Source organism: Xiphias gladius, chromosome 15 (assembly GCF_016859285.1).
Source record: "Xiphias gladius isolate SHS-SW01 ecotype Sanya breed wild chromosome 15, ASM1685928v1, whole genome shotgun sequence".
In the NCBI taxonomy this organism is placed as follows: Eukaryota; Metazoa; Chordata; class Actinopteri; order Istiophoriformes; family Xiphiidae; genus Xiphias; species Xiphias gladius.
Window position 1 is genome coordinate 19,689,135 of NC_053414.1, and position 72,089 is coordinate 19,761,223.

Genomic DNA, 72,089 nt, shown 5'->3' on the forward strand with positions numbered 1-72,089 from the left:
CAATCAAAAAAAGAAAAAGAAAAAGAAAAAAAAAAAAAAAACACAAAAAGAAAAACCAGCTCCGGTGGACATGGAGTATGGACGGAAGAAAAGTGTATGGTGTATATTGCACAATGAACTGTCACATGAAAGTGAAATTGTGTTCTCCCCCCCACCCCCGAAAACTGGCTGACCATACAGACCACTGGGCTTCATAACAAATCGGACAATGGAAAATTCAACAAAACACCAGTGAGTGACTGGGTTCCAAGTTGAAAGTGACCAGAAGGATCTGGGCTTGCCGACGTCAATGATTAGGTGCCACCGGACATACATAGTCATGTATGGAAACAGAGACATGCTACGAGGTTGTCAAATAATCTTCTCTCAGCTTATATGTTGTGATAGATATCAAAAATGCGCTTAGATCTAAACCTACAAAAAAAAGAACATTTAATAGCTGAGTCAATCCCTTTGAGAAGACAAATTAAAATAATTAAGCTGATGATTGGTAGGGCCAGTCACATGGCCAGGCCTTCTTACTGCCCAGTGACAGAGTTGGTCACCAGTTGTGTCCTGTACCACTTGCTGGCTCAGAGGTGAAACTGTGCAAGATTTCAGCTATTTCTTCAGTTACAAAACAAACTAAAAAAGGCGGCTTGGGAAGGACCTGGGCCAGAGAGCACTTAAGGCTAATATTAGTGCTGAGAAACAAATGTTAACATAACTAGTAAAAGTCTTTGAACCACATCATTGGCCATGGACATGCTGGGAATGGTTGTTTTAAGTCTTATTTTGGGATGATTTTTTTTTCTTTGTTGTTTTCAAAGTTTTTGCTGCTCCTTTTTTGATTTATTGGATTGCAGTTGAAGCGATTTGCTCTTCATAAGTGCTATGATAAAACCCTTTGAATTTATAAAAGTCTTAGTCTCTTCTGTTTGTACAGTACCAAACGCAAGGAACACTCGTAGGTCTACTGCATTAGGAGAAACCCCTCTTATTTGGTATTGTGCCAGATACCCAGAACCATCCAATCCCACTGTAGATTCAGTCTCTGTTGGGTGTGGCTGTGGCACGCAGAGAGGAAGTGTGCATTGTAGTGTACCCAGTTTCACTCTTTAGTACAGTTTGCTGCCTGCACAGCTCAACAGCTGTTTCTTCCCCTTTGCCGAATTGTCCCAACAGCTTCAGGGGGATTGGCGGCCTGGAGGGAATCCAAGTTTTGAAAAGGGTAAGGTTTTGAAGTTCCAAAGTCTTATGCTGCAATCAGCAACAAACAAAAAAACAAAAACAAAAAAAAAAAAAAAAAAACACAAAAAGAAAAACCAGCTCCGGTGGACATGGAGTATGGACGGAAGAAAAGTGTATGGTGTATATTGCACAATGAACTGTCACATGAAAGTGAAATTGTGTTCTCCCCCCCACCCCCGAAAACTGGCTGACCATACAGACCACTGGGCTTCATAACAAATCGGACAATGGAAAATTCAACAAAACACCAGTGAGTGACTGGGTTCCAAGTTGAAAGTGACCAGAAGGATCTGGGCTTGCCGACGTCAATGATTAGGTGCCACCGGACATACATAGTCATGTATGGAAACAGAGACATGCTACGAGGTTGTCAAATAATCTTCTCTCAGCTTATATGTTGTGATAGATATCAAAAATGCGCTTAGATCTAAACCTACAAAAAAAGAACATTTAATAGCTGAGTCAATCCCTTTGAGAAGACAAATTAAAATAATTAAGCTGATGATTGGTAGGGCCAGTCACATGGCCAGGCCTTCTTACTGCCCAGTGACAGAGTTGGTCACCAGTTGTGTCCTGTACCACTTGCTGGCTCAGAGGTGAAACTGTGCAAGATTTCAGCTATTTCTTCAGTTACAAAACAAACTAAAAAAGGCGGCTTGGGAAGGACCTGGGCCAGAGAGCACTTAAGGCTAATATTAGTGCTGAGAAACAAATGTTAACATAACTAGTAAAAGTCTTTGAACCACATCATTGGCCATGGACATGCTGGGAATGGTTGTTTTAAGTCTTATTTTGGGATGATTTTTTTTTTCTTTTTTTTTGGAGGGAAAAGGAAAGTCTCAGATGGCAGCTTTGATTGCTTCTCCTAAAAACACTTCACACAGAATGTCATGTATACTTATGCAAAAAACTAAAAACACTTAAAAGGTTTCTTTGTGTTGTGTCTCACTTCAGTTTGTTTTATATGATGCATTTCAAAAATATCAAAAGGAAAAAAAAAATTGCTTTTTTTTCCCCACAAACGGTAAACCAAACAAAAAAAAAGGACAAAAGTAAAACAGAAGGACTGGAGTCTGCAGTCTATGTGGTAGGGACCCCCTCCTTCTGAATCACAATTCACAGTTCACAACAGTTCAAATTGATACTGATTATCGCCACATGATTTGCTTGGGTTTTGCTCCTGTTCATACTGAATATTTTTTTTTTTTTTTTTTTTTCCCCCACCCCACCCTCCACCGATGGCTTACATGACATGGTGGTAGGCGGGTTGGTTGGTTGGTTAGTGTATCGTGGTATCTTCCTACATGGACTCCCCACTCAGCAGATCTCCAGGCAGTAGGGTGTTTATGGGGGTGGGGCTCCCAATCACGCGGGCATCCTCTCCGCTCGGTGGTCCCCACAGGCTGGAGTACTGGGGCACCCCGCCCCACAGCAGGTCGCTTCCACTGGCCTTTCCTCCACCGCCGCTGCTGCTCCACTGGCCAATTGAGTGGGACTGCGATGCCCCACCCATCCGATTTTGATTGGTTCCCGGGTTGGCCTGCCAGCTAGTGGTGTTTGCCCCTAGAGACTGACCTTGTGCAAAGAAGCGGTTCACCTCCTCCTCGCCGGCAAACTCCGCCAGGATGGTGGTGTTTCCAAGCACACACCTTAAGGAGGACAAAAGAGGAAATCACTGGTCTTACAGTGAAAATCCTGCCACAAATAAGGAGCTAATTGTTTAAATTTTTTGAAAATGTGCTTTGTGTGAAAATGGGCCGGCATACACCTCAGATACTTTTTAAGCAAATGGTACTGTTTATTCAGGGCTTGATCATGCCATTATACTTTGTCATCGACCGCCTTAACCACATTTCTTGCAGCTGGTAATGAAAAGTAGGTCACACGTTCTTGTGCTTTGTTTCCATGACAACCATTTGCCACCATTAGCAAAACAAAATTAGGTACAAATCTTAGGCACTTACAGATGAAGGACAGACAACGTGTCCCCAGACTGGCTCTACACTGGTATTTTCTCCCAGTCCACTTTCATGATTACAATAATCACTGTACTATTACAACACAGCTGACTACACAGCATGACCCCCCCCCACCTACTCTTCCGTGTGACTACCCAGACACAAAAATAACACTGTCTGCACACATCCAAAAAGCTGAATTGTTCTCAGCATGGGAAAACACCAAAAAGAAACCCGGAGTTTTGGATTCACCCCATTTCTTTCTCTATTAAAGCTCTTTCCCTTTAATATAAAAAAGGCTGCAGAGGTTAAAAGAAAAAAAGTGCAAAAATTAATTTAACTTCAGCTTCCTGAGCCCATTTTGGCTGATGAAAGAGACTTTGCTGAGGCTTACATGTGCAGAGACTTCTGGGCCTTGGCAGCCTCGTCCTTGGAGCTGTAGCGCACCACGGCGTTCCCCTGGGTCAGGTTGAGGTGGAATGTGATCAGGGGGCCGTGCTGCATGCACAGGGTCCGCAGAGTTGAACCATCAATCTGGACATAGAAGAAGACCAAAGTGCAAAAAGTCTCAGTTAGAACTAATATCTGACTTTATTCATCTATTTTACACACTGTATTTTTAGTGGCAATTTATTTCTCTTACTCACTGTCCATCCTCTTTCTGTTGACCTAATTTGTTTTCTTTCTTTGTTGTTGTTGTTGTTTGAGTACTGTTGCACTGATACTTCATTTACCTTTGTTTTTGTTTGTTTTTTTAACCTCACTTTAGTTATTTTACTTGAATTTTCTCAACTCTGCAAATAAATACATGACACGCAAGCATTTATATCACACTTACTCAAGAGGGAAAGTGAAAGCACAAAATCCTGTTTGTTCCACTCTGACTATCCTACCCTAAAGCCGTCAAATGACTCATTGATGATTGTCTTTTCCTTTTTTTGGAGAGATGACACCGATTCATGAGCTGATCTATCTTTGAATTCCTCATGTTTACATGCTTGCTGTACTCATAATACAGCGTGGCTTCAATCCAGCAAGAATTAGCATCAAAGCGTACGTACTTGTGGGGTGAGATTCCTCAGCACCAGCCAGCTGCTGGTCCTGGTGGAGCTGTCGGTACTCCAGGTGGTTCCCTCTGTAAGAGATATGAAGACACAGTCAAATATAGTGTAAAGTATAAAGAGTTTTATTTGAAGAAAAGTAAGATTTTCTGTGACTTTGTCACTACAAGCTATTGCCTTTGCATTACAGTCATCTGGTTCAATGTTAAACAATAAAAACAAGTTAGTCCAACAAGCAATTGGATAATAAAAAGCCTGGATGCCTCGTCTTTTCAAAAGCACTAAGACAGTAAAAAGTGAGTTTGTGACAGATTTCAAGTGACAGTGCCCTTATAATGTGATTGTATAAGGGAAACTGTATTGCAGAGTTTAACAGAAAAAACCAGGCCACCTTCCACCGACTGCTATCTACTTCCACACACAATTCTTTTCCGTGCAACTAAAAAGTACTCTTTCCTCCTTCAAATGCATGAATGTAGATGTGCCATGTCAAAACAGGGTCACATACATGATGTTTCAGCGTGGCTTTTTGCGGAGACGGTAAACCTCAAAATGTCAGTTTAGCAGGGTGTATTCTGCCAGCACTTGTAGAGCCATTGCTGCAAGCGCTCAGTCACAGCTGTAAACCGCACCACACCTATGCATCTACAGTCACGTCTGTGTTTGCTGGGTGTGAAATAATTGATACAGACGGATATCTGTTCTTTTACTTTGGTCAAAGTTGCCTTTGATTCAAGACTTCGCTGAAATGTCTTAATTTACTACAGATGATGTAAGTAGATTCAATTCAGCAATTTGAGAAAAATTCCAGCTGCAACATGATATTTGTTTCTTCTTAAGTTAATAGACTATATTGTTACTGTTATAAGATATTTTAAGGATATCTTGTCCATATAGGGAGAAACACCTCAAAATGAAACCTTAGTCTCAAAATTGTTGATATACCTTTGTAAGTTGCAAATGTATAGAATTCATTTGGACAACATTCATTCAATATTATGCTTTGAATTGCAGTTGAAAACTCTGAAGGAATGGTGCGTGAGTTTGTCAGCTAGAGAGACAGTGATAGTGTCCAGTCAGTTCCTTTAGGTGTTTCTCATAAAAACGAGTGCTTACCAGAGGAGTATGAGCCGCTCCAGCCTTGGGCGAGGCCCAGTGAATTGCCACCCCAGGTGGAGGAGGGCTTGGTGTTGGTGAGGCCTGGCGGTGGTCGAGAAGGAGCCGTGGTGCTGCGGGGCCCCTGGGGGACTTTCCACAACTCATGGGACAGAGAGGCTTGGCTCTGGGAGATGGGCCCTGGGGACCAGGTGGACTTCATGTCAGATAGTTTACCTTTACACAGGGAGATGAGGGGGAGATAGAGGACAGTTGAGAGAATAAAGTTAGGGACAAAGATGTAGAGATAGAACCAAGCTCCCTTAGGGAGAGCGTCTAAAAAAACACTGATGCAAACAGCAATACAAGCCACTAATTCCTATTTTCTATTGTGTACTTAAAGTACCCGAGAACTGTAACTAATCAAAATTTTAATCTTCTTAATCTTGAAAATGTTGATGATTTATTTGAACTAAATCAGATAAAACTCAGTGCACCCACCCGAGATCTTTATGTTTCAGTAGTGAACTCAATCATTACACAAAAATGATCAATTACTCACATGGAGTACGAGAGGAAACTAGGTCTACTGTCCAATTAGGAAAGACTGAAAGTCATATCATTATCTTTCTCTCAGAGAACTCTTAAGACGCTGTGTTAACCAAGCTGATCTGGAGTTATGTGCAATCTCTGTCTTCCCTTGAAAAGTTTAGCAAAAGCAAAAAAGATGCTAGTGTCTAAATATAGTCCATTGTACAAGTCACATCTCAAATGACATCTCTCAAAGGAGAGAACTCAATTCTTCATGAATTCCTTTCCTTTTTCTTTAAAGCACGCGCACACAAACACACGCACACACGCGGACACACACGCACACACACAAAACACACAGTGTGTACGGATGTCATGACCAGCTGGGGTGAGGCTTGTTTTTGCCGGTTGGATCAAAGAGGCACAGATGGTTGAAGGTCACATTTAGGGAAGGGTGCTGTCTTAGTATTGGTAAAGGTGTTGACTAAAAGGTACAGAGGGAGCAAGGTCAGGGTTTGGGTAAGTTTTAGGATAAGTAAGGAGCCTAACACAGTGTTGTATGACTGTGTTATGACTATTAGGGCTTCTTTTTGGGTGAGGAGGGGTTTAGCAGGTCCACACATGGAGGGAGGATACTCGGAATGTGTACCTGAGCTGTCTCCATCAGAGGACGACAGACTGAAAGAGCTAGAGAAGCCACTGATTGGCCAGTCACTGCTGGTTGGAGGCAGAGAGCCATTCTGAAGTGGAGGAGCTGGGGAAGTGGCTATACGGTCATAGAGTAACAGTTTTGTGGGCAGAGACAGAGAGGCAAAAAAAAAAAAACAAACAAACAAAAAAAACAAAAACAAGTAACTTCATGTCAACATCAGTAAAAGAACATGATACCGAAGCCAGTGGTGGAGTATAGATAGTAACATGGGTCAGCTTGTCTAAGTGAATATTAATTTACACTTTACACAGCATGTTTTAAGTTAGGGTTACCGGTTTTCTTAAATTGATACTTAACGCCTTGCTTCTGTTCATACCTCCATTCCTGTCGCGCAGCAGGTATCGGTTGACATCGTGGATGTTGGTGTTGATGGTGGGCCCGCTGGGGACGCTGCCAGGGGTCATGTTAGGGTCATTCTCTGGATCGATGTTCTGAAGGCCCTTCCATGGTACACCTGGGCAGAACTCTAAGGGTGAAAAATAAAGTGCTGAATAAAGGCTTTATTTTTAAAACAGCAAGATCAAATCATGCATAAACTTACAGATGACCATTACATTTCATGACTTCCTTACAGTTTAAACAATTCACAACAAGCCTCTAAGCGACTGCTTTCTTCATAATTATTTGTAAACTTTTTTTTGTAGTTGATTGTAAACTCAATGCTCTTTCGCAGTCAACTTTTACTGTTCAATGCTGATTGTAACTTCCCAACCCCCAGCCCTCTCAGGTTTGACCCTCACATAAGTAATTCTCCAACTGTGGGAAGAACTGCTAAAACCAACCCCAAAAACAGGAACAGAATGAAGGCTGAGAAGAAAGTATCACCAACTATAGACCAGTATGAAAACTTAAAAAGGTACAACGTTTTTTTTTTTTTATCTTCTCCTCACCTGGGGGCCAGTTAATGTTGGTCCCATTGGAGATCTTTTCATTGGGGCTCTTGCCCTGGCCCCAGCTGTCCGGAGGCACCAGGGGGCTGGTAGGGGACTCAGAGCTGGACATAAGATTGTAAGGGCTGTATGAGTCCTCCAGCTGGGGGGGCTTCCCAGGGGGGCCCAGGGTAGAGGCAGCAGATATGGCACCTAGCATATACAAAAACCAAAAAAAAAAAAGAAAAAAAAGAAATGAAATGCAGTTTGACTAAATACAATGGTAATACTGTAAAGTGAAAAAACAATATACAGTTTAACTTATTTGCACAGATTATAGGAATTATGTTGTATGTAAGAGTCTTTAACTCTCTTTTTTTCATAACATCAGCTTTAAGAAGTTCTTATGTAGGCAAAACATTAACACTATAAATACAGATTTAGGCCTTTTTCAGACTTAAATGTCACCGGTGCGATGTCTCAAGTAAGATTACTGATGGCCTGAGTGCCTTCCAAAGCTATCAATACCTATTTCCAACGCACATGGACAGGAAAATGGATGACACTTAAGAGTAATGTTTTTTGCTGATAGATTCTTATGAAAGTGAATGTTTGCTGCAAGAATGTGAGTAGAAAAAATAGGTGCAAATCCAAATGTTAAAATCCTTAAATGTTAAAATTGAAAGTGTAGAAGTCAACAAGTTAGTGTCAGTGAGCATTTTACACATCAAGACAATATACAGTCCAATTGTGTTTTGGCAGAGAAGTCCGCATTGGCCCAAATATAAAAATGCCTTTTTTTCTGGAAATTACATTTGAAAATTGTATGAGTCATATATTCATTCCACTAAATGCAATAGTTGCATGAGTGTTTGTTTGCTTGTCTGCAACATACCATGCTTATTGAGGTTGTTCTCCATGTTTGAGGAGTTGCCAGAGTCCATGGAGTTGGGGTGTGTCCACTGGGACAGGCGGGATTGGGGCTGAGGGGGCTCCTTCAGGGACAGACCCCCAACCTCCATGCAGTTTACATTCATGTTTGGATTCAGTCCAGCTGCACATACAAAAAAAAATTCTTTTTATTTTATTCATAATATGTATGTTGGCAGTGGATGATTTTTATATTTGTATCTGTTAACAAAAATCTAGCAGATGAAAACTGTTACTCTCAACAAGCAAGCTACATTTAGTCGAATTCACAATGTTTGAGCAAAAGTGACCACCAAAATACTCTTTTCAACATGGTGCTGTCCCTATCTTAGACTCACAGAGAGGGTAGGGGCTGTAGGTGTTGGGCGAAGATGGCGGCTCTTTGGTGTGCAGTGTGTCGGCGAGGCCCGGAGCCTGGTGTGGGCCTGTGAAGGGGTCCAGGGTTGATTTGCCGGAGCCAGGACCTCCGGCGGGGCCACCAGAGGGATGCAGACCAGTGGAGGAGGAAGTGGAGGAGGAATGAGAGGGAAGTTGCTGCTGCTTCATCAGCAGCGCCTGGTACAGCTGACGCTGGTGCTGCTGGATCTGCTGCTGCATGTTGGTGATTGTACGTGCAACCTGGGAGAAAAGAGAGGGGTTGTCACAAAGATGTATCATAAAAAGAAGTGTTGGGCAATGAGGGGATGAAAGCAGAAATCAAACTTTGATGGCAAAAGCCAGCTGGAAGAAAAAATAACAATAATTTAAAAAAAAACCAAAAAAAAACAAACCAAGAAATCGAGAAAGAAAAAGTGAGGAGGTGGAAAAATGCACAGAAAAGAAGGTGAAAAAACAGAAAACCAAGGTGGAAGCAGACATGATATGGAAGAGGTAGAGAAAAATGGTGGGAGAAGCAAGAACTTGTTCAAAATAGCATCCCCAGGCCTTGTCTTAAAGGCAGGCCACTGATATCTAACAAAAAGAACCAAAATTTCAAAAAGGAGAACAAACTCCTTCTCATTTTCATAAAAGGAGAACAGCTTGTTGGCTAATATTGAATGAGAAGTTCCCATGCAATAATCTTGACGTTTGAGCAACTCTTGTTTAACGATGCACGTTTTTTTCCCCTCTGTTATTGTTATGGTATCATGTGAAATCTTTGTTAGGAAAAAATAAGTTGTATCACAGTGTTTTGAGTCAGTGCACACACGTGGTCCTACGTATAAAATTAACAAATATGATCATAATTTTCATGACTTTAATGATACATTTGTTGACCCACTTGCTGCTCTTGTTGTCTAATGGGACCGGAAACGTTGCGCTGCGCCTGCATCATCTGCTGCTGGATTTGTAAACGCTGGTACGCCTAAATGAAGGGAACCCAAAGTACAATTCATTAATAAAAAACACATGAATGGAGGGAAAAATTAAAACAGACTAAGAGAGATTTGTCAACTGCTTCCATCTGATAAAAATACTTTCTCATGTGTTTTCACATGGACACATTCTTAATTCTTCATTGGATTTTTGTCAGTCATTGCAAAAATGACAAAAAGCCAGACATGTTTTGTTATTGTGTGCTTGGTTTCATTTCCTTACCATTCAGGATAGAGCCTGGACCTCTTTAAGAAGTACACAACACACACTCTCTGCCAAAAGTCTACAAGATGGGCTACAAAAACTTAGGGGGAAAGAGGGCTGTTGACTCACCATTTGGAGTTGCTGAAGTTGGTACAACAGGGTCATTTGTTGAGGGTTTATTGGTGAGGTTAAAAGTGCAGGGTTCAGACCTATGTTTTTTGCTGCAAACTGCAAGAGCTGTGCTTGGACCTGGAGGGAAGGGAAGAATGGGGAGGCAGAAACGGGAGAATACAAGTTAGTCATTACAAATCCCAACAACAGCACAAGAGCAGCTTCTAGCAAGGTAAAACTCGTCAATACTATGTACTACTTCACCACTACTATGTGTGCAAAGAGGAAAAGAGAAGAGAAAAGGTCTGGCTGAGGAGTTTTGTACAGCCAAGAGGTTTAAACAGTCACAGTATTGTTCCCAAACAATAACTTGTGATGTTTTTATCTTCACGATATATTTCTGCTGATTTACTTATAAAATTTTAAATTTTCAAAGAGTATGATAGACTGAAATTATATTACCAATTTTGGCTTCTTCATATTGCTCAGATTATGCATTAAGTGTTAAGTGTTAAACTAAAAAGTTGATAATATCTATTATAAACAATCATTGTCTATGTCACTGGTCATAGTCATTAAATTTGTTAAAGAATTTTCCCTGAGAAAGACTGGTGACCTGTCCAGGGTGTACCCCAGCTCTCACCCAATGTCAGCTGGGATTTGCTCCAGCCCCCCAGCAACCCTCAAAGGATAAAGGGTATAGCTAATGGATGGATGGATTGATGGATGGTTATTTCAGCATCACTGTGATGCAGCTCAAATTACAGCCGCATTCCCAAAGTCAGGGCACAGTTTTAATAGTGTAAGACGTGGAATTAGGAAAAAATGCAGAAGAAAGATGTACTAGTGGAGAAATCAATATTTACAATTTTGAGTGTCAAATTTTGTGCCCTGGTCATAGGGCAACCAGTACAATCTGTCAGCAAACTTTTACCTGGTCCTGTGTATTATGAACTGACATAGCTCCACGTTACACATCCAATATATCCATTATTAGGTGCGTGTAGCTACCTGAGGGGAGAGAAACTGAGGCACTTGAGCACGTAGACTAGGCTGGGAGGAGCTGAGAGGTGGCACAGGTGGCTGAGGAGGCTGCTGCATGGCCCGGGTTTGTGCTGCTCCACTACTGCCAAACATTCCACTGGGTATCTGTAGGTAGGAGTCATAAAAGCACAATTAAATTATTCAAAAGCTCCATGTTTATTCAAATTACTGAGGCCATTTTACGCCAATTCATAACTGAGGAGTTGAGCTACCGAACTGGGAGGAAATGTGTGTATTTTTGGTCCATCCAGCAAACAGATACACAATACTTCAAGAGTAAGGTCAAGAGTTGATTCTCCAATTGTCAAGTCTTTATGAATTTGATGGGTTCATTCAATACACAAATGAATGCACTTGATTTGGATGAAAAAGAAAACTTAAAGTGCACTCAAAAACCAATTGTCTATGTCTAAAAACACTTTTCAAGGCATTTACCCTCAAGGTCTAGCTTCACACTACACCTTGCACACCAAAGCATACAGCATATTGAACACCAAGTGAGAGATGCCAGTTGTGTCAATCATGAAACTGTGACTGTTTTGATTTTTCAAATGGCCCAAAAACGATTAGCCTGTAAAAGGTAGCTTCATCCACAATTTGGATTCCATGATGCTGGGAGAGGTCTTTCAATTCAGTGCAAACAAAACAAAAGAGCCCGCATACAGTGTCTTTGTTTTGGCTTTGAGGACATACTGTACTTTTTCTGGGCCATGGCTGCCTCTGGGGGTGATATTTGATAGGGGATAACTATCTGATTTTAATGGGCACTTCAGGCAAGGTCATACACATAAGTGAGCAATAGAAAACTAGATATTTGGGAACGCATGCGAGTAGAGAGGTGGGGGTGTATAACAAATTCAATCTATATGTTATCGCTGTAACGGCATGATATACATATTAAATTAAATGAATAAATTCTGCACGTCCTGCACAATGCCATTAAATTTTGACTGTTAATAAAATTATGTATTGCACAGAATAAGGTTTTTCTGTCAGTCTATTCCCTTGTTAATAAAGCAGCTGTGAAGTACTCTGTTTTTCACTGTACATTCAAATGTATAGTGTATAGTCTAATGTATAGGAAAAATTACAGCTGCACAAATTATTGCTGTTCTGTATATTATCAGAAAACTCCCACTGTCTGAACAATGTTAAATCAACATTAACAGAACATTATAAGCTTCAAAAAGGCATTTTTAACTGCAGATTTACCTGCCATTTATTAAACACTGTCAAGTGCTTCTGTTATATTTTTCAACTCCAGTTAATTTCTGTCGCCTTGTGTAGTACAAGTGCGCTGTGTTACCTGTCTGTTGTTCAAGTTTTGCATGGCCAGCCCCGGGTTGCCCTGTCCCAGACCCTGCCCAGGAAGGCTACTGTTGGCCAGGGGGAGCTTCAGGCTGGGGGAAGGCAGAAACGGTGATGGGGGGGCGTCATCTGACAGAACACCATCCTGGGCCAGAGCAAAATAAATGGTTAATGGGAGAATAAAGAGATAGGGGAAAAAAAAGCATTAATCATTACACATTGCAAACTCTTCTTAACCTTTCTTTGGAACACAAGACAAAATAGTTATAATGTAAAAATATAAAAAACAAAATGACAATAAATTGATCAGTTGCTTTTTTTTTTTTAACCTTGTCAAGAAAGGTGGTGCGATCAGAGGGGTCTTTGGAGAGTGCAGAGGGCCGACACACCATGGGCTTGTTCATGCCGTTGCTGTAATCAGACATGCCCATGCCCCGCTTGTCCAGATCTGTCTTCTTCTCCAACAGAGCGCCTGGAAGCCGAAACGAGGATAGCAAGGATTATTATGAAATCTAAACATGGAAATATATTGAATGACAAAACCAAATGAGAAATGTATGGCTTGGTATCATTCCCAGCTGAATCAAAGCAGAGATGAAGCAACAGTGTTGAATCATGAATTCAATCATTTGAAATAATGAAAAAACGGCCTATTTGTGCTGTTACACTGATTAAAACCATTTCATATTAGCGTTTTGCAATATGAAAGGACGAACACTCTACACAAATGTGTTGGTGAACTTACTCATGGCCTGGTCAAGGTTCATGTTGTTGCTCTTCAAAGCCTCCTCAGCAGGGTCTCTCTGTAAGACATGGATAACACAAGCTTGTCAGTGATCTTGATTTAATTGTAGGAAGGTTTAGAGTTAATCTTTTTTCCACAACTGAACTGTTTTCTCAAGTTGAGATGGCTACATTTATTATTTGATGGTTTATTTCCCCCCTAACTGATTGTGTATATCGTCATATGTTTCTACCCTGTACAGAAGAGGATTCTGTATTCAATTAGAAGTTTAAAAGTTGCATATATGAGTAAAAACGAGAAAGAAAGATCTTTCTAAAAGAAAGCTTGTCAGTTCGTTGTGTCAATGTCAGAACTATACCGGAAAGCCCATGTCAGTGAGCTGTTTGATGAGACGGTTCATGATCCAGGCCTCATCTGGCTTGTTGCCCATCTTCCCCTGACAACACACAAGCAAAATATTTTTAATTCATTTTACTAACAATATAATTCCTTCAAATGACAATAATTCCCAACATTAACATCTGCCATTATATTTACGACTGAAGTGAAGTGTGTTCTCTGACCTTGCTTGGGCCTTTCCTCGGCCCATTTCCCCAAGAGTTGCATGAGGAGCTGCTTTCCTGGGAGGTGGGGCTGTTCCACATGTCCCCATCTTCGGTGTCCCATTGGCCGGTAGACATGCCCATCTCCTCTACTCCACCTCCCCAGCCATCTTGCATAGGTTTGGGGCCTACAAAAGAGACATCAAACACAGAATGAAAATTGAGAAAACAAGAACAATACATTTAGTTGACTATCTGTTAGTTTTTTAGAATGTTTGTTGATGTGAAATGCACACTGAGAATACAAAAGCCATTTCAGAGGATGAGCAGCAGGTAATTTTCAACCTGACCACTTGGTGCCACTGTTGCTATTTGACACAGCATTTTTCCCCAACACCTCGCTCTATAATTTCCAACATTTCAAACCAACAGCACAAATAACCAAGACCTACTGAGGCGTGGAATTGCTTTAATCCTAGCAACACACTAGCACTATCAAAGGCATTCAGAATTGGCACAAATGGTACAGGTCTGAAGGAACTTCCTGTTTTTGTTCCCTTAACTGAAGTGCATTAGTGTGGACATACCGGGAGTTATCAACAATTAGTCTTTCACAGAAGGTGTGGTATAACTGGACAATCTAAAATACAGATGCCTGCAGTAACGATCATGCTGAAAGGTTGAAGCAGAAAAGCCTCTTTACATTGTACTTATTTTCCAAATGCCAATCTATACCATAAAGAGACTATTATGAGAAAGGAGTGCAGCTTACAATGTCTGGTATTGTATAGATTCTGAGGAATTGTCTTGTAAACCTGCACATATAACAGCATAATGATTGGTTCTTTATGACTATGCTGTGGTAGAATAGAAGCAAGAAGGGGGTGTGGGCCCAGGAGTGTGCTCAGAAACTAATGGCACTGAACATATTCCTACATCTTGCTATAATTTGGCGATGCTAGGCCATTACTGTTTTCCTTTGGTTGACAATGTGCATCACTGTGTCAGCAAACATTATTCATCTGTGAGTGTTACCTGGCTTGCAGGGTGCAGAACCTGGGGGTCCGGTGGCCCTGCCAAAGGGTCCAGAGGGCTCGTGGCTGCCATCTCCCCACCCTCCTACTCCCCCCGGGGGCTTGCCCCAGGCAGAGGTGCCATTGTCCACAGTTGATGTTGGAGCTGCTGGCTCTCCCCAAGCAGGCTCTGACTTGGGCTGAACACTGGGAAGTTCTCCCCAACCTGGAAGAAAGAGGGTGAATTAGAAAAAAAAAAATGACAAAATGACTCTCACGGCAGTAAAATCTGCATCCACTTGCAAGTTTTATCTTGCAGTTACAAATCATTCCCCTTAAGTCCTTCCTTGAATACTAAACAATGGAAGGATGCTCCCAAGTAGTGAATTTATTGACATATCTGAAAGCTCCTTGGCTTCTGTAAGGCCCTGAAATCTGCATTATATCCATGTACAAGTGAGATCTGTAACTGTCTTTTACCATAAGTTTTAGTATGATAAGCGAACCAACTAAAAACCACTGCAGTCCTGGAAACTATTGAAATTTCATATCTCTTTTTTTCTTACACTGTCTTTTCAGGCCATCACGATGAGCTGTAGTGACATTATAATACGCAAGACTAACAGTAAGCTTGTCAGTTGAGACAGTGCCAAGATGTCTATACATAGAGGCCCTTCATACCAGCCTTCTCATGAAAGCAGCAGGTCCTTGACCAGCTCATGTGGCTCATCAAGTGGTGTGTGTGTGTGTGTGTACAAATGTGTAGGACACGGATGAAAGCAACAGCTCAGGCCAGCCAGTGCAAACTCTTCCACTCCATCTCTTCTCTCTTTAGCTATACTGGCTTCAATAACTCTGCCCAGCACAAGTGTGTCTTATGGTAGTCATGATGCTCTTTGGCAGGTGTACTGCAAATGGCAAACAGCAGAGGGCATTGGTCTCATTCACCATCAAAAGGAGAGAGTTTGGGTATTATGCATGGCTTTTGTCTTCAAAAAGACTTATTTGACCTGGCTGCAGTGCTAATTTAAGCTCGCTGTACAAAGTCTTAATTATGCATGCATGACTTTTAGGAGGCCCTCAATACCTCTAAGACTATCTGCTTAATAATCACTGTGAGAGAATTCTTTTAATGAATAATCTTTGAAAGGAATAACCATCGTTGCCAACAATACTGTTTATTAGTAATTTAGTCACTTTATGTGCCAGTGAGTTACAACAACTTTCTGTTTAAGCTTTGTCTATCTACATATTTAATTCAGTTCATTTTTAAGATTGTCTCTAAACCAATTAAAGCCATTAAATTAAACATGGTCTCAGGTAAAATTTTGGATCTCAAAAAGTTTTTTTTTTTTTAAGAATATCTGCTTGATACACACTAGATTTCTAAATATTCCATTGTTTCTTTTCATTTTGAGAGTATCATAATACTATTTCAATAGTTTAGGAATTTGAGGTTTTTAACACAATAGCGCAGCCATAGTATGTTACCTGGGTTGGAGAGGGGGGGTCTACCCTGGGGGCCAGCACCTGGATGTGAGGCAGCATTGTTGGGCGACCCATTGTTGTTTCCATGGTGTTGCAGGTGAGAGGGGGGCTGGCCATGATGGGGATGGTGGTGCATGTGGTGAGCATGATGGTGATTGGTGTTCCCTGGGCCGACAGAGTGATTGTTGTTGTTATTGTTGGGCATAATCATTCCACCATTCTTACTGGGAGGTGGGCCACTGTTGCCTTGGTTACTACTGGGATTGTTGCGATCCCACATGTTGACAGTCTTGTTGTAGGTGCTGGGATCGCCCCAGGTGGATGTTCCATCGTCAATCTCCATCTTTCTGCGGATGGAGGGAGGGGAGGGCTCTTCCCAGCCAGTGGGCTCCATGCCCTGGTCCTGTTTGCTAACATTGCCCCAGCTAGAGGTGTTCTGTTTTACAGAACCAGGACCACCCCAAGAACAAATGCTGCCTCCTCCTCCACTGCCAGTGCTGCTGCTGCTGCTTTCCTGGGGCTTGGAAGAGCCCCAGCCTCCCTGCACTGGGCCATTGGCACGTGAGGTCTCCCCCCAGCTGCTATTACTCACAGCAGAGGCAGGCTTAGCCCAGCTACCCCCTCTATTTCCTCCTCTGGGGCTTTCCTTCCATCCACCAGTTCCTGCATTCCCTCCTTCTCCTTCCCACATACTGCTGGAGGACCCATTGTTCTTGACCTCTGCTTCTCCCCAGTCCCCTGTGCTGGTGCTGTTGGAGCCCCCATTACTGTTGCCCCAACCATGGGAGCTTTTGGGGCCCTCTCCCCAGCTAGTAGTCTGGCTTTTCGTAATACCATCATCCCAGCTGGGTGACTTGTCCTCACAACCCCAGGATGATTTGCCCCCACTTTTAGGACCACTGATAGGCAAGGGGTCTCCCCAGCCACTGGTGGTGCCATTCGGGGCTTTGCTGAGTGACTGCTGGGGTTCTCCCCATCCTGAGCCAGTCTGGAGTGGCTGAGGTGGAGGGACTCCCCAACCTGAAGGTGATGATCCTTCACTTTCACTTTTTCCTCCAGACCCAGGCCTCTGATTGGAGCCAATGTTAGGGTTGATGGTACCTCCATTGGTGGATGAGGGTCCAACATTAGAGCTGGAGCCTCCTATGGTGTCTGAGCTGCTGTTTCTCTTCCCATCCTCAGAGTTGGCTTCTTCCATCTCCCATACAGTGTGCTGTCGGATGGGGGTCTGTCCCCAACCCGAGTTGCTCAGCACCCTAGGGTCCAGGTCCTGCCGGGGTAGCAGAGGGGCAAAATCCATGCTGGAGGACCTGTCTCTGCGGTGAGATCGACCTTCGCTGCTGTCCCCACTACCCTCACTTGCTGGGGCTGTTCCAGGCTGCTGGCCCCACGAGCTAAGTTGTTGTTCTTGGCCTGAACCCGAACTACCAGCATCCACTGAGTCCCAGCCTTTAGATCCCTCTCCACCCCCAGATGATTTTCCCCAGTCACCCCAGCCACCACTTCCACTACTCCCTCCGCCGCTGCCTTGGCGGCCCCAGGCAGAAAGGCCTCCAGAAGGAGCTGAGTCCCAGCCTGAGTCCTTGGGGGATTCAGCTGCCTTTGTTTCTCCACTACCCCATACAGAGCTGCCTGTTGTGTCCCCATTTAGCTTGGATGATTCGGTGGGTGATTGGCCTCCCCAACCAGTTAACCCATGGATAGGGCTCATAGGCTCCTGAGCTTGCTGCTGTTGCTTAGTGTGGTTTGGTCCATCAGTGTTAAGGTTAGCAGGTTCCATATTGAAGGACAAGCTTGTGTTGGTTGAAGGATGTTGTTGATCATTTTCGCTAGCACTTATCATGCCAACCCAACCTCCGCCACCAATATCCGCACCTCCTAGGCTCCCATTTCCCATGTTGCCATTGCTATTAATACCTGGTGGGAGAGATGAAGAGTTGGACACCCCATTGGGGCCAATACCACCACCTCCACCACCCTCATGGCCAAGAACAGGCCAGGCTGATGGGTTGGCATTGGGATTGAGGTTCAAGTTAAAATTGGGAGAGCCCCAGTTATTGGGTGCACCTACTCGACCACCATTAATACCATCTGGTTTCCCATCTGAGCCCCAGCCTCTATTACCAGCTAGTGTGTGGGCTGACCCAGGTCCTGTCATCATGTTATTGTTGGCCTTGAGAGAGGGGTAGTGGGCCTGCTGGCCTGCGGCACCTGTGGCCATACTCAGAAAACTACTACTCTTGGTGGAAGTGACAGCACTGGTGTTTGGGTTAGAGCTAGCTGAGCCCAAGGGGCATTCTGGTGCTGCAGGGTGGCTGGGATCACTACTGCGGCTGATGGAGGGCCAAGCTTCTATGTCACTTCCGTCAATTATCACTTTGTCCCAGCTGTTGGCACTGGAGGGGCTTTCAACTGGCAAAGAGGCTCCCCAATGAGAGGTCTCATACTGGGCACCAGGGCCACTCTGGAGGGATATGTCTAAAGAGAAAAGGGGAGGGAGAGAGGGAAGACAAGTTGAAACAAAGGGGAACAGAAGAATACAACACAGAAGGTAGTGGAGGTGATAAGTGAGTCAGAAAGAAACAAGGATTTGAGTTACAGAAAATGCAGAAATGCAAGAAATAAAGAAAAACATTAATAGTAGTAGAGACAAGGGTAAAAAAGAGAAAACAAAACAGAGTGGAAAAAGGGGGGATGGGGAGGGGAAAAAATACTTTAGGTTAGACACATCATGTAATACAGCCCTGTTAGGCCTGGCGACCAATTTTATCTTCTTGGTTGGTTAATGCTAGCTATCAGACTGGCAGGATGAGATGGTCCCACTTGCACGTTCCACAATTCAACACATCATCAGAATGCACAGCCAAGCGTGCTGCATGTCATGTCAGCTATGGCATATCCATATATCCTTGCCCTGGTGCAGTCAGCCAAACAGAAACAGTGAGATACATTACCCATCCATCTTTCCTCCTCTCTTTCGCCTTTACTTTTCACCTAACTTCCTTTTCCACTTCTTTCCAACTCATTTCCTCTTGCTGTTTTGTTTTGCCCCTTACTTCCTTGTCACTCTCTAGCGGCCCTTATCTATTATTATTATAACTACCTCTCGCCTCCTTGTCCATCTCTCTCTCCGTCCATGTCAGCTCTTTCACTTCCAGACCCCACCTCTTTCCTCACCCTTTAATTTCTCCCTCTCTCCCCTCTGCTCTCCTCTAACACCCAGCAGTGAGAGGCCCATCCGTCTCCATCGTGGCTTTGCTGGCTGGGGCTGTGAAGGTAAGCCCAAGTGGAACGCCGCTCATTTATTGGAATGAAACCAAGACGGCTTCTCATCCATCACTCCCTACGCTCTGCCGGGCCTACTCCTCCTTCAACTGCACTGCACTACAAAACTACAAAACATTTCCTCCAAGCTTGTGTGAATATGTGTTTGTCTACTGGCTTCTCTCTACATGCATATACATAATACTGTATGTGTATGCGTGTGTGCATTTGATTGTGTATACTTCTAGATCAGCTTTTATCACAATCTGGGTACTAAGGACTGCATGTAAATCTTGTTCTACTACTTACAGACTTTAAATATGATCTACAAATTTAGTACCAGACTGCTAAAAACAGGGCTTTTCCATATTATCAACAGTGTACAGCACACAAGCAATTTCATTAGGCACAAAAGCATCCCATCAGAGGAGGAACTAATAATAGACTGAGTCAATGCTGTAAAGGGGTAATCAATCAGTGAGTGGCAGCTAATCAATGATCTTATTAATGCTAGTGGGTGAGAGCAGGGAGACTATCGATCCAGCATGCAAACATCCTGGCCACTAGGCCAGCCTCCTGTAATGGGCTAGAATACCTATGAGAACCACTGCTGCGAATAGTAGGAATGTCTTCCATTTGAAGGAAGACAGAGTTTGGTTGTTTTCCAACATTCAGCAAAAGTGGAAGTTTAAGTTTTAAAACATTAGATATGTTACTGCATGAACAGTAATATGTATTCTAATGCAGAGAAGCTGAATAGACAATAACACATTTCTGCCCACCAAAATTTCTGGCTATCCTCCTGAGCAGCTGCAGTAAGCGTGCCTCACTAACCTTTAATTACAAAGACCCAGGCTGAGTTCATAAATTATTTGCCTTGTTTGGTAATTAAGCTGCCTTACCTTCTATTACTCTGCCATTAGCTTCCATTAGATTGTTTCATTGATTTCAATAATAGCTAGAAGTTATCCATTATAAGATAAAGACCCAGTGGTCAAAACAATCCAGTAAGATGAGGGAAAAGTCCATTTTTTTGAGGTGTGTAGACACATACACAAATACTGGCAGATATGTGGCTTTAAGATACTGCGCAACACGCCACAGAAAGACTTTGAATGTAATTTTTGCCTAAACATACTTATCTCCACTCCCCAGGCAGCCTTATCGCAGGGGGTTGTCAGACTGATGGCACACACACAAACCCCAACATTAGCCTGCAGTTAGTTTGCAATCAGTTGCACATATTAAAAAAAACTACTGAAACATCACAGCAAAAATGATCACTCACAAATGCTTTACCAGTGTCAGTTCTTTTTGACAAAAGTTAGAAGCTGTTCAAACTTAAAAACAAGCCAGATGTGAGACTTGAATTTAAAAGCCTTTAACGGGACATTGGGCAATACTTTTGGAAGACATTCAAGGGACATGGAAATAAACTTTAGTATGTATCTGTGTCATAACATACTGAAGGGAGAGATACATTGATTTAATCTTTGATACAGGAAAGCAGTGAATGGTAGAGATGTCACAATAACCACTTAACTGTATTCCCTGAACAGATGGGTCAAAGAGGTTCCAGTTTGATTACTTCCTCTTTTCTGTTTTGACATGGGGAATAGTGTTGCTGTGAAAGGAGAATGTCTGGTCTCTACATTGATCTTAGTTATAAAAATGTTTTAAATCCCTCTAAAATCGATGTGTTTAGGTATCAAATACCCCTGCTTGCAACACCGAAGGAGGTTTGTATTCCACCACAGTAGAATGGGTAAAGTGTCTGTGTTTCATGAAAGGCTGATTTGGCACCTATTCAGATCTACTGATTTGGCATATGCCTGCTTGCCACCCAGTCCAATTGTAAACAAAGGAATGAAACAAAACCCAAACAGCTTATCTTTTTTGTTACAAGTGCAAGCTCTCAGTGGCTTTTAGGTGTTTTGCTGCTTCTTAAACGCAGAGAGAAAAACATGACAGCATCATTAAAAGCCACTGAAGTTATTCCTTTTCTGCCTTGTTCCAGCTCTGTCAACACTAGCTTTCTGAGCAAAGAGGAGCACCATTGTATCAGACCTGAAACACAGCCAAGAAGCTCAGAGGCTGCAGCCCCAGGAAAATTTTGTTTGGTCAATCCCTCGCCCACCCGGTGTATCTTCCTCTCTCTCTCTTTGTCTCAGTCTCATTTGCACATTTTTATTCTTAAAAAGCTTAAAAATGGGTAACATGATAAGTTAATCAAAGACTGGAGAGCAGCCATCTTTTTTATCACTCCTATTACAGACACTATGTATAAACCAAATTTCAAACTAAAAAACCCACATAAAACAAAAGGGGAAAGAAAACGGAGTATGTGTTGCCTGCAGTAGAAGAAAGGGGTCAGTCAGAGAGAGAGAGGGAGAGAGAGTGAGTGGAAAAATACCTGAAGAGAGGTGCACCAGTTCCAGTCTCATAGTGCTTACACAGTCCTATGCAAGGATGGGAAACAGCACACATCCTCTTAGTATGTATGTGGCAAGCTACCCAGTCAAACCACAAAATCTTCATGCCAATACACTGCTTCCACTGGGTAACTGAGCTGTACCTCGGACCTACACTATGTTCTGTATGTGCAGGCATTTGTGTAACTGTGTGCAATGAAAACAGCAAATGTAGGTATCTACCTCAACAAAAATTAAACTTTATAAAGCCCCACAGCAGGAGCCTTTATCGCAGGACTATGGTATTGGATTACATTTTACTGTATAGGTAATAAATCCTATTGTGTCTATCCCTTTAAATATGTACATGTGTGCAAGTGTGGACTAATGCAGAGCAGACTCTTTTCCTTTCACCTCAACATGCCTTGATTGTCCCCCTTTCAACTCCTTCTACAGACATTCCAACAGAAAGGTCTTGCTGATTCTTGGCAAAGCAGTGATTTGGCAGGGGGGGGGGCGAAAGCAGGCTGAACATGAAAAACAAAGACAAGCGAACAATTATTTCCATCCACCGTTTGCAGTCATGTGTTAATAATGCGTTGCTGCTTTCATTCTGGTCGCAATTAGGAGGGCAGCCTCTGATTATGCTTTGTGAATAAAAAGGGTCAAAAATAAAAACAAAGGGGCCCTCCCTGGCTCCTCATGCTTCCAACAGGGAGCAGGGCAGCCTTTTTGTGTGCATGTACATGTATGTCCAAGCCAATGCGAGGAGATCCAGGCCTGTTTTCTGCATAGAACCTGGAGTACAACTAAATAATACCAAAAACGATGAGTATAATAGCAGTGCTTGTGCTGAAAAAGTTAAATTAAACAACAGCAACAACACAGTGAAGCTGTGTGAAGCCAGCTTGCCATGGTTGAAGCAGAAACAAGCAAGAGATGAGCTGATAATGAGAGAAGCTGCCATCATAGAAATGGGCAGGTAGCCAAGAATTAAATACCTCCCCTTGAATGAAATGCAAGGCCGGGTGACAGAAAAAGAGAAGGAGAGGGTGGTAGGGAGAGACGGAGGAAAGTCTGGGGGAGGGGCTGGCACTTGCAGTGACAAGGGAAAAGAAAGGGAGACAGTGAGAAAGAAACATGAACAGATTAAGAGAGATGGTGTGGCAATAAATGAATTCTTTAGTTTGACTCTGAGCCACAAACTAATCTTGGTTTTCTCAGAGCAAACTGTGGGGTGACATAATACCAGAACCAGAGCAGGAGGCGACGTTTAGTAGTCTTTTGTCCCCAAATAGACTCTCTTCATTTCTCTTTGAGGGGAGCTTTACGCCCACTTACATCAAAGACGACATGTACTTGTTTTTCCCAGAAGCAAGGAGAAAAAGAAAGACTGAGGGAATGGTCACAGGAGGGTTTACAAAGCTCATCACTCATGTATGTTTACCTCTGCTGAGGGGAGAGAGAAAAAAGGAGAGAGAGACCATGGTGACTTCTCTGGTTTCCCTGGCAGAGCCTGAATTAATGAAGCCACTAGGGGGTTCTCTCACTTGTGTGCATATATTTGTGTGTGTGTGTCACAGCCTGAGCACATGGGGCAATCTATACCAACCTGGCTTCATTACATACAAGTAGTCTTGTGATTATTTGATAATTTTAAAACATACAAATAACCAAGATCTAAGTGGAAGTTATTTTTACATCTCAATGATACTGTTTTTGAAGATGTAGACCTGCATTTTCATGAAATGTTACTTTAAGAAGGTAAGGCTTTTAAAAAAACAACCGTATATTTTAAAAAAAATATGCTCAAAAACCCAACCACTTTACCTGCACATCAAAAGGGCTCAAATGAAAAGGCCAAATGTTTTAACAGTGCCCAGCAGAGTGCCTTCTGGCTACATGCTCTGTCTGGGTGACCAGCAAACAGCTGTTAGGCTGCAGTTCCCACAGTCTTAAGAGACCCCCATTCCAGCACCTGCTACTGGGGAGCCTGTCTGGACGGCTGCTGGCTGCTCTGGACTACTTAATGGTCCCCAGTCAGCTGGAGAGACGGGGATGGTGGGTGCAAGAGAGGGAGGGAGTGGAGACAGGGGGTCTCTGTCTGGTGTTTGGGACAATTAAATGGGGTTGGTAGAGCGGAGGTTACGTGGGAGTGGTGAATGCCCTTGAATCTAGAGGGGCTTGCCTTTCAGACTTTGGGGATGGGGTGGTGTGTGTGCATAGCATGTTGGAATGTTATACATCAAATACATAAGAAATGCATTTAACCACCTTAGGATTTCTATCCGATTATACTGCAGTACTGCTGGCTTGTAAACTAACATGTATGTGGTTTTTTTTTGTGTGTATGTGTTTGTGTGCGTGCATACATTTCCCTTCAAACTATGAGCCAGCTGGCCTACTAGGCGGACACAGATCTGAGAGGACACAACTAGGTCAGTGTTCTTACTGCTGTATAGTCACTACATCTATGTACATGTGTTTGTGTTTGCATGTGTTTGAGTATCTGAGTAAAGGAATGATCACATTATCACATCCCTTTGGGCCATAGTAACCTCACCAGAGAGGACAGAAATGTGTCCTCAAAACAGAGTCCATCCCTTACTTACAGTTAAACTGAGAAAGAAACTGTCTCTGTACTTGCAGGCAGTGAGCAGAACATGATATATAAACATAACATTTTACTGTGATTTTTATAGAAATTTAGATTTAGAAAAAGCCTTAATTATTCTCTTACCTATGATAGTGAGGTATATAGTTCTTGACTTGATGATTAACTTAATTCCATATACTTTGTGTACATGGGTGAGTAAGCTCAAAACAGGGTTTTAAATCTGTAGTCTGGCAAAAATAGAAGTCATGCAAAAACTAAATTTGTTCTGTTACTACTTCATTTCCATTTTAGATCCTTGGTGTTGCTACAAACACAACTACTGCTGCTGGAACGAGTAACTACAAGTTACAACTAACTTAATTTAAAAATAAATTATTTCTCAAGGACTTTCACTACAAAAGTTATAATATTAAGAATAAATAAAGCAGGAGGGCTTAGGCTTAAATCTTCAATTGCAGAGTAGTGAGTTTTGCAATGTCCACTCTCTAAAATTATGTATGCCAGAATCACTGCAACAACAGGGCCACTTGCTTGAGGCTTTTAGCTGAGCAGACAGAAAAGAACAGGCTGTAGATGGGAGGCCCTCAGGACAAAACAAGGGGGAAAAGAAGTGGAAACCCAGCCAATGGCCACTCTGCCAGAGGCTGTGCTGTACTGAGAGGCCCCTGGGGAAACCAGGACAAGGTAAAGGGCAAAACAGGACAACAACTGCTGGACTAGGACAATAATAAAGAAATTATAGGTTAATACACTCAACCTAGTGATTCTTAACTTGTCTGGAGACTAAAGGAGAATGTATTCCTTTAAATCTAAAGGCTCAAATATATTTCTTTTCTTGAGTCAGTTAAGCCTAGAGCCAAATTTAGATCATGGCCCACAGATGAGGAAACCCTGCACTGCACAGCTGAGCATAGAGGGGAGATATTATAATAGAAATTGGAGGTTTCAGTTTCTGAGCTAGTAATGAAAAAAGAAAGCAGGATAAAAGAAATGGCCTCAGTTATTATGTTTAAATACAGTTTGTGAAATGCTGAAAGAAAAGACAAATTCACAAAATTTTTCATTGAGTAATTAACTGCACAGAAACACATTTTAAAAAGCCCCAAAATACTGTGTATGGACTAGTAAATGAGACACAACTTGCAAAAAACAGGCATTCACTGACTGGCTACACAGGATTTAAGCTTGATACTGTCATTGGCAGCACAGACCCGAGTACAGGAGCAAAAGTGACTGGAGAAAGCATGCAAGGACCAGTTGCCTCTGTGATGCAGAGGGCTGTATTTTGCTGACTACCTAGCCATTCACTACAGCTGCTGCAGATTTGTCTACTGAGTGCCCGGTGTTCTCCCAGCAAATGTCGATGTCAGTAATGAAAGGCAGCACAGAGGCGCAATGGAGCATTAATGGAAAGAAAGAAAGAGGAAAAAGATACGGAGAGACGAGACAAAGATGCGAGCAGATTCTCATACTAGCTCCTGCTCAAAGCCCTAACCATGAAAACATTGTGTGGTGTGCTACATAGATACCCTCGAGTCTATCTTCAAAGTTACAGCGTGTCATGTTGGAGGATGTGAGCTGCCACCATCTTTGTGTTTGTGTACATCATTAAGCAGATGGTAATGACTGCTTTACAGATAGGAGAAAAAAAAAAAAAACATAAAAGCCCTTAAGAAGAATGCAAGGATTTGTTTAAGAAATAATGATGAAAATCAGAAAATCTTGACTGTAAATGCGAAAAGAAAAAATGTAAGAAAACTGAGACAAAAATAGCTGTAGTAATGATATGAATTACTAATGGGCATCATTTATCAACAAAATTACTTGAATACAAATACATACAAAAGCCAACGCACAATGACCACCTTTGGGCAGGTTCAGTATTAGTGATCTTAGGGAAAACTGGTGAGTTCATTAAAATGCTAAGTCTAGCCACGGAGGTCTGAGTGAGTGCGAGTGCGAGTGCGAGTGCGAGTGTGTGTGTGTGTGTGTGTGTGTGTGTGTGTGTGTGTGTGTGTGTGTGTGTGTGTGTGTGTGTCTGTGTGGCCTGTGAGTCAAGAAAAAGAGCATGAAGAGGCCGTAACAACTGAGCCATGTTTTTCTCACTCAGATTAGAAACAAACAAAGGCTTTCCTAGGCTTTGTAGGAATTTGGCATTATTATTGCTAGTGTTACAAGCACCAGCATCCAAACTTGCACAATAATAACATCAACAGCACAGACCTACTTTGGAAAGAAGCATACATCTATCAGAATCCTTTCAGAACACCTAAGAAGGGAAAAAGGGAAAAGCAGGGGAAGCAGCCAAACAGCTGAGAATTAATTAGGTTTTAATTTGGTAAGCCTATCCAGAGAATTTAGAAGCTGTATCTTGTCACTGTTTTATACTAAGAAGTGAAGTTCTGTCTATCTATCCATCCTACATGTTACATTTGTCTCACAAAATTCTGTAAAATCAAGGGTGAGAAGAACAGCTAATGTTGAAGCAGAATGTTAGATTTAAAGGATGATTCACTAAGCTCATCAAGTGAAATTTCACTAAGAAATGCATCCAAAATACAAACAGCAAGCACTAAAGTGAAAAGGAAAACCAAACTGAATGAAGATTTAAGATGAAGTAATTTGCACACAGCCACCACCCAAAAGGTCTAATGTCAAAAGAAAAGATCAGAAATCTATTTCAGGGTAATTTTTCTTACTATACTGACACAAACCTGGGTGGCGTTTGCTCGCAGTGGACGTGGCAGAGTTTGGGGTAGTGCTGCTGGTACTTGTAGAAGAAGAAGAGTAAGATGTGGAGGAGGAAGAGGAGGAGGACAGGGTGAGAGCGCTGAGGGCTCCTGCAGGCAGTGGCTGGCCTCTCTTCAGTAGCTGCTTGTGCTCCTGCTGGCGGAAGCGCGGGGGCACCTCTCTGGGCGGGTAGCGAGCACTGGCAGAGGATAACTGGCACTGCTGCTGAGGGGGAGTCTGAGTCGGGAGCTGGCTACTGGAGGAGGCGCGCTTGCCATTGCCAGAAGAAGAGGAGGAGGAGAGGGGCAGCGTGGGGCTGGCGGGGTGGAGGTGGTGGGGTGGGCCGGGACTGGGCTTAGTGGGAGCAGGCTCTGGCACTGGATGGATACAATACACAGGTACACAAGCATACACACACAAAAAGACACATGCAGGTAGCAAGGTATTAATGTCTGTGTTAACTTACTATTGGACACTGGACTATATGACAATGGACACCTGGTGGCAAATTATTTTTTTGAAGCAATTCCTGATGTTTCTGTCTGTCAGCCTCTATACAGTGACGTTTTTCTGAGCGTTAGTCTAGTTTAATCAATTCCTTGGTGACGCACATTATGTTTTCTACTATTACAACATTACTATATGAACTGCACATGTGGTGATAGCACAGAGAATAACCATCCTATCAAGTTATATTCTAGCAGTCTGTGATGGAACAGGAGTACAATTAACAATATCAAAAGTCCCATATATGGGGAAGATCTTTAGAAAATGAGCGGCAGACATGTTTTACTTCTGACACATGTTCATACAGTCTCTACAAATGTTTTTTGTGTACTATATTGTCTGTATAGTACCCAGCAGGTATTTATAAAAACATCTAAGTGAATCTGTTTGTCTTTGCAGTGTATTTTGGTGTGGACTATCCCTTTAAGTAAACTGCTTCATGCAGCCTGTTGTTGAACATATGTTACTGGCCCCGCCGCGCTCTATGAAAAGGTCATATTTTTTCTGCTGGCTGAACACAGACACACATAAACACATGAAGACACTTCCTTTCCTCCTCATTACACTCTTCTCTTGCTCTTTCTTCATACACACAGTCACACAAACAAAGACACAGACACAAAGACACACAGACACACAGACTCACACACACACAGACTCACACACACACAGACTCACACACACACACCTTTCTCTGCTGGTTTGGCCTCAGCCTGACCCTTTCTCTGTGGCTGCAGTGACCAGCCAGCCGTCTAATTGAGCGTTAGCCTGAAAGGTGTTATTATTAGCAGGAACCTGGATAGCTGGCAACCAAACAGATTGGCCTGACTAAAGTTTAGTCTCCAGGGTGCCGCAAGACTGAAGGAAAAAAAAAAAGTGTCTGACCTATACATGGAATAATTCCTGTTGAGGAAGCTGAGGGGGATTTTGGTGTGAGTCTGTGGCTGTATGAAACTATGAGCGTAAGTTTAGGTGGAGAGGGAAGCCAAAGTAGGTCTGGTATAGCACTATTATACTTGAGAGTTCCCTGCTGCACAGAAATAGCTTCTTTTTATACTGGCTGCCAATAGTTACTAACCTATAGAGCTGCCGTGAATTACAGTCCCTTGGTCCATGGGTAAATACATGATGAATAGTTGATGATGTTGTTTTCTTTAGTCCCTAGATAGTTATGAACATTCTACACAACAGCTAAGACTGCTTTATCTCAAGGGAGGGGAGAGAGAGACAGAGAAAGACAGAGAAAGACACAGTTTTTGCGCATGTATTGGTATCAGGGGACGCTTTTTAAAAGAGAGATAGAAATAATGTGTTAATTAAAGAGTGCATCTGTCCAGTATGAGAGTCGGAACTACGCCTATAGTAGTCCTGTACTGCAGTGCTGGAAATTAACCACAAAGTGACACGCACACACAGGCAACCGTTACCACAGTGGAGGTTAAAGTAAATTCAGAGAGCAGTGGTATTCACTTTGGCTGCCAAGAGCCTGTCCCAAAGCACAGCTAAATACAGAGGCCCTCTCAGTGAGCACAACACTAATCCAGATGGCTGCCTACCTGCTGACACACAGAAAGAGCAGTGATATGTAGGAAACTTGAATTGCATTAACACAGACAATTTTAAAACACAACACCTCTACACCAAGAGGACTACATATGTACAAGTATTTGGATGCAAAATATTAAGTCTTTTTTTCTTCTTTCTTCTATTTGCGTCCTTCACAGACACATTTGCCTTTTCTATCTTTCTAGAAAACCTAAAAATGCCCTGCACACACATTCACGGAAAAAGACCCTTTCACAGTGGTTTGCACCCCCTTCCCCCAATGAGATTTTAGTCAAACACACATGCTGAGAGAGGAAGGGAGAGAGGGAATGAGCCTGCCCCCCCCAGCAGTATCTGACTGGCTGCTGGCTTGGAACTGCAGCTAGTGACGCACATCTCTGATTAAATTCAGCTCAGCCCGCCTGACGCTGCCATGGCCAATGAGATAGCAGGAAGGTCAATACACGCTGCCCTGCCCCCTTTCCTCTCTGTCCTCCCCAGTCCATTTCTAAGCACACCCCCCGTCCTCTGTCTTCCCATCAGCGGGTTGCTCCATAACCCTCCTTTTCCGGTGTCTACCTGTCTTTCAGCCCGGTGCTCTTGCTATGTTATTCTCCCCCTGGGCCTTTATCCATGTTGATCCCTCATCTCTTGTGTCTGTCTCTTGTCTCCCCCATCTTGTTTCTGTCTCTTTCACCTTTCATTTCCATCTCCTTGTTTCAAATCTACCATCTCCCAACTACAACTCTCTACCCTCCACCCAAACTCTCTCTCAACTTTCTTTTCCATTTCTTTCATCTCTACCAACTCCAAACAATTTTTCTACCTAGAGCACATATTTTGGCCCTCCCTATATCTTTAGGTGTTTACTTAAGACTGTTAACCTTTTAAAGTCTCAAGGTAGTATTCTCCAATAGCCAAGGAACTACTAGGATGCAGTTTGCATTGTTGGATGCTGCTAACTGCTGGGAAAATTATATTTCATGTCTTTGAAATTTAAATGACAGTTAATGTATCCAAGTTCTGACTAACGGGAAACAAAACTGAAAGTTGACTATATTTACTAATTGTTTTTGTGTGGTTGTGTACATACTAATAACAACAACAACAAAAAAAACAAAAAAAATTTAGCTGGTGACTTACTTTAAAGATGGGTGTTTTGGCATTCTGCTTCTATCAATCTCCTTTCCACCTTTGCACATCATCTTTCTGACAAAATCAGAGTTGCACAACGGTTTGCTATCTTGAACAAAGCCATTACTTTTTCCTCTCACACGTACAAATGTGCTAAAGGATCTTCTTGAGATCCTGACATGTCTTAGTTCCTGGGACAGTTTGGTCAGTCAGCTAACTTTTTAATACAGCCCTGCTTCATCAGCCTGTGTTTGTGTTGTTGTAGTAATAAAGGTATATCCATGCTGCAAATCCCTTATGTTGGAGATATCCATATGTAATTTCCCTCTAAACAAGCAGGACGGGTTTAAAACCATACTGTCACAAACCTGTTATATTACATTATTCTATGTTAACAAAAAAGACAAAATGAGCTCTCATTTTTCAAAAAAAGGGCTGCTATCACAATATCCAGCCAGGTAATGTGTAGCCATCTTTGATGTAATCTGTATTTAACAAGTGTATCAGTGAGAATTAATGTTCTCTTGAGAGGGAGGGAGTCTGTGTATTTGTGTAAGCACATGCCTGGAAATGAGATAGCGGACATCTGAGTGCACAGAGGGGAGAAAAATAGCACGAGAGAGAAACATCCCCTCTGTGCTGTGAACAAACATTAATACATGAACTGAGACACATCTTTCACTTTGTGGAGGAGAGATTTTTTTCTTAATCCATAATAGATGGGTAAGTGCTTTTGAAGAGATGGGGTTGGGGTTTACAGAAAATGACTATGGAGGAAAAATTGTAAAACAAAAGTGGGTAAACCCCTCAGATGAGAGTGTTTGTAAAAGATTTAATAAGGAAAGAGAGAGGTATGCTGGTTACACTCACTGCCAATGAAAGGTAATGAAATCTGCACAGTAGATTAGTGAAGTTGCAAGTTATTGCATTTGAACTCAACTGGATGACTAACAGTTATGCTGAACTTAAACTTTTGATATATTTTTTTCTAAAAATCTATTTACTTTAAACCCCATTTTGTTTAATGATGATATACAAAAAAGTGTTTGGTAAAGGGGACACTTTGACAGAAATCAGGGGGTCATCAAATTATGTCATCCTGTGTGTCCACCCAAGGGATGAAATGCCTAGCGCACTGACTTCAGCATTGTAGCTCTTGCTGAGCAAAAATGCTACAATGAAAATCTAATGATGTGTTTCTTTGATTATGAGCTATCTGTCCAACAACAATAAAGATTAAGAACTTTATATATTATCTTGATAAGAAACTACTACCTGATGCAAGAGACCGATATGGAAAAAGTACACAGAATGCTGAAAAAGATCCTTTTACCATCTTGGCCGAGGTAAATATATCAATACTTATGTTACAGTAGTCCAAGTGAAAGTTGTGTTGTGAATACCAAATGCAGACTTTTATGTGGTAGTGACCTTAGTACCACTAATTGAAGATGAAAAGGAGAGGCAATTAAATTAGCATTTGTATCAAGTGCACTGTAAATTCTATTAAACCCTCCAGCTGAGGCATTCTCTGCAACCTTGCACCAAAGTTTTAATTACAGCCCTTCCCCACACTAAATGGTTAATTACACACAATGAAAGAGAACAAGAGAAAGAGCAATGGCTTAAGAACAGAGAGCAAGTAAGCATAGATGAAAAAACAAAGAATACGAGGCAGAGGGAAATAAGTAAAGAAATCAGATATAGAGTTGAAAATCCATGAACAAGTCATCATGGGCAAGAACGTAGGGTATCTGTTATTGTAAAGAACAATTGTAATTGGTTCCCTGAGCCTAGTGTCAGGCAGCGCAGATTCCCACATCTCTTCTGTCTATTGTCTGCAGGGCCATTTTATTATGCAGCCGTATTTACAGAAGGGGGTGGGATGGACACAGCACACAGGCCTATATGCTCTACATAATCGTGCATTTCTTAATCCAATAAGAGCTAATAGGTAGGAAAGGTAAATACAGCATGTTGCCAAGTGTGTTTACATCTGTTTACAACAATTTTATACATGCTAATTTTCAAGTGGTTTTAAATAGGTGTATATTAATTGTGTGTATCAGGGTTTTCTTTTGGTTCATGAAAACAAGCTAAAAAAAAGAAGCATGTTACTGAAATTAGTGGAATAAGGTCCACTCAATTTGTCCAAGAAATATGATCAAAACAATATGGAAGCAGAGGTACATATACACATACAGATGGATGGAGTTCATGACATTTTCTATATAAGACTTCTCATTTCCTACTGCATATTTTCTATTGAGGCTAATTTGGGCTCTCTATTCACTAGCATCAGTGTGACTGCTTACTCTTCAACAGAAGTATTTACACATTACACTACTCAATGCTTTTGGTCTACAATCCTCGCAACTGGTGACTGTATTCTTCTTAACCGGGAAAAGTCACAAAAAATCCTAGTAAATAACAAGACTAGGTCAAAACCTAGTATATGGCTTGACCGCATATGGGCAATGTGTGAAATTGAGGACGTACTTCAAAACTGTTGGGGAACCACTGTAAACAACTACTTTTAGTAGAAAAAATAGAAAAATTCCTAAATGTTGTTAGATGACGTAATACAATGATTAGTATATTCATGATGTCATTGCATTGTATTTGCTTTCTGCCTATTGTCAGCTGGTTTCAGCCTTTTATCTGTTTGCTTCCATCCTACTCTCTGTGCTCGCATATACAGTAACTTAATGCAGCCGAATTCCCAATAAAACTGGTCTCATTTATGTTTATGTTTTTGTTGTCAGACAACAGAACAAGTATGAAATGGTGACCAAAAACGTGTCCCATTAAGGCTACATGTTAACCAGCAGTCAATTCCCAACCTTTTCCAAGCTACTGCTCTGCAGTGCTAAAATCCTGATTTTTACGGCTGCAACGTCGCCTGACAATCACCATACACATAAGTTAAAGACAATGGCTGTGCTGTGTTTTTGGCTATATTAACTTGTAAAATGATCACTCAGAGAGAACATTAGAGGCTCATTCACGCGTTTGTCAGCTGCTGTGCAGCTTTCTGAATGAGATGCAAAGAGAGGTGTGCCTGCAGAGGGAAAGCCCGACCTAATGCTCGTGGTTCAATACTGGCGACTCTCTTCTACGGAAAGTAGCCAAGGTTTGTCCAGAAAGTTGCTAGGTGCTTTGTGAAGTAAAGTCGCTATAGGGGTTTGAAAAGTCAGTAAATCTAACAATACAGGCGCTACTTTGGCAAAACTGCCTATAAATACCCCCTGATGACGTATTAGAAACTGTTCGCGCCAACTCATTTTGAAAGAGCAACAGCCAATGGGGAAACTCCAACACTCGGCCAAACAACTATGTAACTTCAGTCACAGACATTCCTGTTTCTAAAGGTAGTTGTTGCAGTCCAGCCAACAATTCTAAATACATCACTAATCATTTTAATGGAAGGCAGTGACACTAATTCATCTTGTAGTGAAATTTTATAACATTATGTAGTGTTAGAGTGAAACATTAATGGTAATGGTAAAACAACCAAGTCTCATTTCTACATGCAAATGTACGTGCATGTGTTTATGCACACTAGGGAGGGTCAAGTGGGTGTGTCTTGTTGAGGTCCCATCTGTCAGTATTAGTAGAGAAAAACAAACTCCCTCACTCACAGAAAATACAAGGTAAAATGTTTCAACCCTCACCCTTCCTGTTACAGGACGTTGCTGTAGAGATTGACAGTTGCTTAATGCACCTCCATTTGCCTTTTGTGACTCCCTGTGCCTCCTGCGACCTCTTCCCATACCACGCATCTTCAACCCTCTCTCTCTAATTAATGCCCCCACCCCCTCTCCATGCCGGGCTCCAGTTTTCTCTCTCTCATCTCAGCTATGCCACACCTGTCTGTTTGGATTATGACAGAGTTGCCCCTAGAAATCCATTTTGCTTTTTAGCCCTAAAAATTGTTAACTTACTCTCTAACTAAAGAGCTTTCAGGGGATCATTCTATACCTCCATCCTTGGTCAGTGCCTCAGGGCAACAACTGCCTGAGGACACATGCCTTTTGAAATTGATAAAATATGTAGCATGATGCAACGTATCTCAAACTTTTGAAGGCTGACAACCAAATGAGAAACATTTGTCTTCCACAGTTAGAGCCCAAAGGTGATTAGAGCATAGGGAGCCCCGTAAAAAATTGGAATTCCACTCATTTGTGGTCCCAATGTGAATTTCTCATACGTAGGTCATTTATAATAAGACTAGTAATCCAAGTTTTCACTTTACACTATATACAATTACTAGAAACAATTTCATTAAGTCATATGGTGTCCTGAGCATTTATTTTCTCTTCTCTGTGGTCTAACTGCCGTTTGATAATGGCCTGAGGGAAGACAAGAGGAGCCCCTTATGCAATCATACAGGCAGTCTGTGAACCTCAGAGACACACATATATGCAACCAGCTTGCCCTCAAATCACAGGCTGAACTGTCATTCATATCAGTAAAGCTGCAACCTATTAATCTGCCTGATATTTGGCATGAAGCAGTTCACTGTTTGGGGAGGAGATGATGGGGGAGGGGTAACGGGCACTGAACACGCTCTCTTGCCAGCAGCTTGTGAGTGATCATACAACAGAAAGAAAAGCATTGTTTAATTCTGTGTGCCCCTCTTGTTTCCTTTCTCTCTCTGGCCCCCGTCTCTCCCTCCGTCCCTCACTCTCCTCTAGCACTTTAAATGCATGCGGGGTGAGCACACAGGGGGTAGAGGAAAAACAATTATCCTTGGCAGTCATAAATCCACAGGACGTAACTCAAAAGCTATTCACTATTAATTCACTCGGTGTTTATAAATGTGGTTAACAGAAGAGAAAAGCAGCCCAAATGCTAAAGTAAATTAGCCTCTAATTAGATCGCGACTCATGAAATTCCCTTTCTAAAGTGTTGATGCAATTAATAACATGTGAAATTGCAAATTAATCCAATACAAATTATACGACACACTTGTGTTTGTGTGCGTCTCTCACCGCTTTGAAAAATATAATGCTGTTATCACCGTGGTGACACTGTATAAATATATTTCTCCTCAGATGTGGTCGCTAGGGCCGCATATCAAGGGTGAAATGAAACAGGCGGAAGAAAAAGCATGGGTAAGGAGGAAAGTGAGGGACACGGAGGTGACAGCCATTACATTTGTTCTCTAACTTCAGGAGGGGAAAGTGCATGAGCAGCAAAAATGGAGATTGCAGGTTTTCTGATTATCAAGTTGTGGGAATGATGCATTGTAGCATTACTTTGGTTTTCTGTGCCTGCGTGCAGCCACCTGTTTCATGAATTGCATTTGTGTAACTTTCTGCTTTGGCCACGTTTTCTCATAACTTAATAATTGTTTGTGTGTGGTTATACATGCATACTCAGACACCATGGCTAGTATATTATTGCTGTAGTTGTTTTGCAACTCCATAGTGTAAGCATTTGATTCAATCACTCAATAGATTGAAAGGCTCCAAGTACCTGTAATTAGGGGTGTGCGTATTTTTTAATGTGACTGTAGGCATCTAGGAACACACACTCTGCAGCTGTACCAATATGTACACTTTTCATGCACTCCTCTTTGTGTGTGTGTGTGTCTGTGTCTTGGCATGTGCATGTTTTTGTGACTGCAGTGGTGGCAGAGATTGTGATGAAGCTGCATGTGTGCTGGGGGTGAATAATCAGCATCCCTCTGAGGTAATGGGGACCAGGAGGGAGGGCCCTGCATCAGAGGTCCAGCCTGTGTGTGTGGGGGAGGTGGGTTCAGGCAGTTGGACGCTGCATCCTGGAACCATGCATTCGGTGAAGCGCCATGCCTAATGGGGGGCAGAGAAGTTAATTCCACTGCGCCGAAGCTTTATCTCATTTTCATACATATGAACGCGCCCGGGCCGAGATCGATTACCGCAAACAAATTGAAATGCCTGAGACCAAGAAGGCCTGCAGAGAGGAAAGCAGAAAAAGTCGGCAACGATGGGGGGATGTGGCGTGCATGTGTATGTGTCTATGAATTTCTGAGAGTGTATAAGGAAGGCAGAATTCACTGATATGGATGGAAAGACACAAATCACTACCGCATACTGATTTTCTCCCTTCCTGCATATACACACACGTCTGTTATTTAGTGTCACGCATGAAAACCCAACTCATTCCAGTTCATGCCACCTTCCTTTTAAAAGATATTGCAGATGGGAGGTTATGATTAAACACACAGAGGTCCTGATGGCTCACAGAACGATTAGTCTTCAAACAGGCCCTCTTTCCCCCTACTTTCTTTATCTTTCTGTCTGCATGAGTACTCACTACGTACACACAATCAGTTTCTCATTCTATGTCCCTTTCTCTCTCTATCTCTCATTAAACATACCATAAAATAAATGTCCATGTCATTAGTCCTCTTCTATATTAGCAGTCATTGACTCCCGATGGTCATTTTTGGCACTCTTCTGAAGTGTTCACTGCTTCATTAAGTTCTTTCCTCCCTTTCCTTCCTTCATTTTTGCTGTTATCTGGCCCCAGAACGTCCTGTTACAAATCCTCTTTCTTCCTCTCCTTTCTTTCCTCCTCCCTCCGTCTCCTTCTTGGCTGTGCCCCTGTTCATGGGCCTCTCTTCCATGCTGACTTTTCAATATTCCCTCCCTGACTCTTAGCATTTCCTATGCTGCTCCTTTCAGTATCACTAGTTGGAGCCCACATACACACATTATACAGTGTAGTCAGAAAGTATTAGGGCTGTGATTTGCTTGTCATTGTTTTGGTTCTAATATGGTACATTGGATTTGAAATGAAATAATGAATATGTGAATTTGAGCATTATATGTAGGGCCTAAATTTTAGAATAATGTAGACAGACATAGGTTATAAATAAACACAAAAGATAACCAATGAGGTATTCTATAGCGTAACAGAGGCTTGACAAGCCAAGTCAGTCACCTGACCTCAATTCAAACAACAGGCCCTGAAACAAGCAATATGATGAAGATGGCTGTAGCACAGGCCTGTCAGAGCATTGCCAGGGGAAGACGTGAATTGTCTGCAGAAGTATGTAACTTGTCCAATGAATTATCCACATTGTTCATTTATTAATATAAAAAGCCTCAATTAAAGCTGAAGGTCAACGCTTCATACTTGTAGTTGTTATATTTCAAATCCAACATGCTGCAGTACAGAGCCAGAACAACCAAAATGTCTCACAGTCCTAATACTTCGGTTGCACTGTAGTTACAGTCGAATGTTTAAGTATAAGATATATGAGGTCAAAAATACAGAGATACACACAGAAAGAGACAGAACTGCATAAAAAGGCCCAAGATGAGTGGGTGTGACAGTTATTGTTGCCCACATAATCCATTGGGCTGTGTGGACTGCCACCACCAGATATCAACCACTCCTAGCACCTCCCCTAGCTCCTTGAGTCCATCATGCTAATCTTCTATATGTAACAAAAACTCACTATCCATTTTCCAGCCAACAAATCTAGGTAGACAAATAAAGAGCAGCAATACTCTCTGCCTCATTATCACCACTTACAGGGAAACAAGGCATTTAATCACCAACTGCTCAAGTAAATCTTTTCAGAGACTAATAGATACGACTACAGCTGTAAAAAGCAGCTTCCTGGTGTGAAAGATGTCCCTGGAAAAGAGCATTCATGCTCAGAGGATCTGCCCAGTGTAAATAATGGTACTATTGTTGCACACAATAAAATTTGCTTGTTCTCCTCTAATGTTCTCTGTTGCTCAAGCATCCTTTGTTTATACATACTATAGTACTATACACTAAGAAATCATAAGATTTGGGTTTAATTACAATAAAGAATGGAGGAGTCTGAAATGTTTCCTCTGAAAAAGATATTATCATTTCCTCACCCAAGTGCAAGAAAAGTGGCATTAAATGTTTATTCAAATCAGAAGCATCTAGCTTTGAAACTTGGTTATTAGAGGCCAAGCTCAGGGACAGGGCAGTGAAACACAGGGAGGGTAATTTAACAGGCTGGTCAGAGTTCAAGGCAAGCTGTGGTAACCTTTGTTAAAGCCCAACAGTTACATCCAGATGGCCAAGCTGCTCCTCAAAGTGGGGGAGGATAGGCACATGTGCTAACAGACACACCAAGAAATTTTAAAGCCAGCCACCCTGCTCAAATTCTGTGCCATCTTTACCCAAACCTGATCAGGGAACCACAACCAGACCAATTTCAAGAATTTTGCATTAACAGAATAATCTCCAACTCTAAATGCAAGAATCACTCCAGAGTGGTACTAAGTGGAAAGACAACAAACAAGGATGCTATGCGTGATAAAAAAAACTGGCCAAGAAAATTCAGGTCTGAAAGTAGACATAACACAGGACAAAGAGGAAAGCGCCAAAGATTAAGGAGATAGGGCGTCATACATCTGCTTAGGACATGGCTCACTTGCTCACACTGTCATTCAGATATATATAGATTAAAAAAAAAAAAAATGAAGGCTAAGGCATAGTTGAGGTAAGACCTCTCCTTTAATTTGAATCAGGAGAAGAAAAAACCTTAATGAGACAGGGACAAATTGGTGAGTATATGCACAAAAGCAGTTGTATTACTGTAGATGTGAGCATATACCTGTATTACTTACTGTATAAATGTTAACCTATTTAACCCTGCAACTAAATGCTGATGTAGAAAACTAACTCTAGGTTATAAATTCTATTCATAAACAAAAAGGAGACAAATAAAATGACAAGTGTTTATACCTCTCTTGCCACAACAATTCAGAAATCAAATAAATTTAAAGCACAGGCTTTTAGCCTCTTAAGAGTGCACCAAGGGCACGTGAGGACACCTCTTCAGCCCCACTCCATGTTCTCCTTTCGCCCCCCCCCCCAACCCCACACTCAGGGTGCTGTCTGGGTGCCCTCACGCTTCACTGCCTGGTGCTGCGGGCGTACTGGGCGTCAGTCCATATCACTTGGCATTAGACTCCACTGTATTTGCTTTGCTGTATGTGTGCGTGTGCGTATGTCTGAGAAACAGGGAGTCAAATGACACAATTGTGCATGCATGTGCAAACTGTGTTTGTCCATCTGTATACAACAACGCTAAATGCTATGTGTGTATAATGCATGAATAACATGTGTGTGTGTATGCCTTTATGGGTCAGTGTGTGTTAATTAGAGCTGATTAATGTATATCAGTTGTTGGAATGTAGTTTTAGAAAATGAGGTAGATGAGAGGGTGTAGGGTACTGGATCATGACACTCACCTTTGGGTTTCTGATCAGCAGCCTGCAGAGGGGGAAAGAGAAATACACTTAGGAACTTAATACAGCAAGGAAGATATTTATCATTCATTCAAAAATGTAAATAAACCAAAAGTGTTATGACAAAACTTAGAGCCTTATTCAACAGCAGTTTTACCAAATACAGTGATCCAATCTTTTCAAGCCATTCGCGATTTTTTCTGTTGAAAGGCAGCCAGCATTGAACAGAAGTAGTCGGTGGGTGTTTGTTTACTGGAAACTTGCAAGCTAGGCAAGTTTTAAGAAATCAGCCAAAGCTATTGATTTTATTAAAAATGATGATTAGAAAAGACTGAAGGATTAACGCACTAACTGTATGACCAACACACATACAGTGCCAACTTAAGTGCCTGCTAGTTGACTCAAACACTATTTGCAGCTTTATCAGTAAGTGTGTGTTTGTGAACATGTGCACGATTTTCACCTTCACCTTTTTCTGAGCAACGTCCTTCTTGGTCTTTTCTTCTTGTTTTTTCTTTTTCTTTTCTTCCATCAAATGGTTCTCTTTCTTCTGTTGCTAGCTTCTCTCAGCTGTCCAACAAAAAAGGGAAAGAGTGATGAGTGAAACATGAAGGAAAAGAGCTAAGATTCAGCTCAATTGCTTGCTCAATAGCATCCTTAATGACAAGGTTGTAATTATCAGAACTGTGTTGACTCATGTGCATCACACAGTTACGGCATTCAGGTACGGTCACATTGAGATATTCAAATTTCACACAAAAATCCACACTCACATAGTGCATATAAAATTCAACCCCCTTCCTTTTGATCCATGAGTGAGTCAGAGCCTAAGTGCACTCAGTGCCTGGAAAAACTTTTCCATCCACAATCCTCACTTCATACGAAAATCATGGCATGCACTTCTAAGGAACAATTTCCCTCATGGTCAAAAACTGAAAATAAGAAGATGGAAAGGGGGAAATAGAAGAGTTCAAAAAAAGGAAAAAGGACAATGAAAAGAAAAAAGGGCACACATGTAAGTTAGAGAAAGAGATCAAGATATAGAGAGTGAACAGTAAGTGTGAAGGCCGGTGTAAAAGGTTTAAAGAGAGCAGGAAATGGCAAGAAAATAAAAAGGCAAGGGATTTAAAGGACTGGAAGGAAGACAATGTAAAGGCCAACAGACTGACAGAATAAGACACAAGGCCGTTTTACAAAGATCTGTTTTCAGTGGGTGTGAGTCAAACTAGCTAGATATCTAGCCTGAGGGGCAGGGAAACTAACCGCTTCATTTCAGCCTGTATTTCCTTTGGCTCAGCCTCAGTGACAGCTCCTGGAAACTATTAGAGGCATGAGCTGGGACATAGGGAGTGAACATGTGAGTGTTTAGTCTTCACTAAGTGCAATGGACACCAATGTATAATACATCACTATCAAATCAATGATACCACTTTCTAATAATAATAATGGCCTATTTCTATTTGCTGGCCATCCTTTAAAGAGTGCATTTACACACACACACACACACACACACACACACACACACACACACACACACACACACACACACACACACACACACACACACACACACACACACACACACACACACACACACACACACACACACACACACACACACACACACACACGCCTTGTACGATAAGCCATTGTGCTTCATGCTCATGAACCAAGAAGACATGACTTTCTCTCTTGCTGGTTCTAGCTTCTTAAAAGCAACAATTTGCTGTTTTTTCCGTTTGTTTATATATATATATATATGTATATATAGTTGTCAATCAAATAAACTTGGATTTCAGACTGCTGATCAGTCAAAGTAAGCAAGTTTAAGGCATCACCGTGGGCTCTGAGAAATGTAATGTAATGGATGTTTTTCACTAATTTCTGACATTTTAAAGAGCAAACTTTTATTTGATTAACTGTGAGAAAATCAACAGCTTAATCGATAAGAAAATAATCACTACTTGTAGCCCTGATGTTGATCATGTATAAAGACAAAATACAATATGTGCCTACAGAGGGCCTGCATATGAAGCAGAATCTGAATGTATGAATGAGTCATACCGCTCATAACAGAAGATTAATGAAGGCCTGCCTCCCACCGTGCTGCCCACTGGGAGGGGGAGGGAGCTGTCAATCAGACAGACAGGAGAGGTCTCACAGAGACTGTCTAATGGTGGGGTAATGTCTCTATAGCAGTAAGGGAAAGGAAGAAAGAGAGTAAGTAGACAAGGGTTAGACAGACATAGTGATGGACAGAGAGACAGCCAGCGGAAAAGAGACATTGAACAAAAGCTTAGAGCTTGAGTTTAAATGGAAGGCAATATCCATAAATTACCTCTCTCACCTCCATCTGGATTTTCTCTTCCTCATTCCCTGTTCCTTCTTTCATTGCTCCCCCATGCTCTCCCCTTCTCTCCATTTCTCTCATACATTCACAAATTCACATAACACAGTCCTATTTTTCATACTGAGGAGTCTCTGTGTGTGTCATTGTGCTATCTCAGCAGCTAGGGGAAAGCAGCCCTCAGGCAATAAATAGGCGCTCAAATTATGTGTGGATGTGGGTGTGTGCATATAGGTAATTGTATGCTGTATGTGTAGTATGTGAAAATTGTTTCTCTGTCATTACCTTCTTTAACTGCCATGAACTTTCACCTCCAATCAAACACCTCATTTTAAAATTCTCCTAGCATGCCATCAAAAACACCAATAACTAGAAAACAGATGATGAAAAGCATTAGCAATGGGGAAACAATGACACAGGTGAGCAGAGAAAAAGGACATTGGATGTGAAGGGGGGAAAACTGTCTTTTAACTCTGTGCGCTAGATTTTTCTGTCCCCATCAGTTGCTAGAGACGGACCCTCTCCAACACAGCTGACCGTGTCATCCTGGTGTTCTCACCTTTTACTCCCTAGATGATAGTGGATCTTCCCTATCTGGTTACTACTGCTGCTGTCACAGACAACAACGGAAAATGTGGGTTGGGGAACTTGGGTCGGGGGGTACAAATACAACAACCACCACACCTACACAGCAATATGGATTTATTATCTATGTAATTTCCAATGTGTCAATACACTATGAATGGCTTACTATTAAATGGTTTTTATCGTCATCTACTGTAATGTTGGCCTGGTAGAAACAGTTGCTATGTGAAATTTGAGAGAGCGGACAGTTGTCTTTTGAGCCTACGTAGTCAATGCTAAAGTTAGCTTCCCTTCTGTCCTCTGTTGACCCCATATATATCCTTACCTGCCTCTCCCTGTCTGTCTCTCTCTCCCTCTCCCTCAGTACTGCTGACACCAGCACTTCCTCAGCAGTGACCCTGGGGTGTCTCTGTGCTGCCTTCAAGCATCAGGTTTACCCTTGCTGGCAGTATGACACTGCAATTAGGCAAAATATGTTACATTTTGAGGTTAGTGACTTACAAGGCCACAGTGTGTCATTCAATCTTCTCTTACATTTAAAGGGGCCTTGGATCATAAAATAGCCAGTAACCAGCAAGCAGTATCACTAACCATTAAGTACTGTAATTACTTAACTCATGCCTATGGCTACCTTTACAACCAGACATTGCCCCTATTGCTAAAAAATAATAAATAATTCAAATTAAAAGCAACAACAATATATGATGAAAAATATAGTATTGAAAAAAACATTATGGAGAATTTGCTAATTTGCTATCTAACCAAAATTTAGATGAGAAGATAAATATAATTGCAAAGACAGCCCCTTGGTACATTTAGCCAAGCTTAGTACAGGGACCAAAACCAAAAGCCAAGGCTAGCCCCAATGAAAAGTTTAAAAAAAAACAAAAAACGCAAGCGCAAACCAGAGTCTTTAGAGCCAAAATTACCACCATCCCCGCACATTTTCAAAGCAAATCTACGGGAAATACTACAAAAGAAGGCCTAACATTTTCCCTTCGTCCTCTACCTTAAACCCTGACCCAACCATTGAGCTTGCATTGATTGAGTGGCTTTTCTTCACAATACAGAGTTGAGTAGAAAAAAACATCCCAAGTGTCAGCAAACTGGGGCCGCTTAGAAATTGTGAATTAATTGCAGTGCAAGGCAGGATCCTCTCTTTCTGTGCTGCAAAAGACAGTCCCATGTTCTGGGACTATAGGGCTAAGCTACACAGAAGGAAGCATGACAACAGGAACACACTGTACAGGAATCAAGAGGCTAGAAACTCACAACACACACAAACCCATTCAAATAAAAAACACAGACACACGCAAGGAAGCTTGATGTACAGAGGCGGGAGGCAGTCTGTCTGAAACCTGTCTTTTTCTGCCAGGGATGCAGAGGAGAGGGAGGTGGGAGGGGGGGAAGGAGAGTTGAGGATGGGGGGTTAGAAAGCAGACGCAGAGCAACACCAATTAAGAACGACAGCCGCCGGAGAACCAGACAAGGCACAAAAGAGAAAGAAGAGAGACTATGCTGGAAAGCCAGAAGGAATCCTCACTGGAGAAATGGAGTTGGGAAAGAAACTGAACGAAGCACTATTGAGGCTGCCAGCCGGGAGGGGGCTGAAATAACTGAAATATCCATGAACCTTGATTGCTGGTATCAAGAGAAAAAATGAGAGGAGATGGAGAAAACTGAGCTAAGAGGGGGAAAACCATGCAAGGGAGAAAGAAGAAAATAAAAAAGTGAAAAGATGCTGCTTCACTTGTGTAAAGACTGAACAAGACAAAGGAAGAGAGACACCAAGGGAAACTTGAAAAGGGAAAGAGCTGCAAGAAAACCATGTATCTTTATGTGTTCTGAACGGCTGTCAGACCAACCGCAGACACAACACCAATCACAAAGGAGGAGGAAGAAAGAGGAGAGAGACTTTCTTCACTCAGCACAGAAGTAATATGGTCAGGTCGTGGCCACCAAGTGTGGCAAATCCAGTCCCCGCCACTATTACCATTCAGCCAGCCACCCATTCCTGTGGCATTAGAGAAGCCACAGGACTCTCCTGAGCCTTATTACATGGAACATTATCATGGACAGCCCTGGGGAATAATTCCTCAATACCTGCTACTGCTGCTACAGACCTCAACTACTCTCCACAAACGTGTGGGTGCGCATGTTTACTCAACCTGAATGGCTTGGGGAAAACAAGCCTGTAAATTCCAAAGCTGAGAAGCAGTAATAACAATGTTGTTGTTGGTGTGTGTTTCCATCCCTCAGTCATACTAACAGTCTCACTGGCTGCTTGGTTTGTAAGCATTCTGCGCATACCAGCTTTGCTTTCGGCAGGTGGAGAGAGTGCCCTGTGAAAATATACAAGACACTTTATTGCTACTAGACTGGACTCGCTCAATGAACTGTGGCAGAGATATTCTTGGTTGGTGAAATCTGTAGACGAGGGTATGACTCAGGGCGAATGGGTGGGTGCAGAGTGACGTTGAAGGGGGATGCAAGATGGAGAAAGAAAGTCAAAGAATCAGATAGTGAGAAAGTCAGTGCTATGCTATAAATAACAGCTTTGAGGTTTGCCTCCAGAAAATTAGCTCTCAGTGTCTTGGCTGCTTCCTCTGCCAAGCCGATATGAAACTTTAACACGGTGGCAGCTCATTAAATAGAAAAACAGCACAATGCAAAGGACCAAGCAGGCCTGCTCCCTGAGAGCACCACAACTAAAGCTTACTGAATTCAAGAAGAAGCTGTCAAGCAGCGTGTGCTGGTGTATTCGGTTGTCTTTGCTTATGACTGCCTTGTGTTAATGAGAATATGGCTGTACATGCTCTGCATATGCCTATATATTTTGCACATTTGTTTTAATCTGTGTGCTCGGATGCCATCTTAGAGGCTTTGAGGTGAATATCTGTCTAAAGGTCTAGATAGTTATGAAGTGCTATTAGCATTAATGCAATAGCTGACCTCTCAGGATTAACTTTACAAAGGAGTTCCTCAAACTTTTCAGTAAAGACCAAAACCGAGTACCTCTCAGTATACACTGCCATCCATTGGCTGGCTGCCAGCAATTCACCCTCATTTGGGACACTTGAAACAAGCTTTGGTCAACACTCGGATGATCATTCAATAAATCAAAATTCCACATATAGTATATTACGCCTCAAGTAACTATAAAAACAATACGACAATGCTCATTTGCTAATGTGGCGTGAATTTTTTTTTTTTTTTTTTTTTTTTCACTCTGAGTTGCTCTGTGGTAGAAAATAGGGAATTCTTTGCCTACGCCTCATCATACAATAATACTCAAACACTATTTTTACTGAGGTTACATGATAATCACCTGACAACAGTCAGGTGTTGTTTCAAAGCATAATCTTATAAATCTAATTTATGTGTTTATCTATTTTCAATTCATTTTGGTTACCTTGTGAGTAGGACACAAAACTATCACTGTTTTATGGGGTTTATTCCTACTAGTGCTAACCAGAATAAAGTGTTCAGATGCACATTGACTTTTTCAGATTAATCATTCTTTGAAAGAAATTATATTGCTGGAATCTTGTTACTCGCCAAAAAAGATATTAATTCAGCTATGGGGTGTGGGGAAAACAGGTAAAGAAGGTTTCCCAGCAGAGTGTAACTGCTGTCTTTTGTGCATCCCTTGGCTGATGTTTAGGAGTCAGACATAAGCAGCGTCTTGGAACGGTATTTAACTTCTGTTTCAAATGCTGCACAGCCTGCCTTCAGTGACACTATCAAACGTCAGAATCAGAAGAGCCAGACTAAATCAAAGGACACACACCTACACACACAAGGCACGCTTAGACAAATGAGCTGATCGGCTGGGCTATGCTACCCTGAAGGTTACTTTGACACAGCCTCCCCCTTATATAAACACACACACAAACACACAATGTCAGTCAACATATCAAAGGCTGTCAACAATGTAAGCAATAACACAGACCCTGAAAGAGAGACAGAAAAGAAGTGCTGTGCCTAAGTTTGTGAACAAACCCTGCTGTGATGTAAGGAGGACAGAGAGAAAGACAAGAAAACAGAGAGAGCAATGTGAGCTCTGTAGAGCTGTAGGGATGATGGCAAAGATGTAGAAACACTAACAACGGCCCATCTTTAAGAATGAGGCGGAAGCAGAAAGATAGACAAGTTTCTGTATGGAAAAAAAATTAGCTACTTTTATTTGACTTATTGGTAAACTGAGTATGAGCATCTGCAATCCTCAGTTCTTTACTCTCAAAAACTCCACCTGTATCCTACAGATATGCATTACAGATCATGACATACTTCTTAAAATACTGAGAATACTACAAATACTTCAAATTACTACAGCTATTTCAGTATTTAATCATTAGTCAAGAAGGTACAACGTGTTCGGCTACTGTCTTACTGGCCCCAATTATTTAGTGTCCTCAGATACCCAGTGCCTTAATTAATGCACTTTATCCGCCCACAAGAAAATCTGTTTTGTAATTTAACTGAGTTGCAATTCAAACATCACAAGAAATACCCAGCAGTTCTATTCAATCAAACAAAGTTCTTACAAATGTGCTCCAACAATACAAATACACTGTAAAAGTAAATACTTGAACTTCATTGACTGTAGTCAAGTTGACATTAAAGCGATAAAACAGTCCAGACAGCAAACAAATGACCTGAGCTTACTAGTCTAAGCCATGGCCCCAGCATAGGGGGAGGCAGCGCATGCTAGTGCTATTTACACAGTCTTAACTGAGGGCTTTGGAAGGGCTGGAGGGCCAAAGTCCTGTTACATAATGAGTAAGGCTGTCTAATGTTGGTATGGAGCAGGAAAAAGGGAACATTGTATGTGGGATGTCCTGTAAATTTTCTGTCAGCTTGCATGTGATGCCCCTCTACTTCTCTCCACATCTCTCCAATTAGCTGACATGGAGCAGAGGGAGGGAAGGAGGCCCCCACCAAACCTCAGCACATTGAACATTCCCCTGGACCCCTGCCAAGACTCACAGGCAGCAGCTCGCAGGTTTCGGCTTCGCTTCCCCCATCCCCCTGCTTCCATCATGGCCTGACTTACCCTTGGTGGGGCCCCTAAGCCCCTGCCCCCTCCATTGGCACACAAATTGGACAAGGAGAAGGGGTTACGTAGAACCCAAACCTCCCCAACCCCAACAGTCCATAGGAGTCTTCAGTTACAACACTCCTATACCTCTTTCACACGAAAGCCCTATGTATGACATAATAATGAACACATGTTTAGCCCATGTTTATCTTTGTACTTGAGACTACTGGTCAGAAGCAAATATCTAGCATCTAGCAATATCTAAATAACTAGCTAGCTGACCTTCAGAAGGGACTGAAACTATACTTTAAACCCTCCTCTATTAAACTATGTATTATTTCACCATTTAAAAGTGAATTCAGCTTACACTCTTACATACCTGCAATGAGGAAGTGTTGAATTTGGCGCTGAGAGTATTAGAAGATAAGATTATGTGTAACATAACATGAGATCACTGTCTCATACCAAAGCAGATCAGTGTCAGACTTGTGGCAAACCCTGGTCTAGACCATACAGACCCAGGTTGGATAAACCACACATAGCCAGGCACATCAATTGCAACACAGGTTTTTCCTGAGGCATTACTTCACAAGAAAAAAAATGACAGACTCAACCAATCTAGTGCACCACAAACATTGACATACCAAAAAATTATAATAAAAACACAGAAAACCTGTCAACTTCAAAGTCATGCTGGGCACTAGGAAATGTTAATGACAGATAGATACTGTTTGTTTCCAACTAAAGATACTACAGCTATTTCTGGCTTCCTGGTTACCTATCGTTACTATTGCCAACGCCACAGTCAACATACCCCCCACCCCCTCATTGGTTAGCACACACATACACAAACACTCCTCATTTAGAACAATGGACACAACAAGCACAACTGCCTGGCAGGTATTTATCCTGCCCTTCTCGACTTCAAAATAGCATCCATAGAGCAGAGGAAGAGGGTAATGGCTTTTGGCAGCCACCCATTGAATCCAGATGATTCTACTGTCAGCGTCCCCCCCTACTGAAGCAGCACCCTGTGGTGTATTAAGTGCGTTATCTATCAGGGCTGTGCCAGTTGTATGAATAGCCTCATAATCGCAGGCTCAGTAACTACCATGGTCAGGCCTGAGCTAAGGTCAATGACGGGGGAAAGGGATAGACAACACAGGCCACTTTTCCAAAGCATTACTGAGTGGGATTTACCAGGGTCAACACAAAACGCCTGACAAGGGATAGGAAAAACTTTTTGTTTATTTGAATTTTGAACTACTGTACAAAAACAAAGGATTGAAAACAGAAGAACTAAAAGTGTGCATGGGGGTAACAGTGGCATTGGACAAGCAGGCCTATTCCAGTTACATTTGGCCCTGTAGTAGAAACCAGGCTAATGATTGCAACCTGAGGACTGGGCTAGTGTTCACATTCAGTCTTTAAAGGGTCAGACAAGGGGAAGCAAGCTTTGGGTTTCCTTTTAAACAAATGATCCTGCCCCTTCAGTGATAAAGGGCGGCAGATGGAGTTACTGCCAAGGTTTGTCCTCATGGCTTTGTTACAATACGCTCTAATCAAAACAATGTCTAGATGCCAACAGCCTACAGCCTGGTTGGATCTAGAGCCAACATGGGTTATGGGTTTCCTGCTAGTGCGCTGCCAAAATGGCAAAAGTAGTAATATAATTCACTGTGCCTGGGCCCCAGTGAGAGACTGACTTTCTCATTTCGGGTTTTTTTGCACAGGGACAGATCCGATTATACACCTCAATACTTAAATAATTTAGAGTTCTGCATTTTCTGTTACTAGATTTACAGATGTTGGCATAGACTGATAGACAATCCAGACTATCAGTGCTAGACTATCAGTACTATCCATGTATTGATGGGTCATTTATGCAATCCCTTGGAACCAAAAATGACAAAGTTTACACCTCTGTAGATCAAAGATTTTTAAGAGGGTTCAAAAAGAGAGGCAAGGCTGATATCTTCATTGCAACTTAACATGTCTTGTCTTTGGGGTAACCCCAGTGCTGGTGACCTAATGCCCATACACATCCCTAGTGCCCTAGTGCCCTCCAAATGAGCCACCTGCTGTGGCTGTAGTGCTAGCTATGGTGCTAAAGCAGTTGTGTCTGGGAAGGGTTAAGCCTAACTATAACGTATTTCAGAAAACTACCAGACTCCCACCTCCTCTTTCCAGGCTTAGGTCTTTCTTTTCTCCCTATTCACTAGTTTTACATACACACCAGAGGGCCCCCTGAACATCTTTTCAAAGCCATCCTCTTACGGCATGCTTGTCGGTCTTTTGGAAAGATGAGCGTGTGTATAGAAGGGAGGACCCTTGATCCTGGGTAAGAACAGGGCTCTGTGTGTGTGTGTGTGTGTGTGTGTGTGTGTGTGTGTGTGTGTGTGTGTGTGTGTGTGTCTGTGAGTCAGCTGGGTGTCTAGGGCATGCAGGAGGCAGTTCATAACCTGATTAACAACTGCAGGGCATTAACCAACTGCCAGGGCTTTCAGCTTGACATAAATGGTCACAGACTCCCATGGCAAAAACAACAGGCATTCCACGTCATCACTGGCTGATTCAAACACAAACACACAATATTTGCAACAACACACTGACATTCCAAAACATGTACAGACCATACACACGATAAATATATGTACAGTATGTGTGCGACTGCAGCTCACGCGCATTTTTCATTTCATCAACTCACTAGTGTGTGACGATAGAGATAAGACAGTGGTGACAGAGATGTCAGAGGGGGGAAGGAAAAGGGGGTTTGAAATTGAACGGGAAATTATGTACTTCAATTAAGACACGTGGAGGAGATATTAAAAGCTATACTACAGTGCCTGGAGACAGGATGCAGGAAGGGGGGAAGAAATGGAAGGCGACAGTTCAATCAGAATCCCCGGGCGATGGAAGAGAAACAGGACAGCTATGTTTAATAATGTACTTGGATTTAGTGTAGTGGAATGTACATTAGTGTGCAAGATACATAATGTGACACACCTACAGAATGAAACAGAGAGGGATGACAATCAGGATAAAATCTAAGACTGTGCCTCTGTCACGCTGTAAAAAAAACTGCAAATACAATGTGCAGACACAAAACAAAAACATTTAACAAAAGTACACTGTCCTGCTGTCATTATATAGTTCCACTCTGTCACCAATCAACCTATAAAAAGCACTGTGCGATCAAAAGAAAGCTTATTAGCACACCATTACCTTCTAATAACTACACAGACAATGAAAAGGGCAAGGCACTGCTTGCAGTCAGTTCAAGAAATCCTCACATTACACGCTCACATGTACAGTGTGTGTTCAAGTCCACTCAGCCAATCATGAAAGAGCTATGATATAACACAAAAGTTCCCAACATTTTCACACGAAGCCTCCTCAAATAAACACATACTTCACTTAGTCTACCTCATAATGAACATCCCAAACCAAAACAGGGGAAAATATCTCTGATCATTCCTGTAGGGTTGTCTCATCAATTCAACATCACAATTTTGCAAGGGACCCCCTCAAAAACCCTTACGAGTGTTTGGTTGCACACTAAAAAGGCTGATTTGTCTCCCGTTAATATAGCAACCCAGTCTTATTTCTGGCATGAATAATGTGAAGAAATCTCTAAATCGTGGCACCACAAATAAGCAAAGATAAATGCTAATAAGTATTGTAATGATGTGGCACTTGGAATTGCTTACTGGAGTACTGACACTGTAGTTAAGGAACAGGGCTGAATTGAAATGCATCATAGAGACGAGAGTTAACGTTTTGAAAATAGTGACGTTATATAGTTAATTATTTTGCTTATTTACTTGACATTACAGCTATCTTCTGTCCACTTTCCCGTTGCGACGCTGATCTCCAAACACTGATCAGCAGTGACATTCATCCATTTATCAAATGATGCGAAAAAGGTATTCATCTGAAACTTACCTCGCGTTAACCACAGCTTTGGCAGCTTTCAGTGAATAGTCGTTGCATGGCAGAAAAAAAGATGCAGAAAAATATTCTCCGATGTCTTTTCTAAAGTTACCCGTAGAGAGATGGAGCAGAGACTCAGTCGCAATTAAAGTCAGACTTTGCAGATAAGCCGGCTGCTGCTGAAGCAGCTTGGGGACAAGATACCGAGGTAAACAACGGCTACTCAGCCAGATATAACGCTAAACACAGCAAGTACGGTAATTTATGCTTTGACCAAAAAATGAAAATTAAAAATATGCCGTGAAATTACACTCGCAAAAAACTGTTTGGTAAAACGTCACGATATAAAAGGGGGGCGGGGAGGGGAACGGAGCACCACTAACAACAAAAACAAAAAAAAAACGAACACGAATAAAATGACTTTTAAAAGCAGCTAAATTGTGTAAGCTAACGATAGCTGGTTGGCGTTGTAACTCGTCGACCGCTGCGAGGTTTTGCAAACCAGAGAAATCAGGCAGCTTTCGTTAAAAATCGCCGATGAGTTCTCGCGTATTAGAGCGAGCCGACGGCCGTCAGCCAGCCAGCCGGCCAACTTGTTTTAAAGTGCAAAAGAAATTGTTTTTGTTTAGGTCGCCAGCTGGACGACTAGCGACGGGCTGGCTACCGCGAATGCAAAGTGAGAAACGACTCCGTGGAAATACATTCTGTGTGGATCCAGACAGCGGAGCGGACAGTCATGGTAGGCGTTCAGTGAGCTCTCGTTGACAGTGATCTCGCAGCCATTTTGTTCAAACTAAAAACACTGCAGTCTCCCTCTCCTCCTCCCGGAGAGCAGACAAACCAGGAAGTGGCTCCAGATACGTCACTCCCGACCAACCAAAACACGAGACGCTAACTCCACCCGCAGCACTCCGGCCCGCCCTCCCCCACTTTCCAAACCCACCCACGGCCACGGAGTGTGGACTGACAGGCGGCTCTTATTTCCAAGGTAATTGCAGAAGCACGCAGCAAAGACTGTGCGCTTCGAAAAGAAACAAATGTGATTCCGTTTTAGATTTTGGCAGGATGATATTAGACAGCGAAATATAAACCACATGTTAAATTCAACTGTGATGTTAGGAGATGACAGAAAATTTGTATAATTAAATACCAAGTAAAATCGTGGTCGCAGACAGGCAATGTTAGCGACTGATTGGAAAACACATCGGAGCACTTGGCAGAAGCAAGAGGCAGATATTTCTCCCAGGAGTTGGTGGAAACCAAAACGGAGCGATAGGAGAGCGAATATGCGACTTACATTCCTCAAGAGGACACACACAGGACTCCAAACTGAATGCTAACGTTGTTCCGTGTCTGCTTGTTATGTAAACAAGCCACTGTTTTCTGTGCGCCTTATCAATTTTATATGGGGATAATATATCAGTGTTGTGTCGCGCTCCTTGCGCTGCTTCCAAGTGGCCGAAAAAAAATTAATGCAGCTTTAAGAAAAAGTCGATATATGTCGATGTAAGAAAAACAAAACAAGAAATTACAATTGAAAGGTCTGTATTCATAATTTTACTCAAGGATTACGTTACTTTAAGTATCAAAAGTACAAGTGTTCATTTACTCCTTTCAGACTGTTACATTATTACTATTACTATTACTATTATATACATTATTATTAGACTGTTACATTATTACTGATGCCTCGAGATGTAAGTAGCATTTTAATTTTTTTAGACACTTTTTGGTATTTTAATCTATTACAAAGAATCAGAAACATTTTCAAGTGAAATGCTGTAGAAGTACAAAAGAGCGGGAAATGGTAATACTCAAGTAAAGTACAAGTACCTCGAATTGTACTCCAATAGTACTTATTTACTTTTCACTAGTGGCTCCTAGTGATATGGTATTATAACATATTATAGAAATATAATGCCATACTACTTGTGACTCATGACCAAAATAGTGCAAAAGAACAGAGGAATAGAGGAGACTCCTAAAGGTCTACAAGCAATATGGAACTTGAATCATGAACTTTATTTAGCAGACTCAAATGTCTCTTAAAAGGGCTCACCCCAAGTCTCTTTACCCAAGATGACCTTTGTCAAGAATCTCTTGATCACATGATGTCCAGAAACATGGGGCGATAATTCCAGGCTATTCACACCATGATGGATGAGGTCACCCTTGTGCCCTGAACCGCGTCTGCAGCCATCTCAGAGAAAGAAAATGCGGCCCCTGTCCATTCTCTGCGCTCCTTTCTCATGGAAATGACCGCTCCATGCACAGACAAACACACACAGACATGCTCACACACTGTGCAGTGGGAACAGGTCAAGGCTGCAGTCCACAAAGGGGAAGACTGACCAGTGAGAACTCTCTCAGGAAAGCTCTGGGCTCCTATACATTAGTGGGAGAGACTGCTAATGAGAAAGCCAGGGGCCCCGGCCAAAAGTTTGTTTTTTTTCCCCCTCCTTTTCAAGGCAAGATGCCCAGAGCTATTAAAACAGAAAGCTCCAACTGAATGGAGAAAGCAGATGTTCCATACTCAGGGTTAAAAGAGGTGAGAGCAGACGAGAATGCCTTCAGAAACGCCTTAAGGGATATGTAGTTAAGTTTGGATCACAGACTCTTAAAATGTATGTAGGAATTTGCTGGTCATTCATGCCACCTAAATAAATTCTGTTCTTTGCAAACATTTTTTCTCAGTTAATTGAATGTGCTGACTTGAAGCATCATTCAGTGATGTATTACATCATGCAAAGTAAAGTGCCTACATTACTTTGCATGATGTAGTAGTTTAAATCTCTTTCATGTAGACTCACATGAATTATTCGAGTTGGAGATGGAAATCTGAGCACCACAAAGGACAACTGAGATTTGAAATAGAAAAAGTGCTTTGAAACGATATTAGCCACCAAATTTGAGAACGACTTAGCTGTGTGTGTGTATTCATGTAGGTGCGAAGAAAAAAAAAGACAGGCTGAGTGTGTGTGTCAGCGTGCAAACATGGACATGTATTTATGTGTATGTAAGTGTGTGCACATCCTTCCTTGTTCACATCCGCTCTCCAACTCATCACATCTATTCTTTTAGGTGTCTCTGAGATGTTTCTTTGACTTCGCCAATTTCCCTAATTGCTTTCACATTTAAGCAGACTTCTAACAGAAGCGAGCCAATGGGAAAGGTCCGCCTGACATTCTGATAAGAAACAGCCTAGACACAAGCTGTAGGACTGCAGCGGAGGCAATTGCTCACTCCTTCCTCTCTCAGACAATGCACTTCTCCTCCTGCTGCTCCCACCATTCTCTTTTTCTCCTCTCCTCTCTCAATTCTTTCAGCATGCTCTTCTGCCTTTTGTTTTAATTCCAGCCCAATCATGAGCTGCGTTCCGCATAAGGTTTTAATTTCAAGCCTGCCGCTGGAGTCTGCCAGACTCAAACACATATGCACAGATTCACACAAGAACGCATGTGCATACACCAAACCACAGATTCGTATGTGTACCACACACACACTCACTTTACCGTCACGTCACAAATACACATACACACACTTATGTGTTAGGTGGCTACATGCATATTTAATGCATGTGCTCTGTGGCTACATTTTATCATTTAAACATGTTTCCCATGAGAGAAAGTATCTCCATCCAGAAACATTAATAATAACACACATTCATAAAAGGCATACACATCACCAGACAAATTGCATAAAAAAGGATCCCAACAGGCTTTACAAGTCAAAATACATTTCATAGCTTAAGACAGACCAGATTAATTTATAGAATCATCAAACACATTTTTAGTGCTCAAAATCTATTTTTCGCGTACTCTAAAATACAAAGCTCCCTCCAAATGCATCATCTTAACATTTAATCTTGTGGAATTAACCAAACAAACATGGTCTGAGGGTTAGCCAAATATTTCATGACAGCACTGAGTCCAAAAGCAGATCTTGGTTTTAAATTGTCATCCTAGACACTGTTTTCTAGAGGAAGACATTTATAGTTTTCTGTGTGATGCAGAATGACATGAGTTGGGGGTGTCAGTATTATGGTATTGATTATGAATACAAAGTCCTCCTCCACAGTCTGGACTTTATGCATGTGAGTAATCAAAATGCAGACAGCGAGCTACTGCTGCTTTGCTCAAAGTGACATTTCCAAAGGCATGACTTGACATATGCAAAAGGACCGTCGAGATGATAATTCTGACAGAGGAAGGAACCAAATGAAACCTTCTCCTAACTGCACATAAAAGAAGAATGCTGCACAGCGAGTCTCCCAATCCTGCTACTTCAAGGAAAAATTTGCAAGTAGTAGTTGTGTGGCTGAGCTGAAATGTTCATTGTGAGTTTTTCTCACTCTGATTAGCGATGTGATTGAAGTGTCTGTCTTTTAAATAACAGTGCAGAGTGGTAAAACCCTGCTGAGTTGCTCATTGCTCATCTCCAAGGTCGGCAGCATTGCTATGACAGATAACACAGATTGCAAGTAGCTCAATGCATGGTAGGCATTGTAGACCAAAAGAGGACTACCATTAACTTTACATTAACTTTCATTAAGACTAAAGAGTGAATTACCCTGAGCAGAAGACGTCTGACACAAAGTCCGTCACATCAGGAAAGTTATACATACACACACTCGCATGCACTATCACCCACATGCATACATACAAACATGGGTGTAGTTACTGTTACATATGCTGCTCATAAAAGCACCTAGATACATACTATTTCCTACACACAGATGCAGTGCAGAACTTGGCAACCAAAGTACCTCTAATCTTCCATATACTGCTGCGTGTCTGTATGGTACATAATACATTAAGGGGGGCGCACAATAGCCAGAAGAAACAGTGTATGCAGTAGCTGGTAAAGGGGCAAAGCTATGGGTGGGGAAGGGGTAATACAGTCCCTTTGTGTATGTGTGTGCATGCGTGTGTGTGAGAGTGTATGTCTGCAGTATATGTGTGTGCATTTGTGAGTCCATATGTGTGTGCTGTATGGGTGGAGGGAGGCAGAGCAGAGCAGAACGTTGCAGTGCAGTAGGACAGCGTTTCTGAGCTGTGGTAATTTCCCCTGAGACAAGCAAGCAGGTAAAGGCCAGTGAGAGAGGGAGGGAGGAAGAGCAGAATAGAAGAAGGGTGAGAGAGAGGGAGGGAGAGAGAGACGCAGCAAGCAAGTGTATCAGAGAATAATGAGAAATGATACAGTAGTGGCGGGAAAGAGGCCCGCAGATTCGCCCAATCAAATGCACACACACTGCATTAATAGCATCTCAAGGTTGAATATCGTAGCTCTCGCTGTCAACACATTAACATTAACGTTTCTATTTTCATTTCAAATGCCTTATCTTGTTAATGAGTGTTTCTGAACTGAGTCATTGTTTTTGTAATGAATTCATCTATTAATTACAAGTGTGCCTTTTCCTGATGACCTTGCTTTATTTTGTTACAAGCCGCAGACCTTAATATTAGCATACATTAAGCCCAGCTTATCTTTCATCCCCAATAGCTAATACATCAAATTATCACCTGAAAAAAAAAAAGAAAAACCCCACATCAACCATAATAGTGACTTGTATACCGGGATTTGTGTGTATGTATGTGTACGTGTGTGTTTGTGGGTGAGCACCCTCTCTTATTAGCCCCTTCCCCCTCCCTACTTGCAAACTCATTACCAGGGTATAGGACCTGCGTGGATTTTATGGTGTTTTGGGAACTGACTGGTTAATCAGATTTATTGCACACTTAAGCTTAATTGATTGCCTTTATGGATTCAAATGAATAATTAAGTGCTAACAAGCCTTGTTTCTGTTTCATCATTCTGAAATGATGATATTGACCAACAGAGAGGGAAGGTTGTAGAAGTGTCAATCAAAAAATGCCAGCATCACAGGATCCATTTTTTGGCCTTACTCAGATGTAATTACAATAATGCCATTTATGAATTGTTCCTGTTGCCTGTCACTCAAAACACGGACACAAACACCTTACATTTAAATTTGGGGGAAAAAAAGAAAAAAAGCAAGAGATTTATTTTGTTGTGTGCTACTTTGCTCTTTATAGACCCTCCACTGTGATATTTGATGTTGCTATTAGAAATTAAGTAGTATAAGCTATTATATACCAGCAGTGAAAGGACAGAGTAGGACAGTGAATTAAGATCAAAACGGTCCAAACACAGACAACGTATCCTGACCTTCACATGATCTTCACCAGATCAATACTATCATCAGTGCAGACTAGCGGTCACAGATTAACCCAGCCTCCTATAACCATCCCCAACCCCCCAACCCCAACACTCTCTCTCTCTCTCTCTCTCTCTCTCTCTCTCACTCACACACGCACACGCACACGCACACGCACACACACACACACACACACACACACACAAACACACACACATACACTAAAAGAGACACCTTATTCAGTAAGGGGCCTGAGTATATTGATTGGTTTGTATTGACTGACACACAGAACCACCACATGTACACGCTTGTTGACTTTATTTTTCACTGGCTTGCTGGTAGCACAGTGGGGAGGGCAGTGGGTTAAAAGAGTAAATTTGGGTCAGGGAAGTGCTATTGTTGCTGCAAGCATCCCAAACTCTAGAAACAGGAGAGGCGCATGGTGCATGAACACTTGGCAAGATTTTGAAAAGTTTTGCTTCTATACTGTGAAGTGTTGTACAAATAATGATTGTTCCTGTATTTACATGTATGTTTGCCATTAGAGAAAAGGGCAAGATAAAGGCCACATGAATAGGCCAATATCTGAGGTCGAGCACAGCATGTTTCACATACCTCTGCACATACATTACATATAGCAAACAAATATCCGTGTCTAACTCTCCACCCACCATTTCCACCAAAATATACTAATTCAGAGAGCAAAACAAGCAAATCAATATCTACACATCTGCGAGTGGCAAGAAGGCAGCTAACTCAATCCCACATCCAATGTAAATGTTGTTGGCATATCCACAGGCAAGGACTGATATTTAGAAGTCCATTAACATAGGGTAGAGATGGGTTAATTCACTGTTTGTAGCTCAAAATCCAGAGAGGGTTTCGGGTGCACACAGAGGAGGAAGGAGAGAGATAGATGATGGGAAAAGTGAGAGATAGAAAGAAAGATAAAAATAGAGAAGAGGGTGATATGCAAAAGAAACAGAAAGAGAAAGAAAATAAAAGAAGGCAGAGGAGGAATGCAAATAAATGAGGGAAGTAGATGTATATGTGAGGGCTGGAGGTGTTGTCGATGGGTGTATGTGTGTTTGTGTGTGTGTTTGTGTGTATGGTGATGGTAGTGGGGGTGGGGGGGTTGTTGTTGTGGGCATTGCAGCCTGCTATCATCCGCCTCAGCCTGGGCGTCAGTTTGATTAATGCTGCTTTCCTCAAACTGACCTCCAAGGTCACTGGGATAGTGGGTACTCAGCTCCTCCCATTCGCTCCTGCACCGGAGGGGGTAACGGCCGTATAATACGCTCCCCCAGAGGTTCTTTCTCTCTTTTTTTTCCTGTTTCCCCTTTTCTCTCCATCTGTCTCTCGTTTAAAGTCTCTCTCTCATCCTCCCAGGTTGTCTGTCTGTCTGGTCGTCTCTCCCCTTGATCTGCCCTTCCTCTTTTCCTACATTCTCTATCTCTCATCCTCATCCATCTCTTTCTCTCTGCCACCATTTCTCTTCCTCTCTATCCTCGTCTATCTGACTCTTTTGCTCTCTACACCAGCGCTCTCTAATCTGAAATGCAATCAAAAGCGGCAATAATGCAATGTGTTTGAAGATGCTGGAGAGAGGAAGAGGGACCAGGCCTGCAAGGGGCTATTAGAGCATCCAGTGAGGTTTAGATAAACACATACATATTATACACTACACACACACACACACACACACACACACACTCACATACACACACACGCTAACACACACACACACGCACACACACACACTCACACACACACACACACACACCCACTTCCTCCCCTCCCTCAGACAGACTTCCAAGGTGAAGGCACATGAATAGAGTTGTCTGACACCAATAGACGCTTGGCAATAACACACTTCCTCTGGCTGAGAAGCTGTAGCAAATGCCACTTATTATGCCAGCCGGTCTTTCCTGGCATGCACCTGGCAAGAAGGGAGTTACATACACAGAGAGAGAGAGGGGACACGAGGACAGGGGAAAAGTGATATTTTTGAGTTTGCCACCCTCCTTAACTTTATCAATTATTACAGTTGTGTGTTAGGGATCTAACCCACTTTCTTGTCTACAAATCCTTTTCAACATTTTTTTTTGTGCTGTATTGTCATACTGACTGTACTTCCTGGTCATTTGTGTTGACATTACATGTGGCCAACTTCCTGCACGTTACCAGTAATTAAATGCTTGTATCTGTCTGCATCAAGCTTCACTACACAATTTGTTTGTGAACAGTAAATGATGGCTCAAGTAGCTACTTACTGAGAGAGACACAGCGTGTGTATGTGAATGTGTGTCTCTATGTGTTAAGCTCTATCCAGACGACCATTACTGCATTAAAAAACACAGCCTCCGCATTTATGTCAGTAAGTTGGCACAGTAGGGTTGCTGACGCACAGGGCTCTGCTAGGTGTACTCTCCTGGTAGTTACTTCTTGTTTCACAGTTTTATAAACTGCTGTGTAGTGTTTCCATGGATGTATCACTCAAACTGAACTTCTGGATTGTGTTTCTTCTCACCAAACCCATGGCAATACACCCACACCAATGCAGCCCCTTGCAATTTTATCACAGTGCTATTTTCAGTCTGAACGCCCGCATAGTTCTATGAAAAGTAACTCAAGATTGGATTTACACATTGCATGTTGTTGTATATAATGTATTAGAGGTCTTAACTGGGCCAGTTGGTTCTGAGGAACCACAACCGACCTGGGCCCCAACTTGGGCTGGGTCCAAATTATACTCACTTTATTCGGTTTGGTTAGGGTCTTATAGCAGAGTGGATCATAATGGATGTAAGCATACTTCAATATCATATAGCTCTGAGCACGTCGTTCATCATAATCACCACGGGAGAAATATTTTGGGAAATTAGTAACCTCTGTAAAAGATTTACGCTCTGAAATGACGATGTTTTGATTCACAGATATTAAATTGGTTAGAAAATTATCATCCTCTGTCTGCATATTGCCCACTTGGCTTCAGAATAGCTTATTCTTGTGCAGGGATTGAAAATTCTTTCAATTATTTTTATAAAATAGTCTTTGAAGCATATAAACAAATTGTTTTTTGAAATTAGTTTCTATGACTTAACATTCATTCTTAAGGCATTATTATTATATTGCTGCTGTTTTTGACTGCGGCTGCCTTGTTAATTGATAGTGCACTATTCTGCTGCTGGTGCTGGCATTCTCTATCTATTAGGTTCTGTTCGGGTCGACTGCATTTTGGATTAATCCTAATTATTTTCGTTTCTATCCAGATTTGGTCTGAGTGTGTTTGGGTCCTCTTCAGATCGGGTCGCTCTCTTTTGAAAATTAATTTATGAGCTTCAGTATAACTGAAAAAATCTAAATCCGTAAATTTGGAGATACATGTTTTTCACTTTACACCACTGATATGCATATTTCTGTTCCAAATGTTTGTCGTTGATCATTTCTGTAAGGTAGGCCTAAGCAAGATGGCGTCTGAAAGTGTGTGCAAAGAAGCCATTGGTATAATCACAACCTCGATAGTCAGCCCTGCTGTGCACCGTCAATTTGTCTCACACTCTATACCCTCCATCCCCCCACCCGCTTTCCTTTTTTCTCTGTCTTTCCCTGTTCCCGTTTTCCAGTCAATGCCTGAGCGTGAGCGACACACACACACACACACACACACACACACACACACACACACACACACACACACACACACACACACATACTCCCGAACATCATGAATCTTTCATGCGAGCGGGCTGTATAATCCCTCAGGCGTGCTCTTGGAGACCCACACACACCCGCCTCCATCACCTTGCACTAGGAGAAAGGGAAAGAGAGAGAAGGAGAAAGACAGGGAGAGAGAGAGAGACGGCGAGTGACAGAGAGACAGAAAGATAGACTGAGAGAAGGAGACATGCAAAGGGAGGGAGGCAGTGGAAAAAGGAGAGGAGGAGTGAGGGCAGGGATGGGTGCAACAAAAGACAAATTGAAGGTGTGAAGTAGGGCCTGGATGGAATTACCTTCCCTCTTTTGACCATCGAGTGAGGGATGAAAGAGGAGGAGGAAGAGATAACAATAAAGAGGTTTGTTCTTTTTTTCTTGACTGCTGAAAGCTGCAATGGAAAGTCAATTGGCTTCTCATCACTAGCCCTTGTCTGATGGAAGCACACTAAACACTTTGTCCGCTAACCCCCCACCTGTACCTTCCATTAAAGATGGGGAAAAACTGGCAGACAGATCTACACCATGACCTTTAAACTGTACACAGACATCCATAGTTAGATAGATAGGCTATACATACACCGCTCGGCCACAACAATAAAACCAGTTACCGGTTTCAATGTTTTGGCTAAATGAACCACTTTCCCCGTGGGGTCTCAGATTTTTGGACCCCACTGTACATAAAACAAACAAACATTCAGGTTTTCAAACTTTTGAGATGGCTTACAGTTTCTTTGATTAAGCCACATGGAAAATAGAAAACCAGTATATTTGGATGACAATGTGATATGTTTCCAGCCACCCATTTTTATGAGCACACTGCATTTGCACAACACCAAAAGCTTTAAGTTAAAAAAAAAAGAAAATATATTGGAGTAGTGCTTCTGGCCACCTGGTGAATGTATGTTCAATATTCATTGTCTCTTCATGTTTTTTGTCTCCACTAACTCCTGAGGGGAAGGTAAGGCTCTATGGCAGCTAAATGCTAAACAATTAACTGAAACTCACTATAAAGCTACATAAAACCAGAGGTAGCAGCAGATTTGGGTGATAATTCTCTGTAGGTTCATCACTACGAGCAACCCCTTTCATACTATCTCATTGTTTGCACATTGTCATTTGATACACTGTAATTGTAAGATATCAGTTGTGGCTGTTTTGACGCTAGATTTTTTGGTTTTACCAATCTTCACCAAAAATACAATTATGAAGTCATTATAGCTACCATGTTGCCTACTTACAAACAACATCATCATACCAATGGAGTCATATTTCTGGCCAAGGCCACTATTTCTTGTGCTTTAGCTGTGTTTGGGCTTTTGAGAAATATCATCAAACTGGGTTTTTTATGACGACAATAAGACTCAAGTCAATTGGTAAAGGTGCCAGACATCGAAACAGTGTGCACAAAGAGGCTAAAAGGCTCCATATAGATGGAGAATTGGGTGAAAATTATGAATTCGTCACTTTGAGTGACCTCTTTCATTTTACAGGCTATATTGATTCAACAGTTATATGTTGCTTTAATGTTAACCAATAAATTCCAACATTGCTCCCTTCACTATACGCTTAACAAATAACAGTGTCTGTATAATGTACAATTTGTTTACCTCAACTAACAGGGTAATATCCCTTTTCATCCTTCTCCCTTGGACATGTTCAGATAAACACCACATATTAGTTCCACCAATAGACTCCCAACACAGTTGATTAGTGTCATACTGGCTTTCTTTAGTGTGTGTCAACCGGAATGGAGGTTGTCCAGGTTAGTTGCTAATGCATTGACAATGGAAGTCTCGCAGGTGACTGGACAGCTCAGTTGTGACTGCTGCTTTAATTATCTGAAACCAGTCAAGACAGCAGCAGAGAAAACCTTCTCACCGGCCAGATGAGCCTATTATGCTCCCCACCCTCACACCCCAGGCCTCTGATTTACTATGAGACTGATTAACAAGGCTGTCCAAGGGGAAAAAGTGCGTATCTGCGTGTATAGACACATTTTAAAAGTCTGACTGTGTCTGTGCATATGGCTTAAATGATTTTGGCAGTATTAAATGCATGTAAGGACCAAAAATGTTATTAACATTTTCATTGTGCACATAGAGTTCCATATAGTCCTGGCTGGGACGTCTCAAGGTCCCCAGCATACACAAACAACCCAGGAAAAGGTTGAATAAAGGAGATGGGCTGCAATAACTCCTTCATGCACATGTGAATTCATGAACAACTAATAATGTATGTACATGTACGTAAAATGGGCAAGCGCTCTATATATAGTAAGTGTGTTTGAGAGAGTGTTTCTCGGTGTGTTCCACCTTTAATGCTCACGTGTCTGCATTACACTGCATGTGTATTGGAGCGCGCGTGTGTCCAACCTAAATGCACAATGTGTGTTTTCAGGGGCCAATAGGTCGATCGTTTCCCTCCTTCCAGTACCTTGCCCTCACTCCCATTACTGCTCTCCCATGGTCTCAGCTACATTTCACCATGCACTCTACGTCTAAGCACCACCTACCAAATACAATTAAGGTGAGTTATGACCACTCCATAGGAGGGGCAGGGAGGGTGGGGTGAAGTGTGCTTGTGTGTGGGTGTGTGCATTAACAAATAGATATATGTAAGAGGAGGGAGTGGGAGAATGCATCACTTGGGCATGGCAAACAGAACCAGAGTGTAATACATAGCTTACTGGAGGAGAGACACACAACACATACACACACACAAACACACACACACACACACACACACACACACCCACACCCACACACAAATACTCTAGTGCTATAGTTGTTGCAGACACGGTCCCTTCCTTGGTGGAACGGAGTGGAGGGAGCAGGCAAACGGGTGGTAGATTAAGATTGAGGGGGGGCTGCGGGTGGTGGACGGTGCAGTGCCAATTTCACGCCTCCGCTCATCTCTGCCTCTTCCAGCTACACACTGCATGCTCTCTCTTCTCTCTGCCTCTCCTCCCCCAACTGTGCTTTACCCCCCTATACATATACAACCCTTTCTCCAATGACTGTACCCTCCCAGCACCCAATCCCATCCATCCCCCCTCTCCCCTCCCATCCTCCCTTCATAGGTTAGAGTGTGACAGTACGGTGGCATGGGGGATCCATCTCCAAATAACAATCCAGAGCCCATAATAAACCACAGCGGAGCTGCCTTGGAAAGAAAAAAGAGAGACAAAGAGATAAAATAGCAACTCAGCAGCCGTGCGAAACAGCACGAGAGAAACCTTGTTCCCGTTCAATCGTTTAGCACCCACATCCAGCTCAAGATGGATGCCTCGGTACACTCACTCTTTATGCTTGGTGGCACAAGGACAAAAAGAGGGCACAGGAAAAAAATAGCAGCTCGATTTGCATTCATAAAGGTAACATTTGTTTATAGTGCGTGCAACACCTTTCTTAACGACCCCATTGCTGATTGAAGCAAGCTTCCTAATTAAGAATTAATTACACAACAATAGAAGTGGCAATTAGGCAGTGGCGACGCATTGCTGACATATTCCCACCTGGGCTAATGTCAAAACAGCATTATTGCCATCACCACCTGCTGTGGTTATAGCTATCTAAACAGTCATAAACGTCAGCGCCGGCATATTGTACCACAGTTGCTATACAACTAAGCAATATGTTTTCCCTCTCTCTCCCTCTCTGTCTCTGCCTCCCTCTCTCTCTGACAGTCTCTGTCTACTGGTAAACACCAGAGCAGACTGCACACGCGCAATGAGTTCTCCCCCGCTGTTAATTGGTAAATGCAGTGGAATTTACTCAGGCAGGCAGACGGCAAGGTTTTCCCTTTGTAGTGGCAAAGTGTTTACAGTCCTGCGACACTGCAGGCTGGGGCCGCATGGACGCTGCCTTTGTGTGCGCCACATCACACAGAGACAGAAGATAAACCCTGCTGGTTCTCACAACACACGTACATACAAGTGTACTCACAAAATCACACAAACTGAAATACACCTGACAAAGAAAGAAGGGATTAGAAATGTATATGTGTTGGAATGGGTATGTGTGTGTCTGGTTGGTGGGTTGTGGTTACCTAAAGACCTAAAGAAAAAAATTCCTTTACAGTGGGGGCTTGGTTGTTCTACCAAACATTAGATGAACTCTCATTTGGAGATATAGAGTGCATGGGTTTTTGACCACAACATATTAGAGACAGGAAGTTTAACACGGGTGGAGTAGAAGGTGGTCAGCTGGGGTCTTTCAGTGGAGTGTGTTAGACAGCAGCGAGAACATCAGTTTGGAGATATGGTGTATGTGGTTGTGGTGAGATTAGAAGTTAGAGAGAGTAAAGCTGGTGATTGAGAAGGTGAGAAAGACACTGACCAAGGAAAAATTGTGAGAAACATACAATGCTCTGCAGCTTCAAAATAAAGTGAGTAACATCCATCAGATGCCACCTCATAAGCAAACACCCACTGCTCATCAACTTACATGATTAGTGTGCATGATACTAAAAGGGAAAATGATTTATTAAGTCAATTGTGACTTTAATTAAGAGTATTACGCCAGATTTATTCCTTTTAAATTACAACTTCTGCTCCCACCCGTTCTGCATCACTGCATGTGTGAATATCACACCAAGTCATTAACAGCATAAAAACCCCTACTCAGAAAAATAAACAACGCACAATAGGGAAATGGGATACCAGCTGTAATCTATACATACATCATATAATTTCTAAAATATCTGGTTAGACTGTATCTATCTGAACTCTCTTTTCTTCTTGAAAAAACCCAGAATGGGAATTTCTCACATGAACAATCTTTGCTTTTTTCCTCCATCCCCATAGGCATCAGCCTGTGCCTGTGGGCTAACTATCCGACAGGAGAATCATCTCAGTCTTGATCCACTGTTCCCTTTGGCCCATTTCCCCCACCCCTAAATTAGTGGAATTTTCACAAAGCAGGAATACATTAGGGAGGGATCAGGGCAAATGGCACATTATGAATACTGTCAGAAGTGGCCTATTAAAGAGGAATCAGACATTATCGACGCCTATGTATCTGGAGAACAATCTCAGTTAAGTTAATAATGTGCAATTAATCATAGGTCACTTAGCGCAGGATGGGGTATAACATACTGCAGTGGAACCAGGCCTAATCTGCTGTCCATCCGTCCAGAGGAAGAAAAAGATAGATAGAGGCAGGCTGGCAAACTGTAATCAAGATGGGGCGCTGGCTTTGGATTTTGACAGCTAGCCAGATATGAAATGGCTCAGACTAACCATCTGTCACCTGCTGAGTAAAGCTAGTGCTATACTTAGTGGGGTCTTGGGGTAATTGCAAGTGAGGTACTTGCCATTACATTTTTTATGAGTACAGATAAACATTTTTCATGAAATTTTGAGCAATACAGTTTAAAAAAAAAAAGAAGAAGTTATTACTGATGTATATAGAGCCATACTGGGCTACTGGGAGGCATGATGTAACAAAATGGTGCAGTTGTTACCCATCAGCAAGAAGATACTAGGATCGAACGTGAAAAAAGCCTTTCCTTATGGAGATTGCATGTTTTCTTCATGTTCAAGTTTCCTCTGGGTACTCTTGTTTCCAAGCATGCCCGGCATTACTCCTTCCATTGTCATTAAGGGTCAAGGTTAATGGCAGTGACCTTACATCCCCAGGTACTGAGCTATGACCTACTGCTCCTGAATTTGAAAGTGTCAAAGGCAGAAAATTACTTTCCCAAAAGCTACAGTACAACTTGTAGTAATTTACTGACAATTCTTTGTACAGACCACTTCAACATGCAGAGAGACACGCTGTCTGAAGCACTCACTATCAGAGAAAAAGGTAGAGAGTTTTGGAGAGACTTTTATATATCTGAGCTGCAGCTTCTAATGGAGCTTAGCTGATGGATTGCACACAGAATGGTACGGAGTTAAATAATGATGCAGAAACATGTAACTACCTACTGCTGAGAAGCCCTTCTCCCAGACACATGGAAAATCTATATTTCAAACAAATACATGTGTGGAATAAGTAGCGTTGTAAGCAAATGTTATCACTAAATCAGCAAGTGATAGACTTTCTCTACGTATTCAAAACTAACATTTGATCAAACATGCTTTTCAACTATTGAATTCTCAACGTTTTTGCTTGAGCCTTGTTTAACTTTTCATTTTATGTTCCTCGTTATATAGACAGCACCTTACAGAAAACTTGCATATCCAATTTACCCATCTGCAATGTAACTGGCTCCAAATCCACCTTAAAAAGTTATAAATGTGTGGCTGCATTTGCCAAAGAAATTAACCAGAGATTTAAAAAAAAAAACGCTTTACTTCAATCAGCATCAATCTGTACATCTTTATGTCAAACTTTACATAACCAGTAATTGTCAAGATATCTAGTTCTTTCTCAAAGTGTTGAAAGGACAGATGGATCAGTGAACTGACTATCCAACCAAACCTCGTTACCATCCTTAGGCCCCATCTCACAAGCAAAAAGTCAAAATTTAGAAAATATAATTCATTTATTTTACATTTTATTCATCACAGACAAGAGATTATAGATTACTAGATTACCCACATTTATATATTTTTCTACTGTACAACATAACCAGATACTAATCGGCCCTAAATGCATCTATCTTGCCTTTAAAGGATACCGTGTTTTGATTTCCAAAAGGATTTACATAAAAACAGGGAATATAGTGACAATGGAGAGACGTGTAGGTATAAGAAGACAGACAGACAGAGGATAAGGGAGTATAATCTGATCACAACAGCATCAGAAAGGAAATAGGAATTCAATCCTCTGTTCAGTGACAGGGAAGAGGCGGGAGGGACAGAGAGGATGAGGGAGAGGGAGAAAGTGGTAGAGAGAGGCGGAGGAAGAGAGGGAGTGAGAAGAGACAAGCAGGGGAAAAATTCACTTCCACAGTTGGCTGATCTAGGAAATCCTGCAATCTCGCAGCAGCCAGAAAGTAGAAGCATATGAGCCATGTCTCTCCATCTCTCGTCCTCCGTCTCTATCCATCTTCCTCCCTCCTTTTCCTCTCTCCTTCATTCTCCAGATGAGTTGGCCTCTATCTTTTTCTGTCTCCCTCACTCCTTTGTTCTTTCTCCTCTCACTCACGATCTCTCATACCGTCTGTTTCTTTCTTTCGCCTCCACCTCACTGCAATCGCGCTGCCCCCCTCCCCATCTCTCTACATCTCTCATGATGTCCGGAGCTGTTTGACGAGTGCTCAAGCCAGACTCTATCCCCCAGTGGGCTCATTTCACACCTCCAGGCCCGATGCCAGACAGTCAGCCAGCCTGTGGTGTTACAACTGACAGACAGGCAGCATTCCGCACTCTGCTGGCCCTGATTTGCATGCATAGAGTGGACGGGAAGGAGGAGTAGGAGAAAAAAATGAATGCTCATGTGTGGCGGGCTAACACCCCCCCACCACCACACACACACACACACACACACACACACACACACACACACACCCCTTTAAGATGGACTAGGTGAGATGAGTTAGGGTAGAGAGATGGAGAAAAAATATGACCATAGTTTTGTGGGTGTGCATGCTTGTCTGTGTACATCGGCGTTTAAATTGTGTGTATCTATCCACATTGAAGCCTGTTTGCTACAGGCAGTGTCTCTACATTTAGAGCTGAGTGTGTGTCTGCGTGCATGTGTGTGTTACACCACAGAATACCAATTGCCAGTGATACAGCAAAAGCCTTCAGGCTCCTTCATTGTACTTCACAGAAAACCACCCACCACCAGTGAAAGCACACTTCTCTTCATCAAGACAATAAAGACAACTCTCCATGCTTGCAGAATAATAACAGAAGGGGGATGTCACATATTACATAGCAGGTCAAGTATGGATGTGCATGTGTACTGTATAATGGCAGGAGTAAACGGTGCACAAGAAGGACAAATTGAGATGCTCTAACAAAGCAATTACATCTTCTAATAAAGCTGTAATTGTGTTTCATTATGGTAAGATGACATCTATTTGCATCATCTTTTATTCCCTTGCTCATTGAGTGGTGCCTGCTCACTAACCTCTGACTGGCCTCAAACAATGTTTATTATGCTTATGTTGGTGATCACACACAAACACGGGCAACACACACACACACACACACACACACACACACACACACACACACACACACACACACACACACACACACACACACACACACACACACACACACTCAGAGCCAGACAATGAAGTGAGGGAAGCCTCCAGTGTCAGAGCGTAGATCTCTCCATTGAGAACCTGTAATTATAGACCCTGTCTCAAGATAAATCAATTAACACCAACATATAGCTTTTAATTTAATCCGGAGCTAATTAAAGTGAGGAGACATGCGGGAATTAGTGAGTGAGGGAGAGGGGAGGAGGGGTTTGGTGGTGGTGGTGGTGGTGGAGGTAAGACAGTATAGGAGGTGTGTGTATCTGTGGAGGCTGGGGATTGTCTCAGTCCCTGGGTTCAGATGATTGAAATGAATTCTGCTGGCATTTTGGTTCAGGGATCTCTGGTGTTGGCTCAACATTACAAAACATCACCTGGAGCTGTCTGACTGACAGGTGACACTTTAATTGAGATAATTTAGTTGCTCATTAAGGGAGAAAGACTAAGCCTTAAGGAAGGCTTGTGTTAATATGTGTGTGTAAAAAATTCATACAGACAAAGAAAGTAATGGAGCAATTTGCCTGGAGGGAGGCTTGTCTCTTTGCCCTACAGATGCAAGTGACACAGTCCAAGAGCTGCTAACTTAGCCTCTTGTTACACAGAATGGAATGTCATTCTGAGCTCTGCATTTGCCAGTGTCCTATTTATGAGATTACTGTACGTGATAACCAAATAGCTGCATTTTTAACGACAAGAAAGACTGGATATGTGTGAGATGTGTCTGATAAAGACTGGATTGTGTGTGTATGCACAATATGTGCTGTCTCATTGAAGAGGCCAGGCACATAGTACATCCCCTCTCTAATCATGGCCAGAATCTCTGCTGGTTGCAGTATAAAGCCCAGTGCTGATGGAAATCGCACCAGTCTTCAATTTACCCATAGCTGCGGTTTATGAGACATGGTTCCAGTCCCACTTATTATCTGCTTTGTCAGTCCTGCCACTCCACACCACTATCAGCATCCACCTGTCCATCCCAGCACACGAAAGGCAGGAGAACTCGGCTGTATCGTCTCACTCTAATAGAGGTGGAAAATCTATGTCCATTGTTTAAAGGGATGTTTAAAGGTCAGTAAATGCAAGTCAGAATTAAGTCTTGTGTTTGAGTTAGAGTCGAAGTCAAGGCTCAAGCCTCAGTAATGGCTCAGACTCTGTTATTATTCAGACAGTATAGGGCTATTTCTAGACGATTTGCATGGATTATATCCTATTTAGTAATGAACAAGTATATACAGGCAATAAAGGAGACACATTTATAAGATGACTTTAAAGCGCAATGCTCTATTTCCAATTGAAATAAAATTAGGCCTTTTTTCATAGCAGACATTTTAACTTGTCACAGTAGGAAAGGCACAGGTGTTACTAAGAACATTAACAACGGCTATGTTATATTCAAGTGTCCCAGTAAGAAATGACAGTGTGACAGTGAGACAGCATGCACAACAACAGGACCCTCAAACTGGGCATCTAAATGGAATTCAGCCATCATTCATTATATTTATTAAACCTGCGCTTTTCCTACTATGACATATAAAACTGACTGTTACAGTTTAAACTACTTTGTATCCAGTCATTTTCTGAACTGCTTAACCTGTGCAGGGTTACAAAGGGTTGGAAGCCTCAGCAAACATGTTCACACAAATTTGCAACTACAGGTAATTTAGTTTCTAGTTAGCTTACCTACATGTCTTTGGACTGTGAGAGGAAACCAACATAGACAAAGGGAGAACATGCAAACTCATGTAACCAATGCAAATAGGGACATTAAGATCTATAATAAGAGCTGCTTTCAATAGACACTTTCTTCTTTACAAGTTCCTGCTTAGTTTCTTGCCTCTTGGTAATATAGTAATATATTATATAATTTTATTGTAACAACATTATATTTGGAGTCTGCAGTTAGGAGTATCACCAGTCAGAAGATAAACAGACAGCTGAAATGTCTCATTACTTAGAAAATAGTCTGTTAGTGCGATAGCTGCCATGAAATTACTTGCGGTAACTGGCAGCTTGGTAACGTACAGAAGTCATGAATAAGTGGAGGAGGGCAACTAACCAGGAAGAGCTGCTGTCTGACTTGGACTTGAAGGCATGTTTTATTGGAAGCAGCCCATACCACTACAGAGTTCAAAGTTGGATTAAAAAAATTAATCACTACACAAGAGGGGTTTGGCAATGTAATGGGGACTTTTCACTTGTGAACTACATATGGCGCGCTAAGTCAGCCTTGCGGCAAGATTGTACAAGTAGCCAACTTTGATACTACAACAACAAAAAAATTATTTTCAGTCCAAAGGACAAAAGCATTTTTTCCATTGGTTATCGTTAGAAAAGACACATCTATTAAACTGTTGGCAGGACACCTCCAATGGCACACAATGCGAGTTATTACTCAGTCTGTTATGATTTTTTAAACCATGAGAATCTAATATTTGTAAAACTGGCAGGGCCACAGTAAGAGACTCTAATGCCCATATGCAATGGGCCACA

At 42.1% G+C, this 72,089-nt stretch overlaps 1 protein-coding gene across 4 annotated transcripts; it reads right to left on the bottom strand.

Moving 5' to 3' along the window:
- Positions 1–1,697: 1,697 nt before the first annotated feature.
- tnrc6c2 (trinucleotide repeat containing adaptor 6C2) lies at positions 1,698–52,307 on the bottom strand. Of its 4 annotated transcripts, XM_040146320.1 has the most exons (22): positions 51,557–52,307; positions 40,108–40,208; positions 39,642–39,663; positions 16,201–18,675; positions 14,732–14,935; positions 13,718–13,884; positions 13,513–13,590; positions 13,155–13,212; positions 12,739–12,881; positions 12,408–12,554; positions 11,069–11,206; positions 10,076–10,195; positions 9,648–9,731; positions 8,725–9,004; positions 8,352–8,510; positions 7,478–7,669; positions 6,904–7,053; positions 6,525–6,641; positions 5,366–5,581; positions 4,250–4,323; positions 3,583–3,722; positions 1,698–2,879 (listed from the first exon to the last, which is right to left on the bottom strand). In XM_040146320.1, the coding sequence occupies exons 2-22, from the start codon at positions 40,168–40,170 to the stop codon at positions 2,531–2,533; spliced, it is 5,376 nt and encodes a 1,791-aa protein (XP_040002254.1). In that variant the 5' UTR covers positions 40,171–40,208; positions 51,557–52,307; the 3' UTR covers positions 1,698–2,530. The 4 variants fall into 4 exon arrangements, with proteins under 4 accessions (XP_040002254.1, XP_040002255.1, XP_040002256.1 ...); XM_040146321.1 differs by lacking the exon at positions 6,525–6,641; XM_040146322.1 differs by lacking the exons at positions 39,642–39,663; positions 40,108–40,208; positions 51,557–52,307 and adding an exon at positions 27,204–27,495.
- Between the last annotated feature and the right edge of the window lie 19,782 nt (positions 52,308–72,089).

Bases quoted from the DNA above. Each gene is read 5' to 3' on its own strand.
- tnrc6c2 (XM_040146320.1), bottom strand. From the start codon at position 40,170: ATGGAAGAAAAGAAAAAGAAAAAACAAGAAGAAAAGACCAAGAAGGAC. The intron at 7,054-7,477 runs GTGAGGAGAAGA...TTTCACCCTTAG, and splicing joins CAACATTAACTGGCCCCCAG to AGTTCTGCCCAGGTGTACCA. The intron at 4,324-5,365 runs GTAAGCACTCGT...TATCTCTTACAG, and splicing joins GAGCGGCTCATACTCCTCTG to AGGGAACCACCTGGAGTACC.